Here is a 70,463-nt window from a genome sequence, read left to right as displayed (position 1 = left end):
CCTTTCCTCTTTCCCCTCCCCCCTTTCCTTCTCCACCAAGGCAAGAGGGGGGAGTCCTACTCCCGGTGGGAGTAGGACTCCTCCAGGCGCACCCCTAGGGGGCCGGCCGCACCTCCCCCCTCCCTTCTTTATATACGGGGGTAGGAGGGCACCCTAGGACACACAAGTTGATCTTCGTGATCATTCCTTAGCCGTGTGCGGTGCCCCCCTCCACCATATTCCACCTCGGTCATATCGTTGTGGTGCTTAGGCGAAGCCCTGCGTCAGTAGAACATCATCATCGCCACCACGCCGTCATGCTGACGGAACTCATCCCTGAAACCCTGCTGGATCGGAGTTCGGGGATCGTCATCGAGCTGAACGTGTGCTGAACTCGGAGGTGTCGTGCGTTCGGTACTTGGATCGGTCGGATCATGAAGACGTATGACTACATCAACCGCGTTGTCATAACGCTTCCGCTTACGGTCTACGAGGGTACGTGGACAACCCTCTCCCCTCTTGTTGCTATGCATCACCATGATCTTGCGTGTGCGTAGGAAATTTTTTGAAATTACTACGTTCCCCAACATCTACGAGGAGTGGCTCGAGCGCATCGCCAAGCCAATCAGTGTCGCGCACGGGGGCTCCGATAGGCCAGCTCGCTCGCTGCCTCAGCAACCACCTGCAGCGGGTGACATCGGGCACGGGGCCCCTCCTCCGCCTCCAGCCTGGAGCGCCATCATTGCGCCAAGGCGTATGGCTCCACGGCGTGACCCGCAGCGCCCGGCGCCAGCTGAGGACGACGTGAGCTGCCAGGTGGTTCAACGCCCCCAAGGAGAAGTGTGCGTGCTTCCAGCACCCCAGCACCAGGCTCGCAAGCCGCCATAGGAGGTGGCGATGTGTGTGCACCAGGACCAAGTTCCAGCCCCTCGACGACCTCCGGTGGCCACGACAAGATGCCGTGCGTTCACCGCAAAGCTCCGCAACATCATCTGGCCGATAAAGTTCAAGCCTGACCTGCCTCCACGCTACGGCGGCACTGTAGACCCCGCCGAGTTCCTGCAGCTCTACGAACTAAGCATCGAGGCGACCAACGGCGACGAAAAGATCATGGCAAACTGGTTCCCAATGGCCCTCAAGGATGGCGCGCGTTCTTGGCTCCTGAACCTAACCGAGGGGTCGGTTTCTTCCTGGGAGGAGATGCGTAGCCGCTTCATTGCCAACTTCCAGGGCACTCGTGACCATCCACTGGCCGCGGGAGACCTGTGCCGCGTCAAGCAGCAGCCTGGAGAGACCTTGCATAAGTATATCTAGCGCTTCAACAATGTCCGCCTCAAGATTCCCAAGGTGTCCGACGAGGCCATCATCTCTGCATTCACTGATGGCGTCTGCGACGTCAAGATGAAGGAGGAGCACGCCATCCACGAGGACCTCTGCACTGCTCTGGAGATGTTCAACATGGCGAACAAGTGTGCGAGAGCTAAGGAGGGACGCCTCTCCCTCCTCGAGCTCCATGATGGTGATCCAAAAGACAAGAAGACCAAGACCAAGGACACAAAGCGCAAGGGGCCAGCCATGCTTGCGGCAGAGCCAGAGACCAAGCGCGACTGCGACCACCCCGAGTCATCCAAGGGCAAGCAATTGTTTTGTGCCTTCCACAACGTCTACAGCCACAACACCAGCAACTGCCAGGAGCTTAGGGCTCTCCGTGATGGGCGCCTTGGTCGACGCCCCGAGCACAATGATCGGGGCTACGATCACGGAGGTGGCCGAGGTGGAGGACGCTGGGATGGACACGACCGCCGTCAAGAGTGGCGCGACCAGCCTCGTGAGGACCGATGGTAGGACCAGCCTCGCAAGGGCAACTGGAGGGAGCAGCCTCGCGAGGATCGCCCTCAGGGCAATGCAGCCTTGTCTCCTCTGCCTCTACCGCCAAGAAGGAACGAAAATCACCACCAGGACGAGGGGGTTGGGGGCTTCCAGGAGCCGCGAGCCATCGCCTGCATCTTGGGCGGCTCACAAGCCCTAGCTTATCACCGTGTCTTCAAGAAGTTTGCGCACGAGGTCAATGCGGCGCTCCCCAATCTTGAGGCAACTCGCCCTCTCAAGTGGTCCAAGTGCGCCACCACCTTCGATTCCTCAGACCGGCTCAAGTGCACGGCCACCGTTGGCGCGCTCCCCATGCTCTGCTCCCCCGTCATCAGCAATGTGACCGTCACCAAGACCCTCATCGATGGTGGAGCAGGGCTCAATGTTCTCTCCGTCCAGACGTTCGACGGGCTCCAGGTGCCATACTACCAGCTGCACCCCACCAAGCCATTCTCAGGAGTGACCGACGGATCGACACACCCGATCGGGCAGGTTCGCCTCCCAGTCACCTTCGGCGAGCACAACAACTACCGCATCGAGCTCATCGACTTCGACACCGTTGACATCCGCCTGCCCTACAACGCCATCCTTGGGTACCCAGCACTGGCCAAGTTCATGCCAGCCACGCACCACGGCTACAACATCCTTAAGATGCCAGGAAGCAGCGGCATCATCACGATCGCCTGTCAGGAGAAGGATGCAGTGTGCTCCCTCGAGTGCGCTTTCCAGGCTGCAGCAGTTGAGAACCTAGAAGATGAAGACGTCGCCCTCCCTCTTGAGATCGCCCCCAAGATAAAGAAGCTGCAGCTGGACCAGGGGTCTTGTGAGGGAGCATCACACGAGGACGCAACGCTGAGTCTTGCGTCTCCGGACGCGGCACCTTCACCCATCGCATAGGAAGGCGTGTGAGGGAGTCCTAGATTAGGGGGTCCTCGGACAGCCGGATTATATGCGAATGCCGGACTGTTGGACTATGAAGATACAAGATAGAAGACTTTGTCCCGTGTCCGGATGGGACTCTCCTTTGCGTGGGAGGCAAGCTTGGCAGTTAGGATATTAAGATTCCTTTATCTGTAACCGACCCTTTGTAACCCTAGCCCCCTTCGATGTCTATATAAACCGGAGGGTTTAGTCCGTAGGACAACAACAATCATAACCATAGGCTAGCTTCTAGGGTTTAGCCTCTATGATCTTGTTGTAGATCAACTCTTGTAATACTCATATCATCAAGATCAATCAAGCAGGAAGTAGGGTATTACCTCCATCGAGAGGGCCCAAACCTGGGTAAACATTGTGTCCCCTGCCATCGGTTACCATTAACCTTAGACGCATAGTTCGGGACCCCCTACCCGAGATCCGCCGGTTTTGACACCGACATTGGTGATTTCATTGAGAGTTCCACTGTGACGTCAAAGATAGGGTTGATGGCTCGCCTCGTTATCAAGGGCAACATCACCTCCGGGGGAGCTCTGGCCTCAGGCCAAACTCTCCGGTTGGGCGGCTTCGTCTTGACCGCCCATTCGTCCGTCGGGCCGACCATGACTTCTCAAGTCATCGAAAATCGCCTCCGCGTCAGCTCGGAATATGCCGAGCAGATGGATCCAATGGAGTTATCGTCTTTAAACGGTCTCCTGGATCGCATCGCCGCTCTGGGAGTCGCTTCAAACTATGATCAGATTGGGCTTAAACCCGATCAGAGAGAGATTGAATCTCCGCCGATCACCCATCAGATAGCGGTGGTGGAGGAGCGATCCAATAACTCTTCCCCCATATTGAGGACGAAATATGTCCGGATTTCTGAGCTCACCAAGCCAGATACATGCTCGTAGGAAGACGCGCCCCAAACTCCGAACACAAAATCGGACTATGGGCCAGAAAAAATTATTTATATCCTGGAGTCCGAACTATTAAGCTCAGAAACTCCTCAAGCCCTGGGTCATGAACATGATCTGGATCCGGACTTAAATCCGCCCACCCACCCAGGCTCAAGCGATCTTTCATGCATCAGACAACAGTCCCAAGTGATGGTACATCACTTTTGGGCAAGGTTCCTCATTGTCAAGGACAAGGTCAAAGATTGTTGCGATGAAGATGCAATCTCACTATTCTGCAAAAATTGCATGCACAAGGGACTGCTTAACGCCATAAATCACCGTCACATATCACGCTTCAATGACTTGGCAACCATAGTACAGAAGTACTGCGTGATGGAAAGCGCATGGAAAACCCAGGCCTTTTGGGATCCACTGGCTCTCGCTAAACCCCTCGTCTGAACAAAAAAGGTGTACCCTCATAGGTCGCCTGACCCAATCTTGAAGAAATCAAAGCCCACTGCAGGGTGCACAACTGTTTTGGAATGGTGGCTCGATAGGCCATGCAAAATACACACCACACCGGATACCGTACCAACACACAACCTTAGAGCATGTTGGATACTTCGGCAGGTGGCCAAGAGCGGCGAGGATCTCCTCATAAAAAACATGTAAGGTCACATTTATCCCTTGGGTGTTTTGGTGATTGATGACAATGCTTTTGCGGACTAATCGTGTGCCTTGAGTTTCTCAGATACTTCATCACTAGGCACGAGACGATTCGGTGCCCCTCGGAGACTATTGAAGTCGGCGTTGTTCTACGTTTCTCTTTGGTGGATTTGAGTCGTAGGAGAGCCGTACTATTAAGAGGGGGTCTGCGTCGGAAAGTTTTGGGTGGAATCAACACATACACTTGTCCTACATTTCCTTGCACTCTGGAGCTTCTCTTCGTTATCTTGGTTGTGCTGAAATCTGACGACTACTGATGTACTTGCGGTAGTACCGCAAGTACCAGCGGTAGTACCGCTGTGGCTCACGGTAGTACCGCTCATCTTGAGCGGTAGTACCGCGACTCCCAGGCCTAGTGCCGCTTCGGTACGGTAGTAGGGGCGGATGTAATTTTTTACATCCGCGCCACCCACGGTAGTACCGCTCGTCCAGCGCGGTAGTACCGCGGTGACCCATGGTAGTACCGCTCCCCAGGAGTCGTAGTACCGTGGCCCTCCTACCTAGTACCGCAGCGTCACGGTAGTAGGCGCGGATGTAATTTTTTACATCCGCGCCCGCAACGGTAGTACCGCGCCTCACGAGCGGTAGTACCGCGTCGGATTTTTGTACCACCTCAACTTCAGCGGAAGTAGGCACGGATGTAATTTATTTCATCTGCGCTCTTCGCAGGCTATGACTTCCCTGCCTTGCGGTAGTACCGCAAGGGGAAGCGGTAGTACCGCGCGAGCGGTAGTACTGGACCCTAGTCCTGGCCCCTGCTGCTGTCGCGGAAGTACCGTGGTCCGCCACGGTAGTACCGCGTGGCCCTGCGGTAGTACCGCGCCCCTGGAGCGGTAGTACCATGTGTCGCGGGCTGAACTTGTGGATAACGGTTGGATTTTTCCCATGACTATATAAGGGGCATCTTCTACCTCTAGTTGACTACCTCTTCTACCTCTAAGGTCCATTGTTGCTCCAAGCTCCATTTTCGCTCGATCTCTCTCCCTAGCCAATCAAACTTGTTGATTTGCTCGGGATTGGGTGACAAGGGCCCGATCTACACTTCCACCACATGATATTTGATTCCCCCCACTTATCCCTTGCGGATCTTGTTACTCTTGGGTGTTGAGCACCCTAGACGGTTGAGGTCACCTCGAAGCCATACTCCATTGTGGTGAAGCTTTGCGGTATTGTTGGGAGCCTCCAAGTGTTGTGGAGATAGCCCCAATCTTGTTTGTAAAGGTCCGGTTGCCGCCATCAAGGGCTCCAATAGTGGAATCACGGCATCTCGCATTGTGTGAGGGCGTGAGGAGATTACGGTGGCCCTAGTGGCTTCTTGGGGAGCATTGTGCCTCCACACCGCTCTAACGGAGACGTACTTCCCCTTAAAAGGAAGGAACTTCGGTAACACATCCTCGTCTCCACCGGCTCCACTCTTGGTTATCTTGTCCCTTTACCTTTGCAAGCTTACTTGTGCTATATCCATTGCTTGCTTGTGTGCTTATTATCTTTGCATCATATAGGTTGTCCACGTAGTTGCACATCTAGACAACCTATTTCATTGCAAGGTTTAAATTGTTAAAGAAAAGTCTAAAAAGTGTTAGTTGCCTATTCACCCCCCCCCCTCTAGTCAACCATATCGATCCTTTCAATTGGTATCAGAGCCTCGTCTCTTTATTAAGGACTTTGCCGTTCGAAGAGTATGGTTGACAACAACGACGGTGCGGAGGAGCACTCCGGTGTGAATCCCGTCTCGTCTTCGGCCGAAGGGGGAACCTCGATCTCTTGTGAGGATTCAATGTGGCTTTAGACACATTGAAAACCTCCATGACGGCCGAGGTTAAAAGCATATTTTCTGAATTCCTAGAGGGACTCAAACTATCTACCTCGCCAATGAAAGTGGGTGATCCCATTAACAAGGTGACGGATGCTAACCCCGACAAGGGGGGAAGCTAATAGTGAAAAGAGTCCGTCTACTAGAGGTAGAAATGGCACTGGCATCTTTGCCAATGTGGAACCCCCGGTGTATAGAGGACCGATCCCCTCTACTCATTTAAATCATGCCGGTCCTCCTCCTAAATATGTGAAAATGAAGATTTTGATTCTTGGCTCTATAGCTTCAAGCGTCACTTAAAACATGTGAACACTAACCTTTGGATAATTATTGAAGAAGGTTTCTATCCTCATGATCCAAGCAACTTCACCCCTCGAGAAGAAGTGGACAATCAATTCAATGAAAGTGCTCTCTTCATCATCCAAGATGCAATCCTTCCCGAAGATCTCCCTCATCTTCGACCTCATGCCATGGCTAAAGAAGCATGGAAATGTGTCGAGCGTCTCTATCGAGGAAGTGCTAGCATTCAACGCTCCAACTATGAAGTGGTGCAAGATGAAGCCGATGAGTTTGCAATGAAAGAGGATGAAGAACCTCGTGAGCTCTTTCGAAGAGTGACAAAACTCGCGGTCGCACTCCGAGATCATGGAAGCAAGGACACGGATGACAACTGGATCAAGCGCAAGTTCCTCAAGGCCATGATGCCCTACAACAAGGCCATGTCCTCCGTCATTCGCCAAAGACCGGACTTCCACTCCATGACATCTAGTGAAGTGTTGGATGAGTTTGTTGCAATGAGCATCTTGGACAAGACCGCCGACAATGCGGTGCTCCGTTCCCAAAGGGCAAAGAAGCCCAATCTTGCCTTGAAGGCCAAGGTTAGTGTGGAAGAAGAAGAAGAAGAGGAAGATGAGGAGAGCAACCCCGAGGACACGAAGTATGATTATCATGAGCACATGGCTCTTGCCTCAAGACAGTTTTGGAGTAAGAAGAATACAAGACCCAACTTCAACAAGAACAACTCAAGTGGTCTCAAAGGGAAGCAATGAGTTAGAACCTGTTTCAACTGTGTCAATCTTAGCCATTTCGTTGCGGATTGTCCCTACGAGAAGCGGGAAGACAATGGTGGCAAGTTCATCCGAAAAGACAAAGCCAAGTCCTTCCCCAACAAGAACAACTTCACCAAGAAGACTCCATCTCGCGGGTTGGTGGTTCAAGAAGAATACCGTGAGGATGACGATGATGATGAAGATGGTGAAACAATGGCCATGGCATCCATTGCCATTGTCACCACTCCCCGGGTGTCTCTCTTCGATGCACCTAACGAGAACATCACCGCTAAGTGCCTCATGGCTAAGGCCACCAACAAGGTAACCCCCAACATCAAAACCACCATTATTCCTAACCCTCCTTCAACGGATGATTTTGATAATGGTAAGGGGTCTAATGAGGAGATCAATGAATTTGAGTCCTTCATGAGTAAGCTCAAGGGAAAGTCCAAGAAGCATTTCGTTGCTCTCTTGGAACAACTTGGTGAAGCCAATGACATGATCGAGGCTCATGAAGAAACCATCACTAAGATGGAAAGTCATAGTCGTGACTATGCCGATGAGATATCGGATCTCTCTAATGCTCTTGAGGAAGAGCATGGGCATCGTTTGGCTCTTGAGGAGTCACACAACGATGGTCATGCTAAACTAAAGAAAGATCTTGATCATGCTCTTGTTGTGTCTCGTGTTCTAGCTTCCGAGAAGGCTAAACTTGGGGTTGATCATGTTAGACTCACAGAGGAGTTTGATGTACTTAACAAGGCCCACAAGGTCTTGAAAGGTGCTAATGCCACCCTCAAGGAGTCTCATGCTCAACTCCAAGTTAAGCTAACCAAGGAAAAGGCCACATTTCCTCACATGGTCTTAATTGATAATGCAAATGCAACTAACCCATGTTGTGAGCATGTGCATCTTGTGGAGGAAAATGCCAAGTTGAAGAAACAACTCGAGAAAGGTCTTGTGTCATGCATACAAGGCGAGAAGAACCTAAATGACCTTTTGAGCAATCAAAAGGAAGTTGTGGGCAAGGAGGGAGTTGGGTTCGCACCCAAGTCCAATAACAAGAAGAAGAACAAGGAAAAGAAGAGCAAGACCAATCGACCTCCTCCGCTCACGCAAACCTTTGTGAAGGAGGGAGAAGGTGCTCCTAAGGAGAAGAAGAACAATGGGAAGAGTGGTGAAGCCAAAGAGCGCAACGCCATCTCTCCCAACAAAGTCGGTGACTTTAACCCCTCTTATGTGTTGTGCCGTGCTAGTGATGGGCATGTTTATGCTAAATTTGTTGGTTATCCTTATGAGTACATTGAATGGTCTATTTGGGTTCCTAAGACCCTTGTTACTAACATCAAAGGACCCATTACTCAATGGGTACCTAAAACCAAGCAATGATCTCTTGTAGGTGTTTGCTTCCGGTGGGGGATCATGGTTGCTTGATAGTGGAGCAACAAATCATATGACCGGGAGCAAGGACTTGGTGGTGGACGTGCACAAGATCCCATCTATGCCCACCAATGTCGAATGGGGTGATGCATCACATTCTAAGGTATTGGGTCTTGGCAAGGTTGTCATTTCTCATGATCTAACGATCGAGAAAGTCATGCTTGTTGAGTCCCTTGCGTTCAACTTACTTTCCGTTCGTCAACTCGCACTCATGGGTTTTGCCACCTTCTTTGATATCGATACCATGGCCCTCTTGTGGAGCAAGACTCTTAAAGTAGCATTTGTTGGACATGTCGAGAACGGTCTCTATGTGGTTAACTTTTCGGAGCAACCCACTAAGACCGCGACATGCCTAATGGCTAAAGTTGATGTGGGATGGCTTTGGCATCGCCGTTTAGCCCATGTCAATATGAGATCTTTGCAAAGTCTTCTCAAGGGGGACCATGTTCATGGACTAACGAATGTTAGTTTTGCCAAAGATCGTGTTTGCAGTGCTTGTATTGAAGGAAAGCTTCATGAGACGGCTCACCCTCCCACGACTATCATCTACTCGAAGAGACCCTTGGAGCTCCTGCACATGGACCTCTTTGGGCCCCCATCCTTTGATAGTCTTGGGGGTAGAAAGTATTGCTTGGTGATAGTGGATGATTATTCAAGATACACTTGGGTATACTTCTTCAAGAGGAAGAGTGCGACTCAACAAACCGTCATCGACTTTGCAAATGAAGCTCAACGTCAACACAATGCAAAGATCTTGACAATAAGAAGTGACAACGGCACCGAGTTCAAGAACTACACCTTCGATGAGTTTCTTAGTGATTAAGGGATCAAGCATCAATATTCTGCACCATATACCCCTCAAAAAAATGGTGTTGCGGAGAGGAAGAACCGGACGTTGATGGATGCGGCAAGGACCATGATGGCGGAGTTCAAGTCTCCATACAACTTCTGGGCCGAAGCCATCAACACAGCTTGTCATGCATCCAATCGGCTCTATCTCTACAAAGGCTTGAACAAGACTTCGTATGAGATACTCACCGGGAACAAGCCCAATCTCAAGTACTTCCGGGTGTTCGGGTGTAAGTGTTTCATTCTCAAGAAAGGTGTTCGTTTGTCTAAATTCGAAGCTAGAGCTCATGAGGGCATATTTGTTGGTTATGCTACAAACTCTCATGCTTACCGTGTTCTCAACAAGTCCAACGGACTCATTGAGGAGACGTGTAACATAGAGTTTGATGAAAATAACGGCTCCCAAGTGGAGCAAAGTGGTACTTGTGATGTAGGTGATGAAATTCCTCCCCAAGCCATAAGAAGAATGGGTATTGGTCATATCCTACCCATTGAGGAACCCCTTGTGGCTGAAGGAGAAGGACAATGCTCCACTCAAGTGGAGCCATCACCTCCCCAAGACCCACACGCTTCCGAAGAACAAAGTGAAGGCCCTCACCCTCATGAACAAGACCAAGGGCAAGATCAACCTCAAGATGGTGGTGAACCTCTAAATGATGCCCAAGGTCAAGTTCTCCCCCTCGAGCAAGTTCAAGATCATGAGCAAGCTCAAGACGACGCTCAAGATGATCAAGTTAACCTTCCTCCTTCCACACCCGAGGAGGAATTAGAGCGTCGTGTCGCGAAGATTGCTTCCAAACTCACCATCCAAGGCCATCTCATGGAAAACGTGGTTGGAAGCCTAAGAAAGGGGGTAAGCACTCGTAGACAATTAGCTAACTATTGTGAACATCATGCCTTTGTCTCTTGTGTTGAACCCCAAAAGGTCTATGAGGCGCTCGAAGACTCGGATTGGCTCAATTCCATGCATGAAGAACTCAACAACTTCGAGTACAACAAGGTGTGGAGATTGGTGCCAAGACCTTCGGGGAACCACAACGTCATTGGAACAAAGTGGATCTTCAAGAACAAGCAAGATGCTCATGGGAACATCATTCGCAACAAGGCAAGATTGGTAGCACAAGGCTACTCCCAAGTCGAGGGTATCGACTACGGTGAAACCTTTGCTCCCGTTGCTCGTCTTGAATCCATTCATTTGTTGATTGCTTATGCTTCCCATCACAACTTTAAGTTGCAACAAATGGATGTGAAAAGTGCTTTTCTTAATGGTCCCATTAATGAGTTGGTTTATGTCAAGCAACCCCCCGGGTTCGAGGACCCCTACTTCCCGGATCATGTGTATCAACTTGATAAGGCACTCTATGGCCTTAAACAAGCCCCACGTGCGTGGTATGACCACCTTACCGAGTTGTTACAAGATCGTGGATTTGAAGTAGGACAAATCGATCCCACTCTTTTTACTAAGAAGGTCAAAGGGGAGTTGTTTGTATGCCAACTATATGTTGATGATATTATCTTTGGTTCTCCTAACAAAGCTTTCAATGAGGAATTTGCCGCTCTCATGACCTCCAAGTTCAAGATGTCTTCGATGGGAGAGTTGAAGTTCTTCCTTGGCTTTGACATCAAACAAAGAAGAGAAGGAACCTTCATCAACCAAGCCAAATACACTCAAGACATGCTTAAAAGATTCAAGCTAAGTGATGTCAAGCCGGCTTCTACACCAATGCCTACCAAGTGCCAACTTGACATCGATCCCAATGGTAAAGCGGTGGATCAAAAGGTATATCGCTCCATGATTGGCTCCTTGCTTTACCTTTGTGCATCTAGACCGGATATCATGTTGAGTGTGGGGATGTGTGCACGGTTTCAAGCCGCACCAAAGGAAAGTCACTATGTGGCGGTCAAGCGTATCTTTCAATATTTGGCTCATACCCCAAACTTTGGCTTATGGTACCCAAGAGGAGCAAATTTCAAGCTTGAAGGTTTCACGGATTCCGATTGGGCGGGGGACAAAGTGGATAGGAAGTCCACTTCCGGAGGGTGCCAATTTCTTGGTTGCTCTTTGGTAAGTTGGTCTTCCAAGAAGCAAAGTTGTGTGTCTCTCTCGTCCACCGAAGCGGAATATGTGGCGGTCGGTAGTTGTTGTGCTCAACTCCTATGGATGAGGCAAACTCTAAAGGAGTACGGTGTCATTTGTGACAAAGTGCCTCTTTGGTGTGATAATGAAAGTGCCATCAAGATTTCTCTCAACCCGGTACAACACTTCAAGACGAAGCACATTGAGATTCGGTATCACTTCATCCGGGATCACATTAGGCGAGGGGAGATCGAGCTCAAGTATGTCAACACTCATGATAACCTTGCAGATATTTTCACGAAGCCCTTGGATGAAGCAAGATTTCGCGAGTTAAGGCATGAGCTAAATATCATTATTTGAGCAATGTGACTTGAACCCGTACACCCCCCACCACACTCAACGTGTTGTCTAGTTTAGGTGTAGGCATAGACATAGGGGGAGTGTTGTTCTCTCAATGAACTCTCCCTCCCCCCATCATGCATAAATCGATCACCTCTTTCACATTAGCCATTTTTGATGGTACTTGTGCTTCAAATACGAGTTTTGGTCATGGGCCCAAGGATAATTCTTCGCGGTGCCATACCATCCAACTCAAACATAGGTGGCTTCGGCCACCGCCCTCTCTCCTCGAGAGGCTTTGTCTTTGGTGGTTTCTTGTTGTCTCTCTGCCTCTGGATCTTGCGTGTTCTTGAGGTCTCTTGTGTGTGAAAAGTTTCCGTGCAAAGGCTTTTTCCTCATGTTGAAACTTGCGGTGGCTTGAGTTCACGGTACTACCGCGGCCAGCTACGGTTCTACCACAGCCAGCCACGGTACTACCGCTCGCGGGAGCACGGTACTACCGCCACCACGCGGCAATAAATTTTTACTGCCGCCTGGTTGAGTAGTACTACCGCCTCGGTGTGGTACTTCCGCCCGAGCGGTACTACCGCGATGATCTGCGGTACTACCGCGCCAGTTTGGGCCCGTGGGGATAAGGACGGGCAGGGGGAGTTCTAACTCCCCATACCCATTCGCAGTTCTTCCCCCACTTCGCCTCTTTCTCTCCCTCGCTCAAGAACGGAGCCGACGTTCGTTGTCGGATCTCCTCCACCGGGTACCCTCCCGTGATTCCTTCCGGTGGGATCGTTCCCCACCACGTGCTCTTGCTATGGACCAAGGTTTTCCCCCAACTCCCTCTCCTTGTTCCTTGGGTTTGGTGTTTCTAGGTTTTGGGAAGGCTTGTGTGTTCTTGAGATTCCTAGTCTTAATCTCTGCAAGAGTAGGATGAAGGAGCGTGGTACTGCGTAGGATTCATACTTGTATTGTTGTCTTGCGCTAGATTTGATCATCGTAGCACCGCCGTTGTTTCGCGGTTCTTTTCAGATTCAAACCGCCGGTTGGATCTGACACGACGCGGTACTATTGCCCGTCTGGCGCGGTACTACTGCCTGCACGGTACTACCGCCCTTCGGGAGCGGTACTACCGCGCTCTGTGTGGCACTAAAATTTTACTTCCTCTCCAACCACGGTACTACCGTGACCTCGCATGGTACTACCGCGTTTGGAGCGGTACTAATATTTTAGTACCACAGGCAGTGGCAGTTCTACCGTGGCTCACATCTATCGCATGCCACCTTTCTCGTATGCCTTCTATGTGTTTCTTGTGCTTTTTCGTGGCCTTTGCATTGATCTTTTTCGCGTCTTTGGTGTTTTGCGTGTGTGTCTCAGGTGGTGGCTCTCGCCGGTCCAATCCCAGTCGTGACACTGGCTCCAAGTGTCTGCGCAACCCAGGTGAAGTACCAGAGGGCTCGTCTGCCTCCAAGCGCAATGTCAAGCACTCAACTAGCAAGCACAAGGAGCCCGCTAAGGGCATGGATGAGATTGCACCAGCTGATTATGTCCATCTCAGGCAGCTTCACCCTTATGTGCACCACGTTCCACTGTCAGAGGCTGTGAGCTGTTCTGGAACAAGCAACAGACCAACATCTATCTGGATGTCATCAAGAACAAGAAGAATACCTACATGGAGGTGAAGTGGATTGATATGCATCACATGAGGAAGGACAACTTCCGTGACTACTTTGGAGAGGCTCTGGACTTGGTGGAGCAGTTTGGCATTGAGCATGTGTTATCCTTCCACCTTGACTATGACCCTGAGCTCATCTGTCAGTTCTTTGCCTCAGTCTACTTTCACTCCAATGAGGAACGGAAGATGACCTGGATGACCAATGGTTGTAAACTGTCTGCTACCTGGAAGGAGTTCATGGATCTTCTCCAGGTTCCTGATGATGGGCTCAACACTCCAGTGGGTGTTCGCCCCCATGCCAATGCTGAGTCTACCAACAAGGATAGGCTTGCACCCTTCATGGTTGAGAAGGTGCTCACCAATGGCAAGACAACTTTGGTGCTCAACTCTTTTCTGGATATCATGTATCGTATCTTCCGCAACTCCTTGTTCCCTCGCATCGGTGACAAAGACAAGGTTCATGCCTATATGGTGGACATGATGCTCATTTGCGAGGAGGCTCGTTCGTCTCAGTCTCAGCCACTTGATGTCTCACACATCATGTGGTGTGAGCTCCGGTTTGCAGTGTTCAACCGCAAGGTGCCTATCTATGGGCCCTATCTGTTTCTGCTGATTTCGAAGACTTGGGAGAAGATGTTCCCTAATGAGGAGTTCCTTGCTCCAGACTGGATTCGCCATGAGCCCATCTGTCTGCGTATCAAATCCAACTGGACCAACACCACTACTCGTGCCGAGGCGACTGCTGCTAGGGCTGCTGTTGATGAGGAGGATGCTGGCACCGAGGATGTTGCTGAGGGCCGTGCTGCTAGGCCTTCCCAGAGTGCCACTATGCCATCATGGGCCAAGAAGCTGAAGGACAAGATGAAGACTCTTTTCTGCATGCAAGCCAAGGGGCAGTACAGGACTCACGTGGCGTCCAAGGAGAGTCGTCGCCGGGACAACAGGATCTTGCAGCTCTATGGTGAGGCAGTGTCTGGCGGGTCTGAGGAGCACATCACTCCAGAGGCCGAGTGGATGGAGAAGCAGGGCTACAGGTGGACTGAGTCTGAGGAGGATGTCAAGGAGACCATCCTTGCTGCCGAGGAGACCGACGGAGAGGGTTGGGACGAGTTCCCTGCTTGAGCCACCTCTTGTGTGTAGGTGTCCTCTCTGCCTTTTTGGCATCTCAATGCCAAAGGGGGAGAGAGTGTAGGGATTTGCGAGTGTGTCGTGTGTTTGCTGCTTTCTCGTTTGAACCTCAGTAGCTTTACTTCGTCTGGTGTAAGACGTTTGCACTCTATCTATCCTAGCGAGCTTGTGTTATATTGTGCTATCTTCATGCTATGCTATGTTAGTTATCGTGCCTTGGTCTCTAAAATATAGGGGGAGTGTTGATCCTAGTCTGTGTGCTATGCAGTCCAAAGCATTCATTTAGAGTGCACACACCTAGGGGGAGCCCGTCTATATTTTAGAGAGGTGGGGTTTGCCTTTGCTCTAAATCATCTTATCTTTGTGCAAATCCCGTGTTGTCATCAATCCACCAAAAAGGGGGAGATTGTAAGGTCACATTTATCCCTTGGGTGTTTTGGTGATTGATGACAATGCTTTTGCGGACTAATCGTGTGCCTTGAGTTTCTCAGATACTTCATCACTAGGCACGAGACGATTCGGTGCCCCTCGGAGACTATTGAAGTCAGCGTTGTTCTACGTTTCTCTTTGGTGGATTTGAGTCGTAGGAGAGCCGTACTATTAAGAGGGGTTCCGCGTCGGAAAGGTTTGGGTGGAATCAACAGGTACACTTGTCCTACCTTTCCTTGCACTCTGGAGCTTCTCTTCGTTATCTTGGTTGTGCTGAAATCTGACGACTACTAATGTACTTGCGGTAGTACCGCAAGTACAAGCGGTAGTACCGCTGTGGCTCACGGTAGTACCGCTCATCTTGAGCAGTAGTACCGCGACTCCCAGGCCTAGTGCCGCTTCGGTACGGTGGTAGGGGCGGATGTAATTTTTTACATCCGCGCCACCCACGGTAGTACCGCTCGTAGTACCGTGGCCCTCCTACCTAGTACCGCAGCGTCACGGTAGTAGGCGCGGATGTAATTTTTTACATCCGCGCCCGCAACGGTAGTACCGCGCCTCGCGAGCGGTAGTACCGCGTCGGATTTTTGTACCACCTCAACTTCAACGGAAGTAGGCACGGATGTAATTTATTTCATCCGCGCTCTTCGCAGGCTATGACTTCCCTGCCTTGCGGTAGTACCGCAAGGGGAAGCGGTAGTACCGCACGAGCGGTAGTACTGGACCCTAGTCCTGGCCCCTGCTGCTGTCGCGGAAGTACCATGGTCCGCCACGGTAGTACCGCGTGGCCCCGCGGTAGTACCGCGCCCCTGGAGCGGTAGTACCACGTGTCGCAGGCTGAACTTGTGGATAACGGTTGGATTTTTCCCATGACTATATAAGGGGCGTCTTCTACCTCTAGTTGACTACCTCTTCTACCTCTAAGCTCCATTGTTGCTCCCAGCTCCATTTTCACTCGATCTCTCTCCCTAGCCAATCAAACTTGTTGATTTGCTCGAGATTGGGTGACAAGGGCCCGATCTACACTTCTACCACAGGATATTTGATTCCCCCCACTTATCCCTTGCGGATCTTGTTACTCTTGGGTGTTGAGCACCCTAGACGGTTGAGGTCACCTTGAAGCCATACTCCATTGTGGTGAAGCTTTGCGGTATTGTTGGGAGCCTCCAAGTGTTGTGGAGATAGCCCCAATCTTGTTTGTAAAGGTCCGGTTGCCGCCTTCAAGGGCTCCAATAGTGGAATCACGGCATCTCGCATTGTGTGAGGGCGTGAGGAGATTACGGTGGCCCTAGTGGCTTCTTGGGGAGCATTGTGCCTCCACACCGCTCTAACGGAGACGTACTTCCCCTTAAAAGGAAGGAACTTCGGTAACACATCCTCGTCTCCACCGGCTCCACTCTTGGTTATCTTGTCCCTTTACTTTTGCAAGCTTACTTGTGCTATATCCATTGCTTGCTTGTGTGCTTATTGTCTTTGCATCATATAGGTTGTCCACGTAGTTGCACATCTAGACAACCTATTTCATTGCAAGGTTTAAATTGTTAAAGAAAAGTCTAAAAAGTGTTAGTTGCCTATTCACCCCCCCTCTAGTCAACCATATCGATCCTTTCAAAACATCGCAGAGCAACATCCGACAAAGCACAACACTACAATATTGACAGTCTTCGAGACTTTCGCCTCAGGTAACAGGCGCAAGAGAGCACTCCGCGGCCTCACCGAAGTCTGCCAAGTCGCAACAATAAACCCTTGGAACGACACGGCCATAACTTTCAGCGCCAGTTTCGAACCGCAATTTAGAACAGTCCGGGCACCAGCCGCTTTGGTCCTCAGCCCAATCATGGACAGCTTCCGGCTTACCAAAGTGCTCATGGACGGCGGTAGCGGACTAAACCTCATTTACCAGGAAACTCTCAATAAAATGGAAATAGATAGGAGCCGCATTGAGCAAAGCAGCACAACCTTCCGAGGAATTATTCCTAGCCAGAAGGCAAGATGCGCTGGAAAAATCACACTTGATGTGGTATTCGGCACGCCGGAGAACTATCGATCCGAAGAGATAACCTTTCAGGTGGCCTCCTTCACTAGTGGATATAATGCCTTGTTAGTGCGGGATGCGTTCGCGAGCTTCCAAGCTATACCCCATTACGGGTACATGAAGCTCAAAATGTCAGGGCCCAATGGAATCATCACCCATGCCAGTGATCCGGACACAGCACTCCGCGCCAAAAATAATACAGCTGCCTTGGCCCTCGAAGCATTGTCTGAAGCCCTCGTGGCCGAAGAATTAACTGCATTATGCTCAATAGTGGATAGGGACGACGTGATACTCGATAAGCGGCCCAAGTCCACCTCCTTTAAACCAGCGGACGAAATAGTAAAATTCCAAGTCCACCCAACGGACTCTTCAAAGACAGCATCCATCGGGGCAAAGTTGGACCCCACAATCGACGACGCACTATGGGCGTTCCTATGCGAGAACTGGGATATCTTCGCCTGGCACCCTTCTGATATGTCAGGGATCCCATGCAGGCTGGCCGAACACAACCTTAACATATTGTAGGCATATAAGATGGTCAAGCAAACACTACGGCACTTTTCAAAACCCAAACAACAGGCTATGGGAGAGGAACTAGCCAAGTTACTCGAGGCTGGATTCATCAGAGAAAAAAAACACCCGGATTGGCTAGCAAACCTGGTGATGGTACCAAAGAAGAATAAATCCTGGCGCCTATGTGTCGATTTCAAAGACCTCAACAAGGCTTGCCCTAAGGATCCCTTCCCTCTCCCATGCATCGATCAGATCATCGATGCCAGCGCGGGACACGATTCATTGTGTTTCCTCGACACATACTCCGGATACCATCAAATCAAGATGGCGGAGTCCGATCAAGCCGCAACGGCATTTATAACCCTATACGGGCCTTTCTTCTTCAACACTATGCCTTTCGGGCTCAAAAACTCCGGTGCCACCTACCAACGCATGATTCAAACATGCCTAGAAAAACAAATCGGCAAAACAGTTAAGCATACGTCGATGACGTAGTCATCAAGACCAGACACGCCGAGTCTTTAATAGACGATCTACGGCTCACGTTCGATAACCTCCGAACATATGACATTAAACTCAATCCGGAAAAATGTGTTTTCGGCGTTCCCGCCGGAAAGCTGCTGGGCTTCATCATTTCAAATAGAGGAATCGAAGCAAACCCAGCCAAAATCCGAGCTTTCTCACAGTTGGATACCCCAACAGATCTCAAACAAATCCAGAAGCTAACTGGATGTGTGGCAGCTCTAAGCTGCTTTATCTCCAGATTAGGAGAAAAGGCTTTGCCACTTTATCTCCTTCTTCGACGAACCGAACACTTCGAGTGGACGGACGCGGCGATGGCCGGACTGGAGGAAATAAAGGCTCTTTTAGCGAGCAACCCAATCCTGGCCGTGCCAAACATCGGCGAACCCATGTTTATACATAGCCGCAACACACCAAGTTGTGAGTGCGGTGCTCGTCGTCGAACAGGAGGAGGACGGACACAAATTCCCGGTTCAGAAGCCGATATACTACGTATCCACCATCCTCACACCATGCAAATCCTGGTACCCACATTATCAGAAAATAGCATACGCGGTCTTTATGGCATCCCGGAAACTACGACACTACTTTCAAGAGTGTTCAATCACGGTGGCCTCCGAAGTACCACTTAACGACATAATAAACAACCGCGATGCCACGGGCCGGATTGCTAAGTGGGCCATAGAGCTCCTCCCATTCGAAATCACATATAAACCACGGCGAGCCATTAAATCCCAAGTACTGGCGGACTTCGTCGCCGAATGGACAGAGGCCGAACTCCCTAAAGAGTACGGCACATACTCCAACTGGATCATGCACTTCGACGGCTCTAAAATGCTGGCAGGTCTGGGAGCAGGCGTGGTCCTCGCATCCCCCACTAGAGATACAGTCCAATACATACTCCAAATATTATACACAGACTCCAACAATGCAGCCGAATACGAGGCTCTATTGCATGGTCTTCGGATGGCCGTCTCCATGGGCATTCAGCGCCTAGAAGTGCGTGGGGATTCAAACCTTGCAATATCTCAAATAAATGGAGACTTTGATGCCAAAGATCCGAAAATGGCGGCATATCGTAATGTCGCCCTTAAGATGTCAGCTCGGTTCGAGGGGCTCGAATTTCATCATGTGGCTCGAGAAAACAATCAAGCGGCGGATGTCCTCGCCTGCATCGACGCTAAACGTGACCCCGTCCCACCTAACATTTTTCTGGAAAGGCATTTCAAGCCATCCGTGGTGTGGCAAGGGGAGACCGGCAACATCAGTCCGGATCTGACCACAACCCCAGATTCCGAACAGACTGACATAATCGGGGGCTCTGCCATCGAAATAACACCCTCGGCCCATCTCATCATGGCTGTTATCGCCCCATGGACCGAACCCTTCTTGGCCTACCTTAACAGGCACGAACTCCCCGAGGATCAAAATGAGGCACGCTGCATTGTCCGGCGCTCTAAAGCCTACAAGGTCCATGAGGGAGAGCTTTATAAGAAAAGTGCTACCGGGGTACTTCAAAGATGTATCTCCGAAGAGGAAGGGCGGTGGCTCTTGGCTGAAATTCATGCCGGCCTCGGCGGTCACCACGCCGCAACTCGGACCCTTGTAAGCAAGGCCTTCCGCATAGGTTTTTATTGGCCGACGGACCGAGCAGACGCACAAGACCTCGTCCAACATTGCGTCGGATGCCAGCTTTTCGCCAACCAAAACCATATGCCGCCCACCGCCCTACAAACAATCCCCATAACTTGGCCTTTCACGGTCTGGGGGCTTGATATGGTTGGACCCCTTAAAGGAGGAAGCCATAAGAAAAGATACTTGTTGGTCATGGTGGACAAATTCACCAAATGGATAGAAGCCAAACCAGTCAAAACGGTCGAATCCGGACCCGTGATAGACTTCATATCGGGTGTAGTACACCGTTACGGTGTCCCCCACAGCATCATCACTGACAACGGCTCCAATTTCACGGCCGACGAGGTGAAGACTTGGTGCGGCAAGATGGGCATTAAGATTGATTACACCTCCGTCTATCACTGCCAAACAAACGGTCAAGTCGAACGAGCCAATGGTCTTATTATGAGCGGCATTAAACCTAGACTAGTGCGATCCTTAAAAGAATCAGACACGCACTGGGTTAAGGAGCTTGACTCTGTACTTTGGGGGCTGTGGACCATGCCAAATCGCACTACCGGATACACACCCTTCTTCATGGTGTACGGCGCAGAGGCTGTGCTGCCCTGTGATATTATTCATGACTCACCTCGAGTGCGCATGTATGAAGAGAGAGAGGCCGAGCTCGATCGGCAGGACAGTTTAGATGCCCTGGAACAGGAGCGCGACGTCGCCAAGGCCCATTCCGCATTCTATCAACAATAGGCTCGCAGGTATCAAAGCAGAGAAGTACGGGCCAAGACTTATAATATTGGCGAACTCGTTCTGCGTCTACCGGAGAAGAAAAAGGACAAACTCAAACCCAAGTGGGAGGGGCCCTTCATCATTAATAAAGTTCTCACCGAAGGAGCATACCGACTGCGGGATGCATCCAATAATCGCCTTGAGCCGGACCCATGGAACGCAGCCAGACTCTGAAGATTCTACGCCTAGCGCCGAACTCCCTATTTGTCTCCTTCCCTCTTTTGTTTTTCATTTACTTTTTAGCTCTCTTCGCACCTTTCCTTTTTTGAAAATCTCTAAAGCTTTATTGTGGCTAGAATACACACTTGTAACACACTAATCTTCAAGTATGTGCGCTCATTGTACTTGGGGGCTTCTTATACAGAAGCTTAATACAATTATCTTCTGGCCATCAAGCCCACCGCATATGCGTCCTTTTTCCATATGCACCTTTTCTTCGCCATTATATGCATCGATATGACTTAAGTTGTGGCCAAGCTGGGTTGCCTGGCTCCCGTGCTTATGCACTACGTTCCTGTTAGTTCGGCTAGGGCATAAAGGGAGCACCTCTGCGATTGTTCCTGCCGGGTACTCCGGACATGTACCTGAGACTGGGTGAAGCCGAAAGCTAGCGTTCTTAAGGGAATATTCGGTCGGTGGACTAAAGATGTTTTTTACCTATCACAATATAAACCCCCAGATGTTTCACATACTGCGCTTTTTGATCGCAGTTCGGACATGCACATTAATGCATGCGTACCTAGGGAAAGGAACCCTTAACGGAACTATTCTCTCTGGAAGATGTTTCTTACTAACCATGTAATATAACATAGCTAGTTGGGTACTTGTCTGTTCAAGCAATTATGACCCCTACGCCTGGTTTCCACGCGTACCCCGGTTTATATTACCGAGCGGTTATTCAGAAACACTCCGGACTGTCGAGTCTAGAGGACAAAGCGAAAAGGTCCACCATGACAAATGTTTTACAATCCGGGTAGGGACAAATATGTCAATTGAAGTACATAGTCATATAGACCCAAATACTTCCTCCTCTATGCCATCCAACAGGCTGTCTAGCCTACAATCCTGTTGGAAATATCTTGCGGCTGCTTCTACCTGGTCATATACCAGACTAATGGGGATTTCTTTCCCATCTGACCCTACAGGTCCGACCCGGGCCATATGATTCAGATCAAGCTTGGTATACCGTGTTTTCACCATGGCCCAAGCCTCCCTCGCACCTTCTCGACAGGCAGATATCTTCCATAGTCGGAAACACCGCCGCGCTCCTTTGAAAAGTTGTACAAGCTCCCCTATACTTCCTAGTAGGGAGGTGGATGGCCACAAGGCCTTGGCAACACTCTGCATGACCCGTCGAACTTGCTCGTGCAGTTGCGAAAGCTCTTGTAGCTGATCGCCTGAGGATCCGGGCATCTCCTCTTCAGGACGGCCCGTCAGAATACCTACAGACATAACTCTGTTAGTTCCTATCTTTGCCGAACTATATAAATGTCCGTTTGAGAACATACTAAAAATGCCACGTCGAAGCCTCTTATTTTCCTTCACGGAGTCAGCCAGCTGGGCCCGACCAATTCTTCACCCAGCTGGGTATTAGCATCTTGGAGCGTGTTATTCTTCCGTATGACCCGTGTAAGTAAACGCTCATCGGCGGCTGCTTGCCTTTGTGCCTCTTGCTCACCCTCTTGTGGGGTTCTCGGATTCGTTTCCGGATTATTTGAGGATTTTGGTCATCAGATGTTGTTAGCGTTACTGGGTTATGAACACAATATTGTTTCTCCTCAATTCAGGAATACATACCAGTCGATGCCTCTTTGGATCTTGTCAGCTTGGCCATAGCGGCCATTAGCTGGGGTCGACACTCTTCCAGCTCTTGAGACAACAGGTTGTTCTTCTCCAAGAGAACCTATATGTGCAATAATCCTTAAATAAGTTGTACCAACTGCTTTAAGTCTCAGGGGCTACTGATATACATAATTATTAGATTCTTATACTCACCCATATATCTTTCAAATACTGGTCCGTGGCTCTAGCAAGCCCATCCTAAGCGGCTCGGATGTATGCATAACCTGAGTTGAAGGCATTAAAAGCCTCATCTGAAAAACCAGGGTCGCGGAGTGCGGCTCGCCGGCGCCGATGATTCATGGCGTTCTCCACTTCAGAATTTGTAATGGACATTTTGTCCGAATCCTCTGTAGGAGGACAGTCAGGTGTTACTCCCGTGTTGGCCTTCGTCCCCGAGACTGGGCTTGGAATCCGGCTAGTGGAGGCACAGTTGGCAGGATCCCCGGACATAGTTCGGTGGATGTTCTTTCTGCTAATACACAATGGATAGTGTCATACTTTAAGATGACGAACCACGGAGCGTATTTAAAACCATACCTCCTTGAGGACGACTCCGCCATGTTTCTGTTCGCCTTCCTTTTTAAAGGCCTACCCGGCATAGGCGCCCCTTGCTGGCGAGTCGCCTCGGGTTTGGCTTGGCGCGCAGATCGTCTTCCCTTTAGAGCGTAAGAATTGCGCGGTGGGTAAGACGAAGGGAATAAATCTTTTTCAGAAGATAAGTCTCTTGTTTACTTACATGCAATACAGGGAGGAGGCCGGGATAGTCAACAATGATGGCCATCTCTGTGTCGTCACAGCTCGCCTGGTGAAACACCCCTTCCATGAGCTCCACGAATATATCTGGATCCTCTTCGAATCCGGGGTCAAGGGCCCAGTTGCGGTCCTCTGGCTGTGGTGCTGAACTGTGGAACTCCCTGATTACTTTCCGCCATTCCTGTTATAAGTAGACAGAAATAAATATTTATAAAAACAAAGGCTCAGGGAATGAATAGAGCAGAGTGATGAATGGCAACTCACCCAACTGGGAGGGTTGTACATGGAAAAGCCATCCCGTGGTTTAATGCAAACGAACTCCTCTCTTTCCCCCTTGTATAAATCGGACAGTATTTCCACCAGAGCGGTGGTGGAGTGCGGACCCTTTTGGCCACAGCGGGTGGCGTCATCGTCTCCTTTGAAGTGCCACATGGGATGCCCTCGATATTGGCGTAGCTGAACTCCTCGCATTATGGATATCGCCATACCTTGAATATTGACAATTCGGATTGAGCGAGTATTCTTATCTTGCTCGTCAATTGAAGGACCTCCCTACTATCTTCCTCTCTGGGGCTCCGGGGACGCCAGTTAAGGCGTTTTCTCAATGGAGCATTTGTAAACTCCGGAAGACCCATTTGGATTGGGTCGGGAAGGGAGACGTCCTCAATATAAAACCACTCGGAGGGCCACTCTTCGGGTGCCTTCTTCAGTGTGGCGGATAAGTATCCGGTCCCGGCGATGCGCCATATCTCGGCTCCGCCCACTTGGAATATTGATCCCCCTTGATTACGGGGGACGAGGCAGAATAACTTCTTCCACAGCTCAAAATGGGCTTCACATCCCAAGAATAGCTCGCAAAGAGCGACGTAACCTGCGATGTGCAGGATGGAGGCAGGTGTGAAGTTGTGCGGCTGGAGGCCGTAGAACTCCAGAAGCCCGCGGATAAATGGATTGATTGGAAATCTGACACCCCACAGCAAGTAGGAAACGAGGCATACTCGCTCCCCCTGGATGGGTTGGGAAAGTTCTCCGCCTGCTCCCCGCCGTCGAAGGAGGCCAGTCCGGCTCGAACGGGGACTGAATATGCAGGAGGTAGATACCCTTGGGTCTGCAACTTCACTAATCGGCCATGGGATATGGCACACTTCTCCCAATCGCCCGGATTGGTGTTGCGAGAGCGGGAGGAAGAGCCGCGGGCGCCGACCATGTTGGAGTGGTTTTTTCGGGCACGCTCTGATGATTCCTCGCTTGGGGAAGATGGTGTGGATCAGATCGGAAGATCCCTGTCTCTTTAATAGACAATTTATTTACATGGCTAGGGTGGCAAATGTAAAAATGCCATGACTTCTCGCATTCACTTGACACGTGGAGGTTGAGACCGTTAAGGTGCAGAAGCCGATGAGCGTAACATTAAATGGGGAACCGGACACTGCTTTTACAACAGGTACTTTGAAGAATTTGGAGAAGGAACCCGCCTTGCAATGCCGAAGACAATTTGCACGCCGGACTCATCGTCATTGAAGCCTGGTTCGGGGGCTACTAAGGGAGTCCTGGATTAGGGGGTCCTCGGACAACCGGACTATATGCGAATGCTGGACTGTTGGACTATGAAGATACAAGATAGAAGACTTCGTCCCGTGTCTGGATGGGACTCTCCTTTGCGTGGGAGGCAAGCTTGGCAGTTAGGATATTAAGATTCCTTTCTTTGTAACCGGCCCTGTGTAACCCTAGCCCCCTCCGATGTCTATATAAACCGGAGGGTTTAGTCCGTAGGACAACAACAATCATAACCATAGGTTAGCTTCTAGGGTTTAGCCTCTATGATCTGTGGTAGATTAACTCTTTTAATACTCATATCATTAAGATCAATCAAGCAGGAAGTAGGGTATTACCTCCATCGAGAGGGCCCAAACCTGGGTAAACACTGTGTCCCCTGCCTCCTGTTACCATTAGCCTTAGACGCACAGTTCGGGACCCCCTACCCGAGATCCGGCGGTTTTGACACCGACAGCGCGCCCGGTGCCCCTCTCAGGCTGGGCTTGGGGGCTCTCCTCTGGAGGGCCTCAGACCTAGCCGATGTCGCGAGGGCGATGCTCGGGCACCATGTGAAGGCGCTCTTCAGAACACGCTTCCCAGGAGAAGGCAGCAGGAGTGAGGCACCAGGCATTCAGGAGCTCATCAGCGAGGCGATCAAGGAGATTCAGGAAGGAAGGGTTCTGCAAGGCGATCATCGTCGGCCGCGAGGCGGAGCTCACTGCCCTAGCGAGGGTAGAGAGTTCCGCGTCTGCATCGACATCCCTGGGCTCAACAGGCCACATCTCGGCAGCTCATGTGGTCGTCTCGTGTCGGCCGATGCGAGGGACCGCCTCACAGCTATGTCTGCATGCCTTTCGGCCTGGCGGGCGCGGCTGAGGCGTTCCAGAGCTGCATGAGGGGCGCTCAAGTGGCCTGCGAGGCCAGGCGTCAGGCAATCCAGACGGAGATGGAGGAGCACCCTCAGGAGCCTTCTGGTCCCTCTGAGCTTCCCGAGGCCCGACACCGGAGCGGCTCATGAGGAACGACTTCAGTAGCACGCATTTTTTTGGCTACTTTAACAACTCTTCATCAACAATATCAGGTGACATCTCCCTAGTTCGTTCAGTTTGGGGGCGCAAGATATATAACATGTCATAGTATGGTATCACAAAGTAAAGTGCATAAGTAAAGGGCTCGGGTAAGAGATAACCGAGGCACGCAGAGACGACGTTGTATCCCGAAGTTCACACCCTTGCGGGATGCTAATCTCCGTTTGGAGCGGTGTGGAGGCACAATGCTCCCCAAGAAGGCACTAGGGCCACCATAATCTCCTCATGCCCTCGCACAATGCAAAATGTCGTGATTCCACTAAGGGACCTTTGAGGGCGGTCACCGAACCCGTACAAATGGCAACCCTTGAGGGCGGTCACCGAACCCGTACACTTTGGCAACCCTTGGGGGTGGTCATGGGAACCCGTACAAAATGCTCAGGGCGATCTCCACAACCTAATTGGAGACCCCGACGCTTGCCCGAAGCTTTACATCAAAATGAGAGGAAGAACAAGAAGGAGAACACCAATAACTTCAAGATCTAGATCCAAGGGGTTCCCCTCACACAGAGGAGAAAATGTGGATCTAGATCTCCTCTCCTCCCCCCCAAAAAACTAGCAAGAATCCATGGAGGAATTGAGAGATAGCAAGCTCCAAGAGGTCAACAATGGTGGGGAAAAAACTTTCTCAGATTTCTTAGGTTGGAGGAGGAAGAAGGGGGTATAAATACCCCAAGAAAAATATGGTCGTTGTACCCCGGGCACCCAGACAAAAGGGGTATGGGCACCCGAACAACCCAGAGAGAAAGCCACTAAACTCCGGGCACCCGGGGGGAAAAACCCCGGGCACCCGGACGAACAAGGGAAGCACAACGACAGGGGGGCGGGTACCCGGGGTGCCCAACCCCGGGCACCCGGAGGGGGCTGAGAGGAGGAGGCGGAGGAGCCCGGGCACCCGGGTTGATCAGAGGAGGAGAGAGAGCGCCCCGGATCACCCCGGGCACCCAGGGGGCGAGACCCCGGGCACCCGAATCGGCCAGAGAGGTCACTATGGAGGGGCTCGGGTGACCCCGGGCACCCGGGGGTCAAGGACCCTGGGCATCCGCACTAGGCAGAGAGAGGCGGGAACCGGTAAAATTGAAACGACCACAACTTTTGCAAACGAACTCCAAATTTGATGAAACCAAGTTTGTTGGAAAGGTAAAGACAGGGGCTAACACAATCTTGATAGAAATATCAAGATATAGCATTTGAGAAAATACTCAAAATAAAATGGTGAGAACCCTTTCTCAAATAAGACCGGTAAAAACTCCAACACCGAAAACGCAAAAGAAGATGCATAGGAAATCGGTTTTCAATGAACTAGAGCTTGTCACGAAGATAACCATAAGCTCTAAAACCTCACAAAGAGAAAAGCCAAAACAAGAACCAAGAAATATGATGCCAAAGATGCAAAGGTTTGAGCTCTCTACCAACAATACGAAAAAGCTACTCACTCAAGAGCCCCCCTTGATAGTATGGCTATCGATCCTATAATCCGGTCTCCAACTAACACCATGAGACCTATAAAATAGAAACCTATAAAGGACAAACTTTTGCCTTGTGCATAATCCATTTGATCTATATGATGAAGATCTTGACCTCTCAACTTGTACCACCTTTCTTGATTGCGCTAGCTTTGCCTTGTGCATAATCCATTTGAGCTATATGATGAAGATCTTGACCTCTCAACTTGTACCACCTTTCTTGATTGCACTAGCTTGACGAAGACTAGTAGATTGCCCCCCTACTCCACTATGGGTGAGCCACTCCTTAGCACATCTTCACAAGTACATTGTCACCACAATGGATGGCAAGCATCAAGGACGTGATCTCTTCATGATGCTCCACTTGAACTTGCACACCACAATCTTGATGACGATCACCACTTGATGTCATCCTCTCTATGGATTGTATGATATCTTCCTCTTGACGCAAGCCCATGAAAACATACCTAACCCCACATAGAACTCTCACGCAGACCATGGGTTAGTTCACAAAGCGTAATGGACAATGCTTACCATACCATGGGATCACTTGATCCCTCTCGATACATCTTGCACGCTTTGTGAGGTGATCAGCTTGATTCACTCTCTGACTTAGTCTTGATCAACCTCTCACATGACCAATCTTTAGATAATTCCTTGAATAGCATCTTGGTCATCACATACTCTCCTTGAAACCAACAAATGGACCTCAAGAAAAGCCTATGGACAAATCCTTCAAATATAACTCAAGACAACCATTAGTCCATAGAGATTTTCATCAATTACCAAAACTAAACATGGGGGCACTACATGTTCTTTCACCCCCCCCCCCCTCTAGTCAACTATATCGATCCTTTTACTAATGTTCATGTTGTAGTTAATTCATTTCCTATTTCTATCTTTTTAACAAGCATAAATGTCAATTGCTAAGAATCACTCGACCAAATCGTTGCAATATGGGTATAAGAGATATACTTCTAGTGGATAATACATGTCATTTCTCTTTTGTAGATCCAAATAAACGCACACTCACATGTGTATTCTCTATTGCCGGATTATAGCCTTGTGATGATCACATACTGATGTTTCATAGAATATTTTAATACTTTCCACAAGGGGATATGAGGAACTCTATGATTGGAAAATAACCTAGAGACCATTGCCAGTAATCGAAACTAATTTGATTGAAACAAACTAACCAAATTGTTCGTTCATTTATTATTTTAATAAAAACAAATCCAGGTTGCTATTTCCAAGATGTTACTACGTGAGAAATCTCTACATGTTAGTTAAAATGTTGCACATGGTACTTATCTCTTCAAGTCAGATCTCTTTTCTTATGTGTTATCTCTGCCATTTCTTTCCTTGGCGGTTCTTTCTTTTTTGATGAATTTTGGTGGTTATAGCAGCATATATAACATATCTTTGGATTTAAAGCACTACAAAACTTATAACAGATGATAGTGTGGTTTGGTATAATTATCCACTAATCACATATTTACAAATACTAAACTCCCTAGAAAGGGACATTGTGGTGCATCGAGGTTGGGGCATCCCATGGGATCTGACTGTGAAACTTGTGTATGTTGTTAGAGCCCACATGCAGGTATATGGGGTGTGCGTGCAGGGCTCAGTGAATCACATATTATCTTTGATGAGATCTGGGCTGAGCGGGTCATGAGGAATTACCCATGTGATCGGTGGTTGCATGAAGTCGGTGGCACTACTGTATATCACTCTTTGATAGCAACATTGTTATGCATAAGGATTGCAAAGCCGTTTGGTTGTCGAAGGGAGCAATTCACCACACCATGCCACTCTTATTATTTTCATCGGTGCCACCTCTCCTCCATTGCTTGCTCGAGAGAGTGATCCGTCTGCTAGGTGTGCCCGGTCTGGTCATCTTTCAACCTAAGATTTGATGAATAGAAGCGTAAAGAAAACTTTGTAGAAAAGCGGGCATGGCAAAGCGCGCTTCTACTTTGGTAAGAATACAAAATCTAATACTCCCTCCGTTTTTATTTAGTTCGCATATTAGCTTTAGTCAAAGTCAAGCTTTACAAACTTTGACCAAGTTTATAAACAAAAATATTAAGATATACAATAACAAATCAACAACATTAGATTTATTATTGAATGTACTTTCACATCATATAGATTTATTATGATAAATGTCTATATTGTTTTCTATAAACTTGGTCAAACTTTACGAAGATTGACTTCAGTCAACTCTAATATGCAGAGTAAATAAAAACGGAGGGAGTACTACCTCTGATCCATATTAATATTTGTTGGTTTAGTACAACTTTGTACTGATCTGTATTAATTGTCGTTGCTTCAGTAGTATAAAGTTGCAGCATAATTAATATGCATAAATTGATGATGTAGCAACATTGCATGTATAGACTAAGCAGAAGATTTTTTTTCCAGGGGACTAATGCAAAAGTTCTAACTCGAGACTTTAAAATAATTTTTGTGTGAAATACATGACTTTTTTTAGGTCTTGTACAATGCAAGATGTCTAGGGAAAGTGCTAAAAAAATAGACCAATATTTTCTTAAGCATCAATGCTTATTTGCATAGGATAGACGCTTAATTAGGCATCCCTTAAATAAGAATTGAAGCTTAAAAACTTGATTTATTTTATTAAGCATCTCCATAAGCACAATGCATTGTTGATTGCAAGGTTAAGAAAATTAGTTAGCGTAGATAGTACTGTACTACCTGTGTAAACTAATATAAGAGCGTTTAGATCACTAAAGTAATGATCTAAACGCTCTTATATTAGTTTACGGAGGAAGTACTTAGGAACAAAGGATTAGACAATGACTGTATTACAAATTTAGTTTCTTTTTGAGGGGTTATTACAATTGTCATTCCGTAGCTTACTTTGTCGCCCTCGGCCGCCAATCGGAAATGGCGCAGGGAGAAAGCCCCGCGGTTTCTTTTCACGGCCACGCCTCTGCTGTTTCATTTTGGCGGGAAAATCTGTCGAACTCGAACCCTAACCAGGCGGCGCCATGGACAAGTTCCTCGTCGCGGTGCCGCCTTCCGCCGACGAGGGCCCCAAAGCGCCACAACCGCCGCCTCGGAGGTGCTCCACCTCGGACCCTTTCCTCCCCACCTGTTCCGGCCTCCTTGGTGTTCTGACCTCCCTTCTGGTCCGTAGGTGGCACCGGTGGAGCCGTATTGCCGTGGAGCTGGATGGCCGTGTCGACGCCAGGTTTCGACATCGGGAATCCCGCCGTCTCCTCGATTCCCTTGCCGAGGTTGTAGATATTTCGAGAAGAGTGATGTTTTTGTTTCAGGTTGTCGCGTTTCAGACTGGAATTACAGCGTAGGGGGTCGGAAATAGGAAATGGAATCCTCCAAATTTCATTTCATTCTTAGGAAATCTAATGGGACGGCAATGTTGGAGTAGGTTAATGGGATGAAAAGCTTAAACTTTTCTTGTAATTTGAGCGTTACAGACTTACAGCTGCCGTTTTAAGTTTCAGCACATTTTTCCTTTCATAGTGAGTTGTGGTGGATTATGGTAGATCGGAACATTGAAATGGTCAGGGACTTGGCGCTTTGAGGATGTTGCTAGCTTCTGTTTTCTTTATCTACTGGAATTTCGGAATCTGTGCTGATGACTTCCCAACACTCATAGATGCTTATCATAGTATCCTGGACACTGGGGAAACATTGTTGAGAGACTAGTTCAGATAAATCATCACTAAAACTGTGCAGAATCCTATTTGTGTTATAGAGTTTATGCTCTTTAAATTGGCAAGTATCCTAGTTGTGTGTTAACTTTGGAAATTTGTACCAGAAAATGGAGAAATTTTTATTAGTGCCTACGCTTCTTCCAAGTTCTTGTTTTTTAAGCGAAGCAATTTCTACTCTTTTTATATATTAGGCTAATGTTGTGAACTTTTCTTTTTATGCTGAGAAGATTAGGACCTTCGAACACAAGTACTACACGCATGGCGAGGAACGGTGCCCGACATATGTAATGCTGATAAGTACGCTGGTTTGTATTTTGTAGTGCTGAGTCAATGTATATTATCTGGCTAATCTGTTCATCACTTCTGCTCCTATTAGGTGAATCGCATGATTAATGCTTCAACATTTGCTGGGTGTTACCATCCAGCTAGGTCAGCATTTATCTTCTAGTTTTCTTGGAGTATTTCATTGCAAAATCTCTAGTGTCACGATCACCTAATACAGTTCAATTGCTCGCTTTGTCCTTGTTAGATAGGCTAACAAACTTGTTTCATTTAATTTGATAAGCAGGGAGGGGGTTTCGGCAATGGAATTTGATAAAAAGGTACCATTGAAATGCATACAAAATTTTAATTTTCCCAGCTTAGCCTCACTACCTGAGGTGTATGAAATTCAGTACATTCTGTCTGGAACAACTGTTACTTCCATTCAGATTCAACTAATACTTCCATATTTCCACTCCACTCTGTCCTCTGCCCAGTATGTGGCAAGAATGTTCTGTGCTGTTCTACTTGGTACCAGTTTATCATGAAGTTAATTATAGATCTATATCTCTTTCCTGTTACTCTATGTTTGACTAGAAATATTGTTTTAGTTCTGTATTTTGCACAAAGCATATGCATAGGATGAAAATCTTGAGTTATGCATTTTACCTTTTGTACTTATAATAGTAGATTATCACACACTGTAACTACCTGGTACCAGAGCGTCCGTTTCATTAAGAAAACAAAATGACCATTTGAGCGGGATTAACAAGTATAACCAACTCATATTGATTACTTTTTTGAAGCAGACTGTGATACATGAATGTTTAAGCACCTTCCTTATGTTTTTAATTGTGCAGGGAGTATACCTCGCATCAGTGACAATCTCAGGATGTTTAACAGTGCATGACTTTGAGACCTTATACTGTTCCTTGTATGGCCCATCATGTAGTAAGTTAAACTTACCCGACTCGGTTTGCTAGAAAAATGCTGAAAGTAGATGCCTTGCAAATAATATTCTCTGTATTATGGTCCTAGTAGATTCGCCTGTGTGTTGGTAGAATCATATAGTAATTATAGGATGACACCTTAAAGACCGTTACTGTGTAGATCATAAGATCAAGCCATTAGTTTATCATTGTAACCCTGCAGGGTCAGGGTTGGAATGCTCCAACAGGAACATAGAATTGTACATAGAAGTCTTGGCAACTTTGCTTTAATGTACATCAGGCATTTGTTAGTTCTTACTATGAAATAAGCTTCAGGAACTCCCCTAAGAATGATGGTATCATTTTAAGACACTGGTAATCTCGTTTGAATCATCCTCTTTGAGAAAATAGACCTAGTTTGCCACGTCCAGATTAAGGATTTCCATAATATGGATGTACCCTGTACTTTCTGTTGCTGCATATGTTGATATAAATTGGCCTTGTTAAACCACTCCAAATATCCAGGTAGCTAACCAAAAAGTTAAAATGATAGTGTACTGTGTTTCTCAACCATATATTTATGAAACAGAACATCCTCTCAGAATATTCAAGGAAAAGTCACGCTCAAGATGATTTATTCCTAGTTTACTGTCTCAGGTCTCGTCATAATTTTGCTGTTATTACTTATTCATTGGTAGGTTTACCAGATGACTCATCAAATTATGTGCTCCATATATCAAACTCAATGCCTCTGTGTGCTGTCCGATGGAATCCAGGAAATCAAGACGAGGTTAGTATCAGCATTGAATTTCATTTGAGATTTCCTTTTTTCATTTTATCTGAGTTCAGAAAGTACTTTGGCACTCAATATCAATGAGGAATGATAAGTGTAACTGGCAGTTAGGGACGGCAATTATGTTTATTTTATAAATTAAATATAGCGCTTATGACTTATGTGGTTTCTATCTATTTTTATTATTGAGCTCTGAGCATGCCTGATGCAGATTGTTTGCTCATCTAGCCAAACTGACAAAGTTTTACTGTTTGACATTGGGTACGTCTCATCTGCTCCGACTGAAGTAAGTACCTCTTTTGCATTGTTCCTTAAGAAATGCTTTACTTCTTACTCAATGATACTGTAAATATATTTTCTCCATGTTGACTTACATCAGAATTTCAAAGATCATGTAGTCTTTTCTTTCTCCTTCAATTCCAAAATAAACATGCCAGTAAAATATATTTGTTGTTACTGTTGGCGGTTTGTTTCTGCCAAACACCACATATGGCCATGGAATTTTGAGCAAACCCATGTGTTGATTGGCACATTACCCGGGGTTTTCCCCCAGTTTTTTGGTACAGTACAAATATCCAATCCGCTAATGGGTACGCCCATTTTAAAAAGCTGCACTCATCCTTGGTCATCATATAACAAGGTAGACAGGGTTCCATCAGCATCACTAAAAGCAAAATTGCACAATGCTGAAGAAAAGGTTTCTGGATAATATTTCAAGATAATATACTTCCAGATGCTGTACATCTTAGTCCATTAGAAGGAAATTTGTTGTAGTAGTTCATTGTACTCCCTCCGTCCCAAAATTCTTGTCTTAGATTCGTCTAGATACGGATGTATCTAATACTAAAATGTGACTTGATACATCCGCATTTAGACAAATCTAAGACAAGAATTTTGGGACGGAGGGAGTATTACACAACGTCCCTCACAACTGTTCCGATTTTTAAATTATTGTATTTTAGGTTTTACAGAAAGGGAAGACCAAATTTCATGGTCTCTGCTCGGAATCCCGGAAGGGTTTGACTGATCTAGCTTTTACTCCAGACGATAAGTCACGGTATGTGACAGTTTTGTGTTTATTTCACTGTCATGTCACTTGTGATAAGGCCAATCATAAATTATTTCTATTTAGCAACTATTGTGATGCTTTGTATAAATGACTGACTGCATATCATGTTTCTTGTTCTTTTCATAGAAAGGGGAAAATATGGTTTGACCCTTCCTTCAAGAAAAACTAAAGAAATATTAGCAGTTGTGAAGCTAAATAAATGAAGTTGTGATAATAAATGAAAAACTAAAGTAATAGTTTTTACTTGACTGGATGGGGGTGAGATGTGTTTCCAAAGAAGAGAGTATGTAGATTCTGCTTCTGGTTGGTGTCGATCTGTACTGTGAGAGTTTAGATTCTGCTTATGGTGGAAAAGTGGATCTTGGTTATCATTGCTAATTACTAAGTGTACTGGCAACACTGTTACCACCTTACAATATATCGGTACTCCCTCCTTTCCAGTTTATAGGTCGCGTATCTCTAGGTTGTCAATTTTACCACTGTAATATAAATGATATATCACAAAAGTTATACAATTAGAAACTAGAACATTTGAAGTTTCTAATGGTATAATTTTTGTAATATATAACTTGTATTATGTTGGTCAAATTGCTGATCTAGGGATATGCATGGGCCTAATAAACCAGAAAAAACTAGTATTTGGGAGGCATAAGCTATGTATATTTGCACCAAAATACCAATATTCTTAACGAGATTTCTCTAGCTGGAAATTATGCATAAAATTTCCACTTACTGGCTCACCATTGTAGGCTATTTGCTTCTGGACTTGATGGTGCAGTCTACATGTGGGACAGGCGGCTAAGTAAGACACACTGTGTTGAGCTTACAGCACTCCCAGAATCTCAATTTACCAGTGTCAAGTTAAATATGGATAATCGGGTATGCTAATTATCATGTTAAATATTTGTTGTTCTATAGTATGTACCTATCCTAATTCTCATGTTAAGTACTGATGTTTTATAAAAACAGTTGTTTAGCTGTGTTAATGCTGTCCTCTTATACACTAACCTATGTTTCAGATTCTGTCTTGCTTTGTAAATACCACCTAATATGATGTAATGTGATGTCTGCTGATATGTTGTATATCTACTGTATGATCGACCAAAATACGCTTTTTCCAAACTTAGTGGTAAACAAGAGGCTAATCTTGCTATTTTTGTTTTTATGCAGTTTGCTTTTTCTGTTACCTTGAACAGTTTACAGTTCATCCATTCATGTATGTGGACTTATAAAATATGTTTTTTTCAGACAGTGTTTGGCGCAACTAGAAATGGGACCATTCATGTTTGGGATACACGTGGAGGGAGGGCATCAGCTGCTTTTCAAAGCCATAATGAGGTACATTCAGCAGATGAACATTCTGCTAGTTCTGCTTCTTTTCATGTGATCTAAGGTCATCCAACTTGATATTCTGCATGATGATTTCAGTATTCTGTGAATCAGAAAAGAGAACTTCTGTTTGTGAACTTTATGTATGCAGTAGTGCTGTACCAATTCAGCATGCACATACAAGTTTCTACATATCTATAGTCAGCAAGTTAGTTCTATTTGATTGTAAATACACCCTTTTTACTATGATGTTTTTAAATGATACCCCCAAAGTTGCTTTTGTTTATTCCATTTTTATATACTTAAGCTGATTGTAATTTATAAGTGGTTTCCAGGTGCCAAGAAAACTAAAAGTGAATCTCAGAGGAAACTGCCCCTGTCATCCACCAACCTCCAATGATAAATCACAAGCGTGGGACTCAATCTGAAAACCTACTAAAACTCACAATATGCTAAAGAACCCCCTAAATTACAGAAACAACTCTTGTTAAGATATCATGTTAAATGTGATCTGCGGAAGATTAGAAATAGGTAGTGGTTTAGTGGACTAGACTATGAAGTGCAATTCCAAGGATAATCTATCTAATTTCCAATTTATTTTGTATTTCATGTCATGGCCGTGACAGTGCTAGTACCATTTTATAAGAGAGAAAGTAGTAGAGAAAGAACAGTCCTTCATTTTGAACCTTTTTACGCAGCAATGTCATAGCTGTCTTGGCAACATGATGACTATTGTACCTTGCCTTGGTTCTGGGCTGACAAAATTTTCATCCAGGTTCAACCTTTGTCATCAGTGAAGATATCAACGTTGTTGGGAAAAATTGCATCGCTGAAGGTATTTGAAAGATAAATACTTACTGCAAGGGAATTTATGCTAAAGAAACCTCATGTATCCGTTTCCATTCTTGTGACCCATATTGAAGCCTCACATACAAATAGTATTACTGACATGATTCCATATCAGAGCCATCTGCATGAACTGTCAACTAGTTCGATTGTGGAACAGAAAAGAAACCCTAAACCCTGAACTCTAATATCGGGAAAAGAAAAGAAACCCACATTTATTGTACAGCATCTAATCTAACATTCAATAATGTATCTCAATTGGAAGGTGCACAATGCTTTTGGATGTTTCAAAACATGTTTAATAAATTTTTAGTTCATCCATCTGATGAACCGAAATTCTGTTTTCAGACATATTACAAAATGGTATAGTTCATCTATCCGATCCATCCCAATTATAATGGTTTGGAACTGTTTTTCTCTTTGAAGCTAGATATTTTTGCCTTTGAAGCTTTGAGATATAGGAATAACAATAGTTCGTTTGGAGTATCGTTAGATAACTTATAATGCTAACAATATTAAGGCTATAAAACATATTTCTTAGTTTAACATCATTTTCACCTTGCTAACTATTTTCAGGAACAATCAAACATTGTTTCAAGTGAAATTCTGTCGATAGACTTTAACCCTAGTTGCTCATATCAGTTAGCCTTCCATCTTGATGATGGGTGGTAAGTATCTCAGACCTCTCAGTTATTGTCATTATATAATCATAAAAATCAATGGTTACTTTGTTCTTATTGTTTTTACTCTTCATTCTTCCATTTCTTGTATAAATTTCAGTGATGTGTGCTTACTAGTGATTTCTCATCCATCTGCATCCCATGTTAGGTCTGGAGTCCTGAATGTCAACACTTTCAGTGTTAGTCATCTGCACTGCCCTCCTCCTGCTTGGTTGTAAGTGTGACAAAAATTTCTCCCAAGGAAATATGACAAACTTGGACTCCATACGAATATGTCTTCGTAAGCTTTACAAATGTGACAAAAATTTCTCCCAAGGAAATATGACCAAACTGTTTTGTGGTTCTCTGCTGTTTGTTTTATTAGGGAGGGTGTGGGCTCTGTGTTGCATAAGCGGAAAGCGACCTGGCTGTCAACATCTTCAGTAAGAAAATTATAGGGCATCCTCAAATCTTAACACATGCAACACTTTTCTTATAATTGGACCCCGTGAGACATCGGATGAAGAAAATAAATTTTCATGAATGCTAACAGATGCAGTCCTGCTTACCATGCTAGCCATAATATTTGTTATTTCCATTTCTTGACATAAAACATAGTGAAACACATTAAGGCATATGATGCATGTCATATGTTTACATTGTGCAGATTTATGCAGTCGGATCTTCCTCCAGTAATGGAATGTATGCACTGGATTTTCATCCAGATACAAGCTCTGCATGCCATGTGGACTACAAGTATGCTGGTCTTTCATTTCCAGTTTGTTTTGTTTTTGACAGAGTCAACTTACCTGGCAATCTAATCTTTTACCACCTCCATTCCCAAATATAAGACGTTTTGGCAGTTTAAACTGAACCAACGGGACGTCTTATGTTTAGAAGCAGAGGGTGTAGTTATTTGCTGGGACGTATGTGGATAAGTTCCACAATTTCCGCAATTCATCGCTTTTTTCTTGGATCCATTGAACAAAAATAAAAAAGAAATTCCCTTGGAAATAACTTTGGATTCAGCTCATTTTATGCACGATGTTCATTCTTGTTTCCTCACCTGGCTTTCCATGTTTCAGCGAGGAAACAAAAGGCTCCGAGGAAAATCAACCTGCAGAAAACAAGTTTATTCCCTTATCCGAAAGGGCGCTTTCCTGTGCAGCCCATCCACTCAGTCACAACATAATTTGCGGTACCGAGGTTAGTTTGCTTACATTCTGGTTAAGATTGCTATATCTATATTCCGATTCCGCACGTGAAAGGCCATACTGGATCTACGTATGTGCCGAATGGCTTTAGAACTGGAATTTTGTCAGATTTACAAACAAAATTGGAGTCAGGTGGCAAAAATATAACTAGTCACTATTGTCTGCAGTTCTCGTCGTTGCTCATGGTATCACAAAAGTATGAGACCGTCAGAGATCCAGAGTAGGGCCCGAGCACATCAGGAGCTTCCTCCAAGCACAAGCAATATCCGGCATTATTATCTCATGGACGCCCTGCACATAAGAAGGACGTGTGCAGCATGGGACTTTGTTGAATTTGGTTGGCAGGTTGCTTTAGCTGGGGAAGTTGTGTAGTTGGTCACAAGATTCAGCTTGCGGCCAGAAGACCAATGGACATGGTCGTTGCACTTGATCTTTCAAGTGTTGGCTTATGGGGGCGAGGAGGATTGTTCACTTGTAATTACTGTTTCTTCTTTAGCCATCCGATCCGATGGTATACAGAAAGTGCTGTCATCTGTATATGTCTTGGTCTGTACCTGAACTATTTGGAATCAGTTTGATTTGTGTTGTGTAGATGAACCCTCTTGATTCGTCATGCTTAAGATGGAAAATTGCCACGTATGTACTGCCTCTGTCCAGGTTTAAAGCTCGTGATTTTCGAGCGTAGCAACTACAGTTCAGTACGGAAGAAATTAGTGGACAGCTGTTGCATGCAGTCAGTTGTGCGCCGTTCGCTTTTGCATGCATCCAGCCGCGCGCGCAGCCAGCGGCGGGAGATCGAGAGAAAGCATGCCAGCGGCCTTGTAAAACCGGACGGAGGGGTTTCCTTCCATAAACTTCTGTGTATGGTACCCCATTTTGTAGTTTTCATTGATGGTATAGTTGCATGGAGGAGCTTCTTTCGCACACAACCTTGCAGCCGATGAGATTGCTGCAACACATTGATGTCATTGTGCAACCCGGGCACAATGATTGTATCCCCAATCACTAAGCAATGAAAATCTCTTTTACCCCACACAAAAAAAAAACAATCACCAGGCAATGAAAATCTCTTTTACCCCACAAAAAAATATATATTGTGCAACCCGGGCATCCCAAAGAAAGGGTGTCAAATCCTCCACCACATAATGACGATCCTCCTCCTCCTCGACCATGAGGGAGCCATCCTCCGCTTGCTCTTTGTCCACCATCCGCTCGAGAGTGGCACCCAATCCGACCGCATGGGAAGGGGCATGGCGACAAGGAGGGAGAATGTGCTATAGGTGTCGATGTCGGGAGTAGAGGTTGTGAGCTATTTGGTCATGTCAACGACCTCTTTATTGACGCAGGCGGAGGCAAAATGTGGTGGGCGCTGAAAAAATGTGATGAGAAATGTGGCGGGAATGGCTCTGGGCAGTCGGCACGCTTCCCGATGCCATGGTTGTTTGGCCATCCGCTCCATTGGCAGAGAGAGGAGACGGGCCGCACAGAAGGCCGAGGAGGAAAGTGAAACTTCCCTCATGCATGAGCTGTTGATGGTTTGAGCGAGCTCAAAACTGACGCCCCGAGCCTCCAAATATGAAGGCTCGCGGGTTCGATATGGAGCGTCCTTTATAAGTTATGGCGACTCAGGACCATATGACGACTCTGCTAGAGTCATTCTGATCCACAACCATCATATTGATAGTTATTATAGTGATCGAGCAATATAGTGACTATGTTAGAGTTGCTCTAAGGCATGTCCCATTGGAGTAGTATAGAGCCAAGCTGTTGGCCACACGCCTTGTCGCGTCCATTTTGTAGCCATGATGTCTCTCTCGGTAGTTTCTGGAAGGTGGGAGTACACTTCTGCTTTGGTACACCCCCCTTAAACACAAAGACGGCTCAGATTAGCTCATACCTCTTTGTGAGTAAGGGCATGATAGTCATATTTTATAAACTCTTCACGTATATGCTAATTGTTTTTTCTAAGAAACACGTATACACTGTACGTGAACGGAGGTGCACACCCTGCCGCGCTGGGCTGGCCCATTCAGCCTTTCTTTTAATGAAACCGCAAAAAAACTTGCATGCTGCAGGATTCGATCCTATGTCCTCCATGGATTAGAACAGCCTCACTAACCAACTGGACAACCGGACGTCAGATGTTATCTGTATTTTTTAATACTTCAAATAGAACACTGGAAAAGCGCAACATTTTCTGTTTGGTATTTTTCTTTTCTTTTTTGTTTGTTAAATGCGTAAAGTTTTTATAATAGTGATTTTTTTCGAAAATGACGACAAAATTTTAAATTCTTCATTTTTTCTTCCAAATCAGTGAACTTTTTTTTTCAAAATTGATCAGTTTTATTCACAAATTACTGAACTATTTCGCAAATTGGCGATTTGTTTTTGAAAATTGTTGAACTTTTTAAATAAATTGACAAGCTTTGTTTCTAAATCAATGATTTTTTTTCAAATTTGTGATTTTCCCCCCAAATCAATGAACTTTTCTTCAAAATTGATAAATTATTTTGAATTTTTGATGAACATTTCTCAAAATCAGTAAAAGAAACAGAAAAAAGAAAAGAAAAATAAAATAATATAAAAACCCATGTAAACACCAAAGAAAAAACCAGCCCGGTTGAAAAGGAAAACCAAAGTCTTTTTAGCGTTATATTTGACGCACTACAAAAGATGGAAAAGGAAAAAAATTAGACCATGATCAACAGAGGTGTTCGAGTAGGCGAGATGGCTCCGTCTAAGAGCATGTCCTTTCCCGACATGCTTGAAATGGCCCCAATTTTTTTTCATGCCTTGTATGACCAATTCAAGGCACCATGCCAAGTTGTTTTGGTTTTCGACAAGTTCTGCATTTTTCAGAGTTTTCTCAGTCAAAAACGCCTGATAAATGGGCGGACATGTCACAACTTGCATACGGTGTCAGAAATTGTTCAAACCTGGCATGGATGACTACCATGGTCATGCCCACCTGGTTGAAAAGGTTGGGGTCATTTTAAGAATGTGCAAAAGTAGACCATGTTTAATGAAGGATATTCGGGTCGGCTAGAATACTCTACCTGATGATACATTGTTTCTCAACATCCTTCAAATGGCCTAATTTTTTCCACCTCCTTCTATGATCAAATCAAGGCACCATGTCAAGCTGTTTAAGTTTTTGATAATTCTTGCATTTTTTTAGTTTTCTCGGTGAAAACTGGCTGATGAATGGTCGGACGTGACACAACATGCGTATGGTGTGGGAAATTCATTCAAACCTGACATGGATGCCTACCATGGGCATGCCCGCCTACTGGAAAAGGTTAGGGTCATTTCATGCATGTCCGAAAATATATCATGTTCAATAGAGGGTGTTCGGGTAAGCAGGAAGGGTCCATTTGAGGGCATGTTTTTGCGGCATCCACTAACTCACCCCAAATCTTTCCATGATCTTATATGACCGATTAAACGCATCATGCCAAGTTGTTTTGGTTTTCGACAAATTTGATCTTTCCTGAAGTTTTCTCGGTTAAAAAGGCAGATAAATGACAAGACGTGTCGCAACTTGCATATTTTGTCGGAAATCATTCAAACCTGGCATGGATCCTTGCCACGAGCATGGCCCCCTACCTGCAAAAGTTGGGGTCATTTAAAAAATTCAAAACTAGACCGTGTTCAATGGAGGGTGCACTCGGATGGGCATGCCCATGGTGAAGAAATATGCCCTAGAGGCAATAATAAAGTTATTATTTATTTCCTTATTTCATGATAAATGTTTATTATTCATGCTAGAATTGTATTAACCGGAAACATAATACATGTGTGAATACATAGACAAACATAGTGTCACTAGTATGCCTCTACTTGACTAGCTCATTTGTCAGAGATGGTTATGTTTCCTAGCCATGGACAAAAGAGTTGTCATTTGATTAACGAGATCACATCATTAGGAGAATGATGTGATTGACTTGACCCATTTCGTTAGCTTAGCACTTGATCGTTTAGTATGTTGTTATTGCTTCCTTCATGACTTATACATGTTCCTGTAACTATGAGATTATGCAACTCCCGTTTACCGGAGGAACACTTTGGGTACTACCAAACGTCACAACGTAACTGGGTGATTATAAAGGAGTACTACAGGTGTCTCCGAAGGTACATGTTGAGTTGGCGTATTTCGAGATTAGGTTTTGTCACTCCGATTGTCGGAGAGGTATCTCTGGGCCCTCTCGATAATGCACATCATTATAAGCCTTGCAAGCAATGTGACCAATGAGTTGGTTACGGGATGATGCATTATAGAACGAGTAAAGAGACTTGCCGGTGACGAGATTGAACTAGGTATTGGATACCGACGATCGAATCTCGGGCAAGTAACATACCGATGACAAAGGGAACAACGTATGTTGTTATGCCGTTTGACCGATAAAGATCTTCGTAGAATATGTATGAGCCAATATGGGCATCCAGGTCCCGCTATTGGTTATTGACCGAGAATAGTTCTAGGTCATGTCTACATAGTTCTCGAACCCGTAGGGTCCGCACGCTTAAGGTTTTGATGACAGTTATATTATGAGTTTATGAGTTTTGATGTACCGAAGGAGTTCGGAGTCCCGGATGAGATCGGGGACATGACGAGGAGTCTCGAAATGGTCGAGACGTAAAGATCGATATATTGGACGACTATATTCGGAGTTCGGAAAGGTTCCGAGTGATTCGGGTATTTTTCGGAGTACCGGAGAGTTACGGGAATTCGTATTGGGCCTTAATGGGCCATACGGGAAAGGAGAAAAAGGGCCAAAAGGGTGGCCGCCGCCCTCCCCTTGGACTAGTCCGAATTGGACTAGGGAGGGGGGGGGGCGCACCCTTCCTTCCTTCTCCTTCTCTCTTCCCTTTCCTTCTCTCCTACTCCTAATACATGGAAGGGTTCCTAGTTCTACTAGGAAAGGGGGAATCCTACTCCCGGTGGGAGTAGGACTCCCCTAGGGCGCGCCATAGTAGAGGGCCGGCCCTCCCCTCCTCCACTCCTTTATATACGGGGGTAGGGGGCACCCCATGGACACACAAGTTGATCTACGGATCGTTCCTTAGCCGTGTGCGGTGCCCCCCTCCACCATATTCCACCTCGGTCATATCGTCGTGAAGCTTAGGCGAAGCCCTGCGCCGGTAGAACATCAAGATCGTCACCACGCCGTCGTGCTGACGGAACTCTCCCTCATCTCCGGAGCTCGGCTGGATCGGAGGCTGGAGATCGTCATCGAGCTGAACGTGTGCTGAACTCGGAGGTGCCGTACGTTCGGTACTTGGATCGGTCGGATCGTGAAGACGTACGACTACATCAACCGCGTTGTCATGACGCTTCCGCTTACGGTCTACGAGGGTACGTAGACAACACTCTTCCCTCTCGTTGCTATGCATCACCATGATCTTGCGTGTGCGTAGGAAATTTTTTGAAATTACTACGTTCCCCAACAGTGGTATCAGAGCCTAGATTTTATGCGTTGATGTTATATGCACGAGTAGAACACAAGTGAGTTGTGGACGATATAAGTCATACTGCCTACCAGCATGTCATACTTTGGTTCAGCGGTATTGTTGGATGAAGCGGCCCGGACCGACATTACGCGTACGCTTACGCGAGACTGGTTTTACCGCCGTGCTTTGCACACAGGTGACTAGCGGGTGTCTGTTTCTCCAACTTTAGTTGAACCGAGTGTGGCTACGCCCGGTCCTTGCGAAGGTTAAAACGGAGTCTATTTGACAAACTATCGTTGTGGTTTTGATGCGTAGGTGAGATTGGTTCTTGCTTAAGCCCGTAGCAGCCACGTAAAATTTGCAACAACAAAGTAGAGGACGTCTAACTTGTTTTTGCAGGGCATGTTGTGATGTGATATGGTCAAAACGTGATGAGATATAAGTTGTTGTATGAGATGATCATGTTTTGTTGAAGTCTCTTTGTTGCATAAGATGCAAGTGCCAAATAATTGCTTTACTTTATCGCTATGCGATAGCAATAGTTGCAAGAGCAATAGTTGGTGAGACGACCATGTAATGACACATTGATATAGATCAAGATGATGAAGATCATGGTGTCGTGCCGGTAACAATAGAGATCATGACAGTACTTTGGAGATGGAGATCAAAGGCGCAAGATGATCATGGCCATATCATGTCACATATTTTGATTGCATATAATGTTTATCTGTTATACATCTTATTATGTTTTGTTTGACGGTAGCATTTTAAGATGATCTCTCACTAATTATCAAGAAGTGTTCTCCCTGAGTATGCACCGTTGCGAAAGTTCTTCGTGCTGAGACACCACGTGATGATCGGGTGTGATAGGCTCTACGTTCAAATACAACGGGTGCAAAACAGTTGCACACGCGGAATACTCAGGTTATACTTGACGAGCCTAGCATATACAGATATGGCCTCGGAACACGGAGACCGAAAGGTCGAGCGTGAATCATATAGTAGGTATGATCAACATAGCGATGTTCACCATTGAAACTACTCCATCTCACGTGATGATCGGACATGGTTTAGTTGATTTGGATCACGTGATCACTTAGATGACTAGAGAGATGTCTGTCTAAGTGGGAGTTCTTATGTAATATGATTAATTGAACTTAAATTTATCATGAACTTAGTCCTGGTAGTATTTTACAAATTATGTTGTAGATCAATAGCTCGCGTTGTTGCTTTCATGTGTTTATTTTGATATGTTCCTAGAGAAAATTGTGTTGAAAAATGTTAGTAGCAATGATGCGGATTGGATCCGCGATCTGAGGTTTATCCTCATTGCTACACAGAAGAATTATGTCCTTAATGCACCGCTAGGTGACAGACCTATTGCAGGAGCAGATGCAGACGTTATGAACGTTTGGCTAGCTCAATATGATGACTACTTGATAGTTTTGTGCACCATGCTTTATGGCTTAGAATCGGGACTTCAAAGATGTTTTGAACATCATGGACCATATGAGATGTTCCAGTAATTGAAGTTAATATTTCAAGCAAATACCCGAGTTGAGAGATATGAAGTCTCCAACAAGTTCTATAGCTAAAAGATGGAGGAGAATCGCTCAACTAGTGAGCATGTGCTCAGATTGTCTGGATACTACAATCGCTTGAATCAAGTGGGAGTTAATCTTCCAGATAAGATAGTGATTGACAGAATTCTCTAGTCACCATCACCAAGTTACTACAACTTCGTGATGAACTATAGGATGCAAGGGATGACGAAAATGATTCCCGAGCTCTTCGTGATGTTGAAATCGACGAAGGTAGAAATCAAAAAGAGCATCAAGTGTTGATGATTGACAAGACCACTAGTTTCAAGAAAAGGGCAAAGGGAAAGAAAGGGAAACTTCAAGTAGAATGGCAAACAAGTTGTCACTCCCATGAAGAAGACCAAAACTGAACCAAAGCCTGAAACTGAGTGTTTACACTGCAAAGGAAATGGTCACTGGAAGCGGAAATGCCCTGAATATTTGGTGGATAAGAAGGATGGCAAAGTGAACAAGGGTATATTTGATATACAGATTATTGATGTGTGCCTTACTAGTGTTTATAGTAGCCCCTGAGTATTTGATACTTGTTCGGTTGCTAAAGATTAGTAACTCGAAACAGGAGTTACAGAATAAACAAAGACTAGTTGAAGGGGAAGTGACGATGAGTGTTGGAAATAGTTTCAAGATTGATATGATCATCATCACACACTCCCTATATTTTTGAGATTAGTGTTAAACCTAAATAAATGTTATTTAGCGTTTGCGTTGAGCATGAATATGATTTGATCATGTTTATTGCGATACGGTTATTCATTTGAAGTTAAAGAATAATTGTTATTCTGTTTACATGAATAAGACCTTCGATGGTTATACACCCAATGAAAATAGCTTGTTGGATCTCGATCATAGTGATACACATATTCATAATATTGATGCCAAAAGATGCAAAGTTAATAATGATAGTGCAACTTATTTATGGCACTGCCGTTTGGGTCATATCGGTGTAAAGCGCATGAAGAAACTCCATAAAGATGGATTTTCGGAATCACTTGGTTATGAATCATTTGATGCTTGCGAACCGTGCCTTTTGGGCAAGATGACTAAAGCTCCGTTCTCCGGAACAATGGAACAAGCTACTAACTTATTGGAAATAATACATACCGATGTATGCGATCCAATGAGTGTTGATGCTCGTGGCAAGTTTCGTTATTTTCTGACCTTCACAAGATGATTTGAGCAGATATGAGTATATCTACTTGATGAAACATAAGTCTGAGATAGTTGAAAGGTTCAAAGAATTTCAGAGTGAAGTGGAAAATCATCGTAACAAGAAAATAAAAGTTTCTGCATCTGATCGCAGAGACGGATATTTGAGTTACGAGTTTGGCCTTCATATAAAACAATGTGGAATAGTTTCACAGTTCACGCCACCTGGAACACCACAATGTTATGGTGTGTCCAAACATCGTAACCGCACTTTATTGGATATGGTGCGATCTATGATGTCTCTTATTGATTTACCATTGTCGTTTTGGGGTTATGCATTAGAGACAGCTGCATTCACATTAAAAGGGCACCATCTAAATCCGTTGAGACGACACCATATGAACTGTGGTTTAGCAAGAAACCCAAGTTGTCGTTTCTTAAAGTTTGGGGCTACGATGCTTATGTGGAAAGTTTCATCCTGATAAGCTCAAACCCAAATCGGAGAAGTGCGTCTTCATAGAATACCCAAAGGTAACTATTGGGTACACCTTCTATCATAGATCCGAAGGCAAGTTATTCGTTGCTAAAAATGGATCCTTTCTAGAGAAGGAGTTTCTCTCGAAAGAAGTGAGTGGGAGGAAAGTAGAGCTTGATAAGGTAATTTGTACCTTCTCCCGAATTGGAAAATAGTTCATCACTGAAATCAGTTCCAGTGATTCCTACACCAATTAGTGAGGAAGCTAATGATGATGATCATGAAACTTCAGATCAAGTTACTACAGAACCTCGTAGGTCTTCCAGAGTAAGGTCCGCACCAGTGTGGTACGGTAATCCTGTTCTGAAAGTCATGTTACTAGACCATGATAAACCTACGAACTATAAGGAAGCGATGATGAGCCCAAATTCCGCGAAATGGCTTGAGACCATAAAATCTGAGATATGATCCATGTATGAAAACAAAGTATGGACTTTGATTGACTTGCTTGATGATCAGCAAGCCATGTTAAATAAATGGATCTTCAAGAGGAAGACGGACACTGATAGTAGTGTTACTATCCACTAAGCTCGACTTGTTGCAAAAGGTTTTCAACAAGTTCAAGGGTTTGAATACGATGAGATTTTCTCACTCGTATCGATGCTTAAGTCTGTCTGAATCATGTTAGCAATTGCCACATTTTATGAAATCTGGCAAATGGATGTCAAAACTGCATTCCTTAATGGATTTATTAAAGAAGAGTTGTATATGATGCAACCAGAAGGTTTTGTCAATCCTAAAGATGTTAACAAAGTGTGCAAGCTCCAGCAATCCATCAATGGACTGGTGCAAGCATCTCGGAGTTGGAATATACGCTTCGATAGTATGATCAAAGCATATAGTTTTATACAGAATTCTGAAGAAGCCTGTATTTACAATAAAGTGAGTGGGAGCACTACAGCCTTTCTTATTAGTATATGTGAGTGACATATTGTTGATCAGAAATGATGTAGAATTTTTCTGCAAAGCATAAAGGAGTGTTTTAAAGGAGTTCTTTAAAAGAAAAGACCTCAGTAAAAGCTACTTACATATTGAGCATCAAGATCTATTGAGATAGATCAAGACGCTTGATAAAATTTTCAATCAGTACATACCTTGGCAAGATTTTGAAATAGTTCAAAATGGAACAGTCAAAGAAAGAGTTCTTGCCTGTGTTGCAAAGGTATGAAATTGAGTAAGACTCAAATCCCGACCACAGCAGAAAATAGAAAGAGAATGAAAAGTCATTCCCTATGCCTCAGTCATAGGTTCTATAAAGTATGCTATGCTATGTACTAGACCTATTGTATACCTTACTCTGAATTTGGCAAAGGAGTACAATAGTGATCTAGGAGTAGATCACTGGACATTGGTCAAGAATATCCTTAGTAAGGACTAAGGAGATGTTTCTCGATTATGGAGGTGATAAAAGAGTTTGTTGTAAAAGTTACATCGGTGCAAACTTTTACACTGATCCAGATGACTCTAAGTCTCAATCTGGATACATATTGAAAGTGGGAGCAATTAGCTAGAGTAGCTCCATGCAGAGCATTGTGGACATAGAATATTTGCAAAATACATACGGTTCTGAATGGGACAGACCCGTTGACTAAGCTTCTCTCACGAGCAAAACATGATCACACCTTAGTACTCTTTGGGTGTTAATCACATAGCGATATGAACTAGATTATTGACTCTAGTAAACCCTTTGGATGTTGGTCACATGATGATGTGAACTATGGGTGTTAATCATATACAGATATGAATATTGGTGTTAAATCACATGGCGATGTGAACTAGATTATTGACTCTAGTGCAAGTGGGAGACTGAAGGAAATATGCCCTAGAGGCAATAATAAAGTTATTATTTATTTCCTTATTTCATGATAAATGTTTATTATTCATGCTAGAATTGTATTAACCGGAAACATAATACATGTGTGAATACATAGACAAACATAGTGTCACTAGTATGCCTCTACTTGACTAGCTCGTTTGTCAGAGATGGTTATGTTTCCTAGCCATGGACAAAAGAGTTGTCATTTGATTAACGAGATCACATCATTAGGAGAATGATGTGATTGACTTGACCCATTCCGTTAGCTTAGCACTTGATCGTTTAGTATGTTGTTATTGCTTTCTTCATGACTTATACATGTTCCTGTAACTATGAGATTATGCAACTCCCGTTTACCGGAGGAACACTTTGGTTACTACCAAACGTCACAACGTAACTGGGTGATTATAAAGGAGTACTACAGGTGTCTCCGAAGGTACATGTTGAGTTGGCGTATTTCGAGATTAGGTTTTGTCACTCCGATTGTCGGAGAGGTATCTCTGGGCCCTCTCGGTAATGCACATCATTATAAGCCTTGCAAGCAATGTGACCAATGAGTTGGTTACGGGATGATGCATTATAGAACGAGTAAAGAGACTTGCCGGTGACGAGATTGAACTAGGTATTGGATACCGACGATCGAATCTCGGGCAAGTAACATACCGATGACAAAGGGAACAACGTATGTTGTTATGCGGTTTGACCGATAAAGATCTTCGTAGAATATGTATGAGCCAATATGGGCATTCAGGTCCCGCTATTGGTTATTGACCGAGAATAGTTCTAGGTCATGTCTACATAGTTCTCGAACCCGTAGGGTCCGCACGCTTAAGGTTTTGATGACAGTTATATTATGAGTTTATGAGTTTTGATGTACCGAAGGAGTTCGGAGTCCCGGATGAGATCGGGGACATGACGAGGAGTCTCGAAATGGTCGAGACGTAAAGATCGATATATTGGACGACTATATTCGGAGTTCGGAAAGGTTCCGAGTGATTCGGGTATTTTTCGAAGTACCGGAGAGTTACGAGAATTCGTATTGGGCCTTAATGGGCCATACGGGAAAGGAGAAAAAGGGCCAAAAGGGTGGCCGCCGCCCTCCCCTTGGACTAGTCCGAATTGGACTAGGGAGGGGGGGGCGCACCCTTCCTTCCTTCTCCTTCTCTCTTCCCTTTCCTTCTCTCCTACTCCTAATACATGGAAGGGTTCCTAGTTCTACTAGGAAAGGAGGAATCCTACTCCCGGTGGGAGTAGGACTCCCCTAGGGCGCGCCATAGTAGAGGGCCGGCCCTCCCCTCCTCCACTCCTTTATATACGGGGGTAGGGGGCACCCCATGGACACACAAGTTGATCTACGGATCGTTCCTTAGCCGTGTGCGGTGCCCCCCTCCACCATATTCCACCTCGGTCATATCGTCGTGAAGCTTAGGCGAAGCCCTGCGCCGGTAGAACATCAAGATCGTCACCACGCCGTCGTGCTGACGGAACTCTCCCTCATCTCCGGAGCTCGGCTGGATCGGAGGCCGGAGATCGTCATCGAGCTGAACGTGTGCTGAACTCGGAGGTGCCGTACGTTCGGTACTTGGATCGGTCGGATCGTGAAGACGTACGACATCAACCGCGTTGTCATGACGCTTTCGCTTACGGTCTACGAGGGTACGTAGACAACACTCTTCCCTCTCATTGCTATGCATCACCATGATCTTGCGTGTGCGTAGGAATTTTTTTGAAATTACTACGTTCCCCAACACATGGTCGGTAAACATGCCAGGTTTAACAATTTCCGACACCGTATGCAAGTTGCGACATGTTCAACAATTTTATCGGTCTTCTTTTACTAAGAAAACTCCAGAAAATGCAGAATTTGTCGAAAACCAAATCAACTTGGCATGATGCCTTGAATTGCCCATAAAAGGCCATGAAAATAATTAGGTCCATTTCTTCTTCTTTTTTGCTAGGGAAATCGGGGCCATTTCAAAGATATTGAAAAATAAAGTGCTCTCACACGAACCGTTTTGACCTTACCGAATAATCTTCGTTGAACATGGTGTTTTTTGGACATCCTTGAAATAACCCCAACTAATAAATACAAAGGGATAAAATTGAAAACAATAAGTGATTTTTAAAAGCATTTAATAAAAAAATATAGAAAAAAGAATTTAAAATCATTAGTTTAAAAAGTTAGTTAAAACATATATTTTGGTACTGAAAAAAGAGAAAAGTGAATTGACAAAATAAGAAATGAAAAGAAGAAAATAGAAAATAAAATAAAACGCTTAGGCCTTGGCCTGACTAGGTGACGACATTGCTCCTGTCAGAAACGTGTGGGCCCGGTCGAAGAGCTCACGGTTTCAAAAAAAGTTCATCAATTTTTTACACAATATTCATGGATTTGAAATTTTTCAAAAAAAAGTTCACTAAGGAAATTTGCAGGAAGGTTTTCTCGGTTTTGGGAACCTCGGCTTCCCAGCCATTTTTTCCAGTTTTGGGGCGTTTTCGGAGGTCATGAACCGTGTATTTTCTTTTTCTTTTTTATCTTCTCTCTTGTTCATTTTTTTGTCTTCTTTGACTTTTGTTTATTCTGTTTATTGTTTGTATTCCTCACAATTTTTTTTTCAGAATTCAAATTTTGTTTATATTTTTCTGGAATTCCAAATTTGTTACTGATTTTCAAAAAAGTTCATGTATAAAGTTTGGTTCTTTTATAAAAAACTGTTCGTGTTTTGACATTCTGAGCAAGTTTGAAAGGAATGAACATTTTTTTTTGAAATTTATGTACAATTTAAAAAAAACAAATATTAATATTTTATGAACGAAACAGGAAAATTAGAAACCCTAACGAAAACCGTGGAAAAAAGAAAAGAAACATAAACCAAAGAGTGAAGGTGCTGTGTTTTTTCTTGGCGTTATGTCTCTCGAACAAGAAGTAGAGAACAACGCTATTATTCCAACTAGATGTGCTAGCCCTGATGGTTTGTGCGGTCACGACCAATCGTGAGGGCCGTAGTTCCAATCCAGCCGAGGACTTCCATGTTTTGATGATTAAAACTAAAAAACCTAAATGCGCTGTGCCCATGAGGAAGGGCTGTTCGCCGGGTATTATACGAACCTACAGTGTTTACATAATAAAGTGAGTACAATTTGTGTCCATTTTTTGATGATTAAAACTAAAAAACCTAAATGCGCTGTGCCCATGAGGAAGGGCTGTTCGCCGGGTATTATACGAACCTACAGTGTATACATAGTAAAGTGAGTACAATTTATGAAAAGTTCATACTATCCTTTATATGTTTTGTGAGGGGTTGTACCGAAGCGCTCCTCTTTTCTTTATTAATATTGATCATGCTCTTGTTGGTTTCTTGATCCTAACGGCGAGGCCCGCGTTTGTGTGTCCACCATGAGACACAGGAGCACTTAAAACGAGGATAACAACATCCAGGAATAGACATTCCAAGTGCATTGACAATTGCATAAAGACTTGGCAGCAATATAAAGTTCCGAAACAGCAAATCGCTGTTGCCCTGCAACACATTCTGAAGACCAGAATGCAACAAAATATGGAATACGAAGTGAGTCCATTCTGCCAGGACCTCGCTCCCCAACCAGAAAATCTTACTAAGGCATGCATGTCTCATACCAACAAGATACTGTATTATTTTGCTCCAAAACCGAAGATGCATCACATCTATCGTCTTATTAGTTACTGTTAGTTACAGTGGAACAACAAACAAGGAGACGGTGGTTCATGTGCCCTTCAGCTGAATGACAAAACACAGACATGCTATATAAGTACATACACAGTAACACAATCAAGTCTGATGAGGTAACCCTAACTGTGCCCTCAAGCAGAGAGCCAGCTACCACCGCCCATACCCCAAGTCCTCAAGCAGAGAACCATGAGCACAACACCACCCAAATCCTCAAGCAGAGAACCGAGGACCATGGTTAGTTAGGACTAGCCGCTAAGAAAGCAGCAGACATGTGATGCTCAGCGCATAGACATCAGGGTGCGCCTCTGGACAGCCGGGGTCTTGGAAGGCCGAGTAGCCTTGGGATCGGTTCGCTTCAGGTTCCGGCTCACCATATTCTCAATCTCTTGTATGGAGTTGGCCAGTTGCTTCTCCACGTCGTCTTCTCCACTTGGTCTGGATGGAGACTGCAAGGAGCAGTCATCAGATGCCTTCACCACCGTGGTGCTCTCGCCCTCGCCCAAGCAGGTTGCTGATGCTGCGGTGGTTTCAACAACTTGAGCCGAGCCAACACCCAGGGTTTCGTTTGTTGGTGCTGTGCTTCCATGAATACCCTCATCTGTTTGTGCTGGATCCTCAGGCTCCGAGGAGTCTTCTTCATCCCACTGGAGCTGCTGCCGAGCCACAGCATCTCGCAGCCGACTTTTCCTCTCAACAGCCTGCACAGATTTTAGTTAGTATAGATAACACCAGACTGCCATGGAAAGATATCATCTTAAAGGTTGTGAAACTGCATTTCCATTTTCATCATGCTAAAGTTGACAGACAGTCTACAAGCAGAATTTTAACCCTTAAAGCAAACGGAACTATGAGCACGAATGTTGGAATAAATCCGAGGCACTCCGTCGATCATCTGAGAATCAAGCAATCACACAAGCACGACACCGAGATTTGTTAACGAGGTTCACCGATATGGCTACATCCCCGGGGCCTGACTATGGGCGCTCCTCCCCATGACACCGCCACAATACCGCACCCGGTCGCCCTGGACACCGGCACATGCCGCCGGCTTCCCCTGCGTTCCGGTACTATTATATTGGCATAGGTTACATCGTGTGTCTACCCCGCTATATATGAGAGGCCTAGGATACAAGTGTCCTACTAGGACATGACTCCATATCCTATCTAAATACAATACAACTACAAGTCCAACTGTAACCTACCTTGTACACTATATTCGACACAACTCCAACAAACTCCACCTTGGCGAATATACTCCACCATCCTGGATTTGTCTATGCGTCAAACTTCCATGTACATTGGACTTGAGCTTACCCCATGAGTACCGCTGCTACTCCAAAGACTCCGTATGACTCCACCTGCAACTTGTAGTCCCTTCTTTTCTTGACCACGGTCAACACTCGAGCAAAATTAAGTTCCTTGTTACTCTAGTTTGTGCTCCCAACTTCCAGAGTATCCGTCAATACCATCACACACCGATCACTGACCTGCGTGAAAGTGAACAACTCACATATTGGATGTCACACATAAGAGTTACCTGAACTCAACATCACCACTCCTTTCTTGACTGCCCGTCTGAAACTTGAAGAAATTTCACCATTGCTTGTAGTCACCCCGAGTCAAATTCGCAGTTGTCTCACCACATGTATGACCACCAGAGCCCTGGCCCGTCTCCATGCCCGTGCGTACCGCACGCCTCGCCGCTATTACCGCGTCGAGCCTCTGCTATCCCGGTCGAGTCTCAAGGGCCGCGAACCCACGCCACTCAAACCCCATTGCAGAGTACCACCGATCAACACCGACCGATGACGAGTTTCGCGCTTCCATCAGACCATTGGGCTTCAGTCCGAACTACGTGTCACTCGCTTTTTCCCGCTGAATAGGCTTCGATTCTCTGGATCCTTACACCGTAGCCCCTCAATCCAGCTCCACCTTCAACATGACTCCATGGTAGATGATCAGTCCACCCTCACGCCCCGTCGACTTCAAGCTCCGTGTGTACATCACCTTGAATCAACCCCGCGTCATAGTCTTGTCGAAGCCACACAAGCCTCGGGCCTGCGCCACGTGTTTCCACGCCCAGAAGTCGGTCACCATCAGCATCACGCTCCTATGTCGCCGTCACTGATCCCGCACCGTCTTCTGTACCAACCGACTTGCATCGATCCGTCAGACCGTCCAGGCCAACTGCCCTATGTGTCTGACCCGAGCCGACTTTTCTGACTGCAACCATCTACAACTCCACGCAGCCTCATCATCCATCTTAACTGGTTGACATCCCGCAACGCCTTCAAGCATCCTTGATGTGTCAGCAAATTTTCACCGCTGTCTGTCATAACCCAAGGTTTTCAGTTCTGTCAAACTTCTGCACCTCAAACCTGGTATTCGCTGGCGCCAGATTCTTTGTACGACTAACCGTGGTGTAGCTCCTGACTCAATCCCAATGCTAGCTTGCTTTGTCCTCCTGATGGATTTCCTTTGGATCTGATTAGGCTGCCTTATGTTGCACATCTACCGCTCGGACTCGGTCTCCTTTTGTTTCCAAACAAATCACTGTCCGTTACTAAATTGCTTTGACCGTACTGCACCACGCCCATGTACGCGAGTACGCGCACGCCAGGCCACTGTTCGTCAAGGGCCGCTCCGCGCAAGACCATGATGGCCCACCACAACGGTGCTTGGGTTTCCTGCCGGCTGCCACGCCACGTGCTGCAACGCGCCGTCCGAGCCTGCTGCTACGCCGCCGTCGCCCTAAACAGATCGCCGAGACTGCCATACGTACGCGCGCATCGCCTTGTGCTTCTTTCAAACACGACGCCGTCGTTTCCAAATCTTCAAGAGCAACTTTGATCCACCGACGCGACAACATCTGCTGCCATGTCTCCAATCATACTCGTTGCATCTCGCTAGATCCCATCGACAACTTCCACGTGTTCTCCTCTAGATCAACAATTCACAGCCTCCGAACAACCTAGCTCATGATACCACTTGTTAGAATAAATCCAAGGCACTCCGTCGATCATCTGAGGATCAAGCAATCACACAAGCACGACACCGAGATTCGTTAACGAGGTTCACCGATATGGCTACATCCCCGAGGCCTGACTATGGGCGCTCCTCCCCATGACACCGCCACAATACCGCACCCGGTCGCCCTGGACACCGGCACATGCCGCCGGCTTCCCCTGCGTTCCGGTGCTATTATGTTGGCATAGGTTACATCGTGTGTCTACCCCGCTATATATGAGAGGCCTAGGATACAAGTGTCCTACTAGGACACGACTCCATATCCTATCTAAATACAATACAACTACAAGTCCAACTGTAACCTACCTTGTACCCTATATTCGACACAACTCCAACAACGAATAAAAGTCATGAAAAGCTAACTATTTCAGAGAAATGTTGCATGTGTTTTACTCAACGGAAGCAGTGAAGCAAAATTTGTTGTCAAGTCTACATTAACTGATGATTGTTCTAGCAAGTTTATATGATTATATCCATTGTAAGCAGCAAATTTATAATTCCAAAATATTAGAATAAACAATGGTAAATGACTCAACAACAACAACAACAAAGCCTTTAGTCCCAAACAAGTTGGGGTAGGCTACAGGTGAAACCCATAAGATCTCGCGACCAACTCGGGTAAATGACTGAACATGAGATTAAAACTTGACACACAAACACATTGCTGAAAGAGAGCATCCAGGTTATAACGTAGCATAATCGGGAAGAAAAGAAAATCCACTGTAAACAACACATTACAGAACAAACTGGAGTATAGTTCTTAAAAACTTAAAACAAAAGATGGGTAGATAACTGAACATGGACTAAAACTTGACACAGGAAAACATCAAAGTTCAGTTATCTAATATTGCATCACCTAAATAACAGTATATATCCATTGTGTAAGCACTACATTACAGAGCAACTGGAGTATCGTTCCAAAATATGATAATTTATAATGGATATATGACTGAACGTGGAGTAAAACTTGATACACAAATATCTTGCTGAAAGAGAACACCTGAAAAGTAAACTGAGATTGCGGCCCACAAACTACACTGTTGATGTACAAATTCGATACACCAGGTCAGATGTTGCATAAATCTCAGCAAGGTACAAAACTAGCATAAGCTAGATGATACTGTCGTGAATAGTTCCTGTATAACCCTGGACTAGGCACCACAAGAGGAAATGTTTATCACCTTGATGACTGATGTGATATCGCGGAGTGGGGTCCTTGGGTACCACTCGGGCAGGGAGCTCCTCCTCTTGGGTGCAGTCCACGCAGCCCACGCTGGTGGCACGTTCTCCTTGTTGCTCGACGGTGACGGGACCCGACGAGCAAGCGGCTTGACGGCGCCCTTGTCCACCACGGCTCCGGGAGACGCCACCCTCCTGACGAAGAATCCACCGCCAGAGCGATCGGCTACAGCCGTCCTGCTGGCAATCCTCACTTCAGCCATCTTTACTGCCAGAAGATTGTAGCAGATCAGCAACAACGCAAGAAACGCATCCAAGATGAACACGTGGTCCTACAAATTCCTGGTACACTCCTGGAGCACCAAGAGCACCCATCAAGAAATCGCCTCGAAACAGAAAAAAATCGTCTATTCTCCGGCTCTTTCTGGTCAGAATCTGTAAAAACTTCCAAAGATTCGCAACAAATGAACCCAAGAATTTTTTTTCGAACTTCCAAAGATTCGCAACCAAAGAACCCAAGATTTGTCTTTCGAAAAGAACCCAAGAATGGATCAGGAAAAAAGCAGGAACGCTGTTTGGGCGGACGCGAGCCAACCAAATCTGCCCGGATTTCAAACTACTCACCTCAGATTCCTCCCGCTCCGAATCCTGCACGCCAATCCCTGCCCTTCCGCAGATCTGAGCGCATAAACGAGAGAAACGCATCAAACGAATTGCTCGGGAAAGGGCAAGAACACAAAAAAACCTGCGAAATTTCTCACGATTTGCTCTGCTCTTCCCCGATTCCAGTCGATTCGAACCTCGCAATGGCTACTTCCTAAGGTACGGCCCTACTTGATCCCTGGTTCTGGCTAGATTCCTCCGGTTCGGGCTTCAAGGTGGCTATGGGTTTCTGTCTAGTCTTTTCTTTAGACAGAGTTTCTAGAGGTCTAATCTAACTAACGGGAAGGGGAGGAGAGGAGCGGGTTCTGGGCGTGTTTCAAATAAGGAGCCCAAAGTGGCCGCCGGTGTACATGTGTGTTTTGAGTGGACAGGGAGCACCGTCTTGTGTCGTGTGTCTGGCTGGAGGAGACGGGCAGAGTCGTTCCGGTGTATGGACCTGGTGGATACGAGTAGTTCATAATATTTGACCGTTGCTTGGCCCTGCTGCAGAGGTCTTTCTCTTTCCTTTCCGAAATAATAAGGGTATCAAGTGTAAATATGTAATAGCAACTCCAACCCGGCGACTCAAACGGACACACATTTTGTCGAGGTAATATCAGTGACAGTCATAAAACTTGCATTTGATGTTTAATTTGATGCTAAAAGTTATAAAATACATTATTACAGTCACATAACTTGCCTATGCGTGCAAATACGGTCACTTCTTTCGTATCCGGCCGTATCTAGTGCTCACGTGGTGTCAGCATGAATGCGGCCCACATGTCAGTGCTGGAGTGGTGTGACGTTGGGTGAGTACACATTATCTATTGTTTGCAGAAAACACCCTTGACTTAGATTCGATTACACACCGGTCAGCACATAGTTGCTACAAGAAACATGATAAGAAATAGTGCCAAGGGGATCAACGAGCACTGTTTTTTGCGCCGAAAGCACCCTTGCATTTTATTTATTTACGCAAAAAATCCTCATATAAGAATATGCGATTCAAACCCATGACCTACTGTGATTAGCAGCGCATAGATAACCACTCAACTAACTGACATTTGAAGATTAGGTAGCATAGTTAATTTTATATAACACATACAGTACGAATTAGTGTAAAAAATTGCAAAAAGGGTGTGCAAAAAAGGGAAAACCTCGGTTCGAACCTATGACCTCGCCGCTTGTGAGATATACACAATTTATCTTGTGTATTATTTTTTTTCTATGTAAGAAAACAACTTATATTCTAGATAAAATTTTCAGACAAATCATCTAAAGTTTTGCTTGAATTCAAATAATTTAAAATTAAAAAATCTAGATAAAAGGAAATACAGTGCAGAATGAATGTACATAAATTTTTGGGCAAATGAATTAAATTTTTGTTTGAAATTTAATAATTTTAACTTAAAATTAGTGCATAATGAATGAATATAAATTGTTTTGGACAAATCAACAAACTTTTTGTCTCAATTTAAATAATTTTAAATTTGAAAATGTAGATAGAATAAAATATAGCTCAGAATGAATGTACGTCACATTTTCAAACAAATCAACAGATTCTTTCTTGAATTCGGATAATTTAATTTTTTTACTCTCGATAAACGAAAATATAGGTCAGTGTGAATACACGTACATTTTTGCGGACAAATCAACTAATTATTTTGAATTTTAATAGATTTAAATTAAAAAATCTAGATAAAAGAAGATATAGTGCAGACTAAATGTACGCAAATTTCTTTCGGACAAATCAGCGGATCTTTTTTGAATTCCAATATTTTTAAATTTGAATATCTGGATAAAAGAAAATAGAGTTCAGCTCATTTGTCCGAAAGAAATTTAAAATTTGAAAAAAATAGACCGCTCAGTCAGAAAGATCCACTCTCCCTGTGATAATATGCATATGTCATGGAGAATTTCTACTCTCCGCGTAGTTTTCTTAAATAAAACAAGTGAAATAACAACATACACACGAACATTTCTATTCTACGCATGAACTTTTTTTAAATGCGCGAGCATTTAAAAAATGTAATTTGTGTTTTCTCATTATACATTTTTTTGCAATGTTTAAATATTTTTATTTTTTACAATGTTTAAATATTCTTTATGGAGTGGATGAGTCGGATTAAAACACCCAGGTTGTCGTGGAATTGTCACGACAGATGTCCTGGTGAAAGGACTTAGTCGTGGAGTCATCGCAACTAGGAAGCTTAAAGGGGTTAAAACGGGACAAAGGACACGGGAGTTTATACTGGTTTGGCCCCTTGCGGTGAAGGTAATGACTTAATCCAGTTTGAGGTGGGATTGCTTATGTCTCGATTACCAGGGAGCGAATCCGCTTGACCTAGTTCTCGATCTGATCTTACTTGTCCTGAACCGCCACCGAGTCGTCCCTTTATATACAGAGGTCGACGCCCAGCGTCTCACAGAGTCTCGGCCGACTCATAAACAATGTCCGGCTCGGTCTCTTTCTATTCTTGCCTTACAATACAAGTTACATACATATGACGGTTTATCTCTACGGGCTTTAAGTCGCCTTTGGGCCTTGGCCCCTTTAATTGAACCGCCATCTTCCAGTGCCGTCTTGGGCTTCATGAATCGCCATAGGTATAACCCGACCCCTCCTGGGCAGGTCATATCTAATAGTTATATCCCCAACATTAAGCCCCAGATTCATTTGAACGGGTTCATGTCAATCTTCAACACTTAGAAAAATCTTCTGCTCTTCGTTTGTACACAAGTTTTATAACCCGCCATGGCATCATCCTCTGCATCTGTGATAACCTGCCATGACGTCATCTTCCATTAATTCACACTTTGTCCAACATATCTCAACAGATCCTTATCTTAATGTCCCAAGAATCGAGGCGTCCTAGTAGCTGGATAACCATATTTTCAGCCTCCTCGTTTTTTGCGCCCACTTAAGAGTCTTTCCTTATAAATAGGCACAACCGGTCTATCCTCATTCTCCCCCTTTCCAGTGTCTTCTTCCTCTCACAACCCTTCTGCCGCTCGAGCGCCGCCGCCGCCGCAGCGCACCTCGTCTTCCTCAACCTCGGCCGTTGCATCAACCTGAGTCGGTCCAGAGAACGGCGGCGACCCTCCGCAGTAGATCTGCAGCTATAAGTTTCTGCCTTCCCGTACCTCAGATCCGCATTAGGGTTTGCGAGCTTCTCTGTGTTCTTCGTGGTTCATCGTAGTTCATCTTCAAAACTTGTACCACGAGCCTCTTTGATCTGGAAACGGTGTATAACCAATGCAGTAGTTGTTTTGTTCCCACTTTTGATACTAGTAGATCCCCTTTCCTGGAAGAAAAGACCTTGTGAGAGCCCATGAACTCATCTATACTGGTTTTTAGGTCTAGATTTTTTTTCCTGAACAACCGTTGATCCACAATAATAGCTGCAGCCTGTGAAACTTGTTTGTATAACACTTAGCCAAAAACTGCATTTTGTTGGATCCATCTAGCCATGGCGGCTCAAACTGCCGATTTAAATTGCAATGCTCAATAGACACCATCCAACTTATCATGGCGGCTTAAATAACCTACACTGCTTCATGGCGGTTTACATAACCCGACGTAATTAGCCATATACCATTAGGCCCCTTTATAAGCCGCCATCCTGAATATGTATTGTAATGTTTTTTCTCCAGCTTAAATTTGAACCGACATTTTTTACTCTTTGCTAGGCTTCTTTTTCACAATGCCGCCCAAAATAAGCACTTCATGCAACTGGGTCCCATCCATCGTCACTGATAGTACCTTTGATGACTTTGTGAAAACCGGCTCTCTACCAAAGAAAGAAGTCATGTCATACCGCGCTCCTGATCCAACAGAAGAAAAACCTCAGCCCAAAGATGGGGAAGTCGTCGTTTTTACTGATCACATGATTCGGGGCTTTTCGCCACCCGGCTCAAAATTCTTCAGAGATGTTCTGCACTTCTTCGGCCTCCGTCCTCAAGACATCGGACCCAACTCCGTGTCTAATATTTGCAACCTTCAAGTGTTCTGTGAGGTGTATCTTGAAGAAGAGCCCAACTTGCTACTCTTCAAAGAGTTGTTTTATTTGAACCGCCAGAATGAATGTGCCAACGGACCTAGTTTGGAGCTTGGCGGGGTCTCGATCCAACGACGGATAGACGCCATTTTCCTTTATGTGAATCCACCAAGCCATCCCAAAGACTGGAACCAGACATGGTTCTACTGCCAAGATACTTATCCGGCTGATGAGAACCCTCTGCCCGGCTTTCGCCCTGTGCCTGGAGTCTAATCATCCTCTTCCAGACAAGTTGTCAGCCGCTGATCGCTAGGAACTCGCCCCCACCATGGCTAAAGTCAAGGCTCTTTTGTTGAACGGCTTAAATGGTATTGACTTGGTCCGGATTCGGGTTGCCTGGTAGATTATTCCATTGAGTTGCCGCTCCGGTTTGATGTGCACCTACACAGGCGAGAAGAATGACCCTCTGCGGCACAACCTTGACGATTTACTTGACGACGTCATTAGTGACATGACAAAGTCACTCTTGAATGAGAGCCTAGAAGACCGTGGCAAGGTGGGATTAAGCCCTTTCTGCAAAGCTAACCCGGCTCCAGCGGTAAGCCGCGAGACTGAATAAATTTACCTTCAACCTTGATGTTTTGTCTTTACTTAAACCTTTTGCTGACTTTCACAGGCTGGCGACCAATTTTGGAAGAAAAAGTATGATCATGAGGCGGCAAAGAGAGCTAGGAAGGCCAAGAGGGCTGCCAGGAAAGCCGCCGCCAAGAAGAAAGGAAAGAAGGCCAGCGCCTCTGACTTGCTTTGACTAGAAGATTCCTCTGAGTTGGAGGTAGCTCTTGACTCTCTTGGCTCCTTTTTAACCACCTTATTGACACTGATTATCATCAGGGTGACACGGGAACGAGTCGCAAAGTGGACGAAGTGGTAACTATTATTTCCTCCGACTCCGAGCCTTTGCCAAAACAGAAAATCCAAAGAGTAACCCGGAAAGTAAGATTTTCACATCCATTAGCTTATCAGGATCCTCAATTTCTTTTGAAGCGACAGATTCATGAGAGCCGGAGGTAGACCTGGACCAGCAAGGATGCGAAACTCTCCTCCGGCTTACCTAACTGAAAGTGCAACTATCCCAGGGTGGTTTTGGTAATTCCTAACAACATATATCTCATTGAGCTAATGCTACTTCAAGATAAATATTTCAGGAAAGCTCAATGATTGGCATGGCATGGATGAGAAAAGTGGATCCCTCAAAATGCTAAGGACAAAAGGATTGGCTCAAGCTCAAAGCACAAGACTCTACATTTTCTATTTTAGTGATCCAAGATCACATTGAGTCTATAGGAAAAGCCAATACTATCAAGGAGGGATGAGGTGTTGCTTAATGGCTTTCTTGCTTAAAATGCTTAGTGATATGCTCCAAAGCCCTCAACTACTTTCTCATATCCACATATGACCCAAACCAAAAGTCAAACTCGGCCCCACCGATTCTTCCTATCCGGCGCCACCGAGTTCAGATGTCATAGCCACTGCCACAAACCCTAGGCAAATCGGTCTCACCGATAGGGATCTCGGTCTCACCGAGATGGGGTTGTAATCTCTCTGTTTCCATTCGTAATGTTTCGGTCAAACCGAGATGAGCGATCGGTTCCACCGAGATTACAATGCAAACTCTCTGTTTCCTTTTCGTAATGTTTCAGCCTTACCGAGATGAGCGAATCGGTCCCATCGAGTTTGCCTGACCAACTCTCTGTGTGTCCATTACCAAAATTGGTCTCACCGAGTTTGTGTAATAGGTCTCACTGAGATTACGTTATTCCCTAAGCCTAATCATACCGGTCCTACCGAGTTGCATGTCGGTCCCACCGAAAATCCTAAAGTCACATGATTTGCTTAATCGGTCCGACCGAGTTTCTCAATTCGGTCCCACCGAGATTGGTAAGTTGTGTGTAACGGTTAGATTTTGTGTGGAGGCTATATATACCCCTCCACCCACTCTTCATTTTCTGGGAGAGAGCCATCAGAACATCCCGACACTTCCAACATACATTTTTTGAGAGAGAACCACCTACACTTGTGTTGAGGTCAAGATATTCCATTCTTACCATATGAATCTTGATCTCTAGCCTTCCCCAAGTTGCTTTCCACTCAAATCTTCTTTCCACCAAATCCAAATCCTATGAGAGAGTGTTGAGTGTTGGGGAGACTATCATTTGAAGCACAAGAGCAAGGAGTTCATCATCAACACACCATTTGTTACTTCTTGGAGAGTGGTGTCTCCTAGATTGGCTAGGTGTCACTTGGGAGCCTCCGACAAGATTGTGGAGTTGAACCAAGGAGTTTGTAAGGGCAAGGAGATCGCCTACTTCGTGAAGATCTACCCCTAGTGAGGAAAGTCCTTCGTGGGCGACAGCCATGGTGGGATAGACAAGGTTGCTTCTTCATGGACCCTTCGTGGGTGGAGACCTCCGTGGACTCGCGCAGCCGTTACCCTTCGTGGGTTGAAGTCTCCATCAACGTGGATGTACGATGGCACCACCTATCGGAACCACGACAAAAACATCCATGTCTCCTATTCCCTTTGCATTCTTGCAAGTTGCATGCTTTACTTTCCGCTGCTCATATACTCTTTGCATGCTTGCTTGAATTGTGTTAAGATTGCTTGAACCATGCTAAGTTGCTAAAATCTGCCAAGAACTAAAATTGGGAAAAGGATAGATTTTTATTTGGTCAAGTAGTCTAATCGCGCCCCTCTAGACATACTTTCGATCCTACAAGTGGTATCAGAGCTTTGGTCTCCATTTGCCTTGATCTCCATAGCTTTTGGTGGTCATAGCCTTGGTTTCAAAACCTAGGAGAGTATGGCGTCTAGCGAGGGAAGTTACCACCGTAGAGGTCCTTACTTTGATGGTACTAATTTTGCTAGTTGGAAGCATAAGATGAAAATGCATATTCTTGGACATAACCCCGCCGTTTGGGCTATTGTGTGTATTGGCTTGCAAGGTGAATTCTTTGATGGGAGAGAACAGAACCGTGAAGCTACCGCGGAAGAGTTGAAGATGCTGCAATACAACTCTCAAGCTTGTGATATCCTCTTCAACGGACTGTGCCCCGAAGAATTCAACAAAATCAGCCGTCTTGAGAATGCAAAGGAAAATTTGGATACTTTGATTGATATGCATGAAGGTACCATCTCCGTCAAGGAATCCAAGTTGGATGTGCTTCAAAGTCAGCTTGACAAGTTCAAAATGAAGGATGGTGAAGGTGTCGCTGAAATGTACTCTAGGCTTGCTCTTATCACAAATGAGATTGCCGGCTTAGAAATGATGAGATGACCGACAAATTCATCATCAAGAAGATCCTAAGAGCTTTGGACGGAAAATATGATACCGTGTGCACATTGATCCAAATGATGCCCAATTACAAAGATCTCAAGCCAACATAAGTCATTGGAAGAATTGTTGCTCATGAGATGTCACTCAAGGATAAGAAGGAGCTCCACAACAAGTCAAGTGGTGCTTACAAAGCCTCATGTGAAGCTCCCACATCATCAAGTGAGAGACAAACCTTCAATGAAGAATTGAGCCTAATGATGAAGAACTTCAACAAGTTCTAGAAGAGTAGAAGCAAGGAAAGAAGTTCCAAGTCAAGGTCCTACAATGACAAAAGATCTTCTAGTCGTGAGCGTAATTGCTACAATTGTGGAAGACCCGGACACTATTCCAATGAGTGTACGACACCCTACAAAAGAAGAGAAGATTCTCCAAAAAGAAGAAGTAGAAGAGGAGAATCACCATCAAGAGAGAGAAGGAGTAGAGATGATCGTTATGAACGAAGAACATCCCGGAGAAGCAAGGATTCGGAAAGGAAGGACAAGTCATCAAGGAGCTACACAAAACGAAGACATCAAGCTCATGTTGGTGAATGGGTATCCGGCTCCGACTCCGACAATCACTCCGAGAGAAGCTATCACTCCGACTCTGAATATACTCAAGATGAAGGTGTTGCCGGTCCACTTGTGTCAACCAACTCCTACAACATATTTGATTCACCAAATGAAGGACTTGGAAGATGCTTCATGGCTAAAGGCCCAAAGGTATCACACCCCGAGTATGTTGATTTCAATAGTGATGAAGATGACTTGTTAGGTGATGATGATTTACTTGTTGACAACTCTAGTGATGAATACTATGATGAAACATCAATTAATCATGCTAATCAATATAAAATGAATGACAATGATAAGGAGAAGATTGAGCACCTAACTAAAGAACTAAACACTCTTAAGTTAGCTCATGAAACTATCTTAGAAGATCATCAAGAACTTTCAAGGACTCATGAGAAGTTACGCTTCGAAAAGCTCAACCTTGAGCAAGAGAATGAGTTCTTAAAGGCAATCAATGATGATCTTCGCAAGAAAAGTTCTTCTTACATTGCCAAGCATTTACTCTTATCTACTTATATGCCTCAAGTCAAGTCTAGTAACAAGAACAAGAAGGATTCTTCCTCTAGTAGTAACAATAATCATGCTAAATCCAATGTTGTTGCTTCTAGTAGTTCTCTTGATTCCACTAATGATTCTCTTAGCCAAGTTACACTTGAGCAAGAAAATAGCTTATTGAAGGGAATTATAGTGAAAGGTGTTTACAAGAGCCTTGCCGGGAGTAAGCAATTCGAGGAAATTGTACACAAGCAAGGAAGGCACCGGAAGAACCAAGGTGTTAGTTTTGAACGAAAGTTCAATGCCAATGGAGTTGAGTGGGAAGAAGATCAATACCCCAAGACGAAGTTTGTTCCTCAACAAGAGAAGTATGATCCTACTTCCTTCAAAGGGACACAAGCTCAAGATGATCTTCCACCACAAGACCACAAGCAAAAAGGCAAGGACAAGCTTCAAGAGGAGATTGATGCATTTGAAGAAGCTCCTAAGGCCTTGGTCAAGTGGGTTCCCAAGACTACGTCAAGTTCTACTTCATCGAGTACAACTACAACTCCAAGGATTCCCATCAAGATGATGTGGATCCCGAAGAAGAAGAACTAGAGAGTTCTTGAGGGTGACTCCGCCAACATATTTCACTCATATCATTTTGGCAAGGACAAGTGCAATCTACTTCCACATCTTGCACTAGTTCAAGGAGTCACAAACCCTCTTGTTGGTAATACAAGGGACAAGGTAACCTAATGCTTTCATGGACATCATCTTGTGTGTGCATCACTCTATGTCTATGGATATCCTTGTTTGTTCCTTGTGGGACTAACCCATGTTGGTATTGAAAGTGCAACTCACTCCAAAGGATTGCTCCAAATGATCTACATCAACATTGAGCATCCACATCTTCAACACCCACGTGAAGTCATCATCGACAAAACCCAAGGTTAGTTCATCCCTCTTAGGGGGGATCTCACATCTAGGGGGAGCTTTACTCTAAGAATTGAGCTAAAGCAACTCTAATGGTGTGAACACAACAATGCTTTATGTAAAAGTGGTAACCCCACTTGTGCTTAAACGATGAGTATGACCTATGATCAAATGTTCTCATTTGACTCCTAAGTCAATATACTCATATATAGATGACCTAGTCATCGCCAATTGCTTGATAGATGCTAGAATGATTGTGCATGCTTTGCCACATATTTCATTTGTCATTTTATTGTGTGAGCATGTTGGTTGCATATTTTACTCATTCGAGGACATCCACTTGTAGTTTTGATTGTTTGGTTGCTTTTCTTTTGCCAAGTGGATGGGCAAGAATGCCTAAGAACCTTCTCTAGCTATCTATGCTTTTCTTGTCTCAAACTCTATTCATGCTACATCACAAAGTTTGATCAAGTCAGATTCGTACCACTCTGTGTGAGGAGCACTCGGAGTCCCCGATTCATCATAGACTTAAACTTCCAAAACCTCTTTGTGCATTTCGGTCTGACCGATCCATCTATTAGGGTCACACCGAGATCACTAAGTTGATCTAGATTTTCAATCTCGGTGCAACCGATTTGAACTTTTCGGTCACACCGAGTTGCAGTAACTGCTTGCAGTTATGCATCTCGGTGCCACCGAGTTGTTCCACTCGGTCACACCGACAGGGTCAGGCTATATATACCCCCGGGCCAAAATTTGGAAAATTTTCCGAACCTCTTCGCCCGCGCACTGCCTGCTCTGCCTCCTCGGGTCTCCGGATCGTCCTCCTCGTCGCCAGCAACCTCCCACCACTGGTCTCCGCCGCCGTCAACAGGATTCAACTCTGCTGTTGCCGCTGTAGCAAATCCATCACCGAACTAGGGTATGGATTTGAAACCTTGTGCTATTCCTAACTTCGATTCCTAGCACATTGCATTGCCATGTATCTTGCCATGATTGAGATCTTCCTATCCAGCGAAAACACTCCGTAGATTAGTTTTGGATTGAAAATTTAGGGTTAGGTTTCCGCCGAACTCATCTCGGACCGGCCGAGTTGTAGAAATCGGTCCCACCGATTTGGCTCAGGCCAGTGCACATGTGATTCTCGGTCTGACCGAGAATTGCAAATCGGTGTGACTGAGTTCAGGACTTTGTGAAACCCTAGCAGTCTCGGTGCCACCGAACTGTCTGACCGAGTTCACTAGTTTAGGTTCCAAAAGCTGCTTCGTATCACCGAGTTTACAAATCGGTAGCTCTGAAATGCTTTCTGTGGAAAACTAAAAATAAGTTTTTGACTCAATTCTTTTACAAAAACCTCAGTACTTTGTGATGCTCATCCACTCTACCTCATCTATATCTATTCACAGGGTCTGCTGTCAGAGTTTGCATCATGTCAGATCAGAGTGACAGTCAGAACAAGTCTAAGGAGCAAGTTCAGATGAGTGAGGGCACTAGTCCCTCTAGCAGCTATGATGATGGCAGCAGGAGCACACCCAACAACTTGCCAAAAGCAGCCACCAGGGCCAGAAAGAAGAAGACCTTAGATTCTGAAGATGAGGACTATGTGGCTGTTGAGGATGAGGCCACCTCAAAGAAGAAAGTGCTGAAGAAGGAGTATGGCACAACTGCTACCTGCCAAGAGAGTTCCTATGTCAAAGGCCAGAGCATCCACTCAAGAAACTTTGGGATCTGAACCCAAAGAACCAGTTGTGGCTGAAAAGAAAAGGGAAGAAAGGGTCAAGAAGACCATGGTCAGAGTTGTTGGAAAGCCCTCAATGATGGAAGATGAAGAGGAAGAGGTTGCTGCACCAGCACCTAAAGCTCAAAATCTGCTGGGAGATGCTATAAGGTCAGGGGCTGCTCCATCTAATCCCAAAGATGCTCCCAAAGCTGCTGCTCCAAAACCCAAGTTTGCACCCAAGAGGAACACTAGGAGTATTCCAGCGGCAGAGAAGAACAAGGCCCTAGTGCCTGAAGCTGCTGATGAAGAAGATGAAGATTCACTAGTCTTGAGAAAGCTGAAGCCCAAGATCCCAGATCATAATGATGCTCACCTAGTTGCAGAAGACATGAAGCTCAAGAAGGATGCAGGTCTGAGACAGTGGATATTGACTGACCCCTATGCAGTCAGGAGAAGAACTGCAGTGGACTACAAGTTCCACACTAAAGAACAATAGGATTTCTATGAGACAGTGCCGCTTGATAAGAAGCCCATAGTCTGTGACATGAGATGTGTTGACTGGGAGTACATCAGGAAGAATGAAGAGTACTATCCTGGAGTTAGTTTCAAGTCTTGTGGAGTAGTAGACTTTGTTGGGCAGAAGCTCACAAAGTGGAATGATGAGCTCATTATGCAGTTCTACTCCACAACTCGTTTCTACCCCGATGGGAGGATAATCTGGATGTCTGAGGGTACTAGGTACCAATCAACAGTTGAAGAATGGTCTGAATTAATCAATGCTCCAAAGGAAAATGAGGATGACTTGGATGTCTACGCTAAGAAGAAGAAAGATCACAACTCCATGGCTCACATGTACAGAGAGATCCCAGATGCTGCACTTGAGACACACACGTTTGGATCTGTACACTATCTGTTGTCAGGACTGCCCACTATCAACTGGATTTTAAGGCATACTTTGTTGCCCAAGTCAGGTGATCACAAGATGATCAGAGGCCATGCAATTAATTTGCTCCATATATTTGATGTGCCTCAGAAGTTCAAAGTCATGAGCCTGATTGTGGAAACAATCAAAAGGACTGCTGTTGATCAGAAGAGGAGTTGTGGGAATGCCCTAGGCTGTAAGTCGGCCGTGTAATTAGGCACCTTTCGAGGCCCCTTAAAATCCTTGGGCAAACGCTCGTTACGCAGAGCCGACACTAGACAAGGGACACCTCCAGTCCTAGTGGCCACGCCTGCCACAATAGAAGCCGTCAGATAAACCAGAAAAGACTGGTAAGCCGCCCGCTGAGCCGCCTGCTCAGCCACCCGCTTAGCCTCTTGACGTATCCTGTCCTGATCAACCAAGTTAGGATCTCCACCACGCGCCGGGTCATGCCCGCACGGCTGGTCACGGCGCCGGGCGTTGCTTGAAACGGCTGCTGAATCCATGTGCCTGCTATAACTCGGGCTCCGGCTTGGGCGAGGGGTCGAATGAATCCTGTCTCGACTATAAGAATATGCCTCCTACTGCGCCAAAGCCGTCTGAAGAAGTTCTCGGACCCTTCGTGTTTCAACCACCGTCGGAGAGTCGCACTACAAAAAAAAGACACATTCGTGACATTTTGGGTCGAACGAATTTTTTTCTGTCATACATATGACACTTCTATGACGATAATTGTGACAAAACCCGGTATCATCATAGATGTGGTGGGCTCCTACTTCTATGACAAAAAATCATGACAAAAAAATGGACTTTTCATCCTGGGCGAGCCGGAGACACAGCTGCATGACATTCTTTGGGCCGTCCATGACGGAAAAAACCGTGGTAGAAGCGAGGGCAAGGAAAATTTTGGGGAATTCCCGGTTACGGTGGGAGGTCGGGGGCCGAGCGATGCGCGTTTCTCTCGTACATGTACGCGCGTCTGTGCGAGGCGTTGGCTCTAACTGAACCCGAGCGAGGTGTTGGGCTCTAACTGAACCCGAGCGATTGCACTGCAGGCTACACGTTACTGAACCCGAGCGATTGCACTGCAGGCTACGCGTTACTGAACTCAAGCGATCGATCGATGGCTGTTAACTGAACCCGATCGAGCGGTTCCTTCGCTACTGCTGTTAACTGAAGCCGATCGATTGGATGAA

The 70,463-nt window shown here is 45.4% G+C and overlaps 2 protein-coding genes across 4 annotated transcripts; one reads left to right on the top strand and one right to left on the bottom strand.

Annotated features, from left to right (window-relative positions):
- The first annotated feature begins 30,282 nt into the window (after window positions 1–30,282).
- LOC119326566 lies at window positions 30,283–38,800 on the top strand. Of its 2 annotated transcripts, none has more exons than XM_037600199.1 (18): window positions 30,283–30,445; window positions 30,521–30,620; window positions 31,289–31,345; window positions 31,438–31,490; window positions 31,630–31,663; window positions 32,183–32,273; window positions 32,950–33,041; window positions 33,256–33,330; window positions 34,016–34,101; window positions 34,863–34,992; window positions 35,362–35,451; window positions 36,218–36,277; window positions 36,865–36,956; window positions 37,117–37,182; window positions 37,333–37,390; window positions 37,615–37,703; window positions 38,033–38,153; window positions 38,329–38,800. In XM_037600199.1, the coding sequence occupies exons 1-18, from the start codon at window positions 30,372–30,374 to the stop codon at window positions 38,383–38,385; spliced, it is 1,425 nt and encodes a 474-aa protein (XP_037456096.1). In that variant the 5' UTR covers window positions 30,283–30,371; the 3' UTR covers window positions 38,386–38,800. The 2 variants fall into 2 exon arrangements, with proteins under 2 accessions (XP_037456096.1, XP_037456095.1); XM_037600198.1 differs by having other exon boundaries at window positions 34,007–34,101.
- Window positions 38,801–52,339: 13,539 nt separating this feature from the next.
- Window positions 52,340–57,656, bottom strand: LOC119326083 (protein GIGAS CELL1-like). 2 transcript variants are annotated; one of them, XM_037599788.1, is made up of 4 exons: window positions 57,388–57,656; window positions 57,251–57,304; window positions 56,629–56,889; window positions 52,340–53,118 (listed from the first exon to the last, which is right to left on the bottom strand). In XM_037599788.1, exons 3-4 carry the CDS (start codon window positions 56,887–56,889, stop codon window positions 52,699–52,701), a joined length of 681 nt encoding a protein of 226 aa, XP_037455685.1. In that variant the 5' UTR covers window positions 57,251–57,304; window positions 57,388–57,656; the 3' UTR covers window positions 52,340–52,698. The 2 variants fall into 2 exon arrangements, with proteins under 2 accessions (XP_037455685.1, XP_037455684.1); XM_037599787.1 differs by having other exon boundaries at window positions 56,629–56,894; window positions 57,388–57,654.
- Between the last annotated feature and the right edge of the window lie 12,807 nt (window positions 57,657–70,463).

This window comes from Triticum dicoccoides, chromosome 6B (genome assembly GCF_002162155.2).
Source record: "Triticum dicoccoides isolate Atlit2015 ecotype Zavitan chromosome 6B, WEW_v2.0, whole genome shotgun sequence".
Lineage (NCBI taxonomy): Eukaryota > Viridiplantae > Streptophyta > Magnoliopsida > Poales > Poaceae > Triticum > Triticum dicoccoides.
The sequence above is the reverse complement of the archived record's forward strand: the minus strand, read 5'-3'. Positions and strand labels throughout refer to the sequence as shown.

Coding starts and splice junctions, on each gene's coding strand:
- LOC119326566 (XM_037600198.1), top strand. CDS start 30,372: ATGGACAAGTTCCTCGTCGCGGTGCCGCCTTCCGCCGACGAGGGCCCC. Junction 34,102..34,862: donor ACTCCAGACGATAAGTCACG/GTATGTGACAGT, acceptor TCACCATTGTAG/GCTATTTGCTTCTGGACTTG. Junction 34,993..35,361: donor AGTTAAATATGGATAATCGG/GTATGCTAATTA, acceptor TGTTTTTTTCAG/ACAGTGTTTGGCGCAACTAG.
- LOC119326083 (XM_037599788.1), bottom strand. CDS start 56,889: ATGGCTGAAGTGAGGATTGCCAGCAGGACGGCTGTAGCCGATCGCTCT. Junction 53,119..56,628: donor ATATCACATCAGTCATCAAG/GTGATAAACATT, acceptor AAATCTGTGCAG/GCTGTTGAGAGGAAAAGTCG.